We start from the raw sequence: 72089 nt of genomic DNA, 5'->3' as shown, positions 1-72089 counted from the left end.
GTTATTCACTCTGTCTTTGTATCTCAGGGTTTGAAATATTCCACTTTAGAAGGCATTTACCACTTTCCCTTGCTTCTCCCAAACATAAAACAAATCTCAAAGAATAAAGGAAAGTTAGTTGAGACACTATAACACTCACTTGCAATATAATTAAATTGCATACACATAGTCACACTCACGGAGTACTGGGACCTCAGCTTCTAATTTGCTGTCAGATAAACATTGCCTCCAGTTATTTTCCAGAGTTTAGGGTGGCAACTTCAGTAATTGAAGAGGGGAATAAACAAAGTTAGTATCAAATTATAGTCTGACACAACCTTAAATTCTGCATTTTAAGGTCTGGGTGAGCTCATCTGTCATGAGGCCTAAAATAAACAAGTGTCCAAGATGAAAACAATGGTGTAGTTAAAATCATCCACATAAGTGAGTCAAGCACCCAAAATGTCTTCTGCCAGGGACAAAGCAAAATTCTGAAGGGGGGAAATCTGAAGATTGTCCCTTTAAGACACTGAGATATTTAAATTACCACAGGAACACAACACACATGATTTTATTCTATTTGTCAAATGTTATAAAATGATCACATTGATAAAATATGAAACTTACTGGGTTGTCCTTGTTCTGAATTATAAGGCTTTATAATACCAGGGATTTTTTAATATGAGAATATTAAGGTTTTTCAAAAATCCAAAATGGTTAGTAAATGGAAAGGGAGAATGAAATGAAGGATTCTTTCTCCGAATCAACTGCAGAAGATCAGGGGACAAGACCAAGGCCAAAGAGCAAATATCAAGGAGTTTAACAACTCACATTCTTCCCCATCTCAATAAATGACCGGAAACTTGGAGTGATCTTTGACTCTGCTCTTTCTCTGACTCTGTTCTTTCTCTCCTACTAGATATGTAATCAAGTCACAAATTCCAGCAGCACTGCCACCCCCCTGGTCCAAGTGGAAGTCATTGTCTTGTGAGTTTTGCTATGGCCATAACTTATGAATTGTTCTACCTGGACCCCACACTTGCCCCTCTGTAGTCTATTTGCAACCCAGCAGGTGGAATGATGCTGTTGGAATTTAAGCTAGACTATATCAATGACTACCTATGTCTCTTAGAATAAAATCCAAATTATTTACAGTAGCCTGAAAGACCCTATTTCATCAGGCCTTCTCTACTTGGATGATGTCTTCTCTGACCGCACTGCACCCACCTGCTTCTTGCTTGCTTCATTTCAACAACATAGGCCTCCTTGTTGTAGTTCACACCTGCTGGACATGCTTTTGCCTCAGGACATTTGAATTTGCTAATCCTTCTGCTTGAAATACTATTTCTTTAGACATCATCCATGAATGTGTCTTTGGTTTAAAATTTTACTCTAAAAAATAAAGCATTTTATGACCTCTTGATTTAAAACTAGTTTCTTCTCTTACTCCCAGGATTCCCTGGCCCCTTCCATTCTTTGTCTTTTACTATAGCAGTAATTTTCTCTTACAAACTACATATTTCATTTGTTCTAATTGTTTTTTTTAATGTTTATTTTTCCAATAGGGATGTTTGTTTCTTTTTCTATGGCTGTTTCCAGAGTGATTAGAATAGCAGTACAAGTGAGGTAGGTAGTTCCTCAATAAATAGTCATTAAAATGTTAAAAACACTTTCAAACAATGCTAATTGTGCTACTTATAAAACCAGCCCTGCTATAGTTCCTGTGGATATTCACAATAAAAACGGATCTGAGGAGTCTCAGGAGAACGCAACCCAGGCTTGCAGCTTTGGGAAAACGATGACTTATAACTAAAAAGGGAAGAGGAAATTCTGAGGAAAATGGCCACCCAGATAGGTTTGGTGTCTTCAGTGTATTGGACACATCAATTCAGAAACAAATATTTAGGAAGGAGGAAATCATTTTAAAAAATGGTTAACCAGAAATAACTAACAGCATTTTCCTAAGTTCATTAAAGATTCAACAGCAATGTCCATGTTTCCAAATCACAATGATATTTGAGGTAATGAAAAAACGCATCTGGCATTAAAAATATTAGTGTTAATGATGTGAATTTATTCATATTCCAAATTTTGGGTTAAAAAGCAGGCTTGTTTGCTTCCAGACTAACTCTTTGTAAACCCACTGTGACTTTATTTTGGCCCTTAATTAATGAGATTATTCTAATTTCTCAAACCTTGAGTAGGATTAAATTTTTTATGGTACAGCCAAAGAAATGACTTGGTCAAAAGAGAGCTGATAAAACTTTCCTTCTCCTTTTGAATAGAGGAAGCGTAGTGCACTGAAGACCTTCAGCAATGGTTATGTGTCATCTGAAAGCTGATTCCAACGGACATATGACAATGCACACTGCTGTCCACCATTCCTTTCAATTGGACAGATCTCTATCCTCAGGTTTGCTCTCCTGAGGAGGTGAAGAGAATCTTAAGTGAGAACTAAAAAGGAAAACTTCTAGGTAATAAACACCTTCAGTAGACAATAACATGAATGATTCTACTCAGGATCATCTCAAAGGCTGAAATGAGTCACTTCACATTTGAAAATGTTGCAACAACTTCTGATGCACAGAGGATTCATTTTCCTTCTTAACAATATCAAGTTGAGTCTTATGGCTCACTGGAGAAGCTGAATCACAAAAAAATGACACAGAACCTCATGGCCAGTATCCTAAAGAGGTATACAAAGTTGTCCATCCTATTATTTTCTGAGAGAAAACATGTTACCTCATTAAAACATTCAGGTGGTGGAAGAGCATACCTAAGGGAGCCAAATCATTCGGGCAGGAGCATTTCAGAATCCCACACAGGATCCATGTGGTACCAGAAGGTCTCAGGAGTTGGAAAAATTCAGACGTCATTGCATTCTTTTATTATCCTTGATAAATTTGATGTCATAAAGTGATAGTTTCAGTCTTAGTCCCTTCTGTTAAAAAAGAATCAATGAGTAAAAGCCAAATGGTTTCTATTGTAAGTAGTAGCATTTCTTGCAACTCCTAACCACCCTTACTGCCAAAAATAAAATATACATTGTAAGAACTAAGAGCACTAATTCCTTTATATTGTTGTTTCTCTTAATAAGAATTACTTTTGGTTTTAACTGTGTAACTTCAACATTGGTCCCTTCACATTTTCCTCAGTCGCTCAAGTTGCCAAATGCATAGAATATCCTGTTTTTTTTTTTCAATGAAACTGATCACCGCTCTTCATTTTACACCCTCAGAGGTTCATATGCTTCTTTGGGTACCATGCATCTGAGTTCAGAGGTCAGCTTAAAAAAATCTGCTTTGCAAAGCTGAGTAAATATGCATAAACATGTTCAGACTACCTGTATCTGAAAGAGTTAAGAACTCCTGAACGGTTCTTCAAGGTCAGCAATTTGCTTTCATTCATTTCCAGCACTTTGCATAGCTGGCAGCCCTCCATCCTTTGGAGAGTAGAGGGACAGCAGAGTGCACAAGACTCACAGTCTCAGCCAGAATTTCCATAATCACATCAACAGATGGAATAATAATTACTGCTGAAGTTACTGCACAATCTTTCTGATGCAAGGAAACTTCCTTCTGCTTCAGTTCAAAATTATTTCTGCTGGCAATTAAGAAATAGGCATTCTTATTTTCTGGAAATGTTACAAGTTAAGGTGATTTTAACATAACTGAACAATATAAGCTCTGTATTGAGTATAGTACTGTAGAGGGAGCCATGTGTGTGCAGGGAGGTTGAGCAAAGGCTTGGCATTTCTGAGTGCTACATGGGACATGACATTCCTTTGGTGACTCGCAGGAGTGACTGTGAGGTCTGCCACTCTCTGCAGCACTATGGCCTGGCCACCTGGGCTCCATCTCCACAGTTGGGATTCTAGTTATGACTGCTTGAAGCTGTCCTTCCCCAGTATCTATGTAGCAGGTCATCTCTATTCTTGATCATTCCATTGCCGGGGGGAGGGGGCAGAAATCAGTTATATTGTAGAGCTTATTAGATCAATATAATTAGAATTATACTTTTTAGAATCTGGTATGTCAAGTTACTTAATGCTGATTTATGGACAACACCTCTGGATCTACCTAAGCTCTGAATCTGCATCGTATGAACAGTGTGACAAAGTTAAGATACCCATAAAATATGATGAACAACATCTCTGTTGCATAGATTTTGAAGTTGTTCGATGTTTAAGGCTTTATTACATCAAGAATTACCTGACAGTATCTGGAACTAGACATTGATTTCTCAAGTTAATTCTTCTAATTATTCATCAATGGGAGAATTGTTTACCAATATAATGTCCAGGTCATACATGTGGACAATTTGAATAACCATGAGAGTACAATATACATGGATCTGTTTTCACTTGAGAATTTATAAAAAGTGTCACAGTAATTATGTCTGTGTAACATAACTACTAAAACAAATAATGAAAATGATAGGAAAAATACATTACTTTAGCAGAAAAACAAAATTTTAAAAAGAAATTGGCTTATTATTGAGTGGCTCTCTCCCACTTCAGCTTGGTTATTTTTTTAAAATTTTTTATTGCATTTTAGGTTTTGGGGTACATGTGCAGAACATGCAAGACAGCTACATAGGTACACACATGGCAGTGTGTTTTGCTTCCTTTCTCCCCTTCACCCACATTTGGCATTTCTCCCCAGGCTATGCCTCCCCAGCTCCCCCACTCCCCTCTGGCCCTCCCCTTTTCCGCCCAATAGACCCCAGTGTTTAGTACTCCCCTCCCTGTATCCATGTGTTCTCATTTTTCATCACCCGCCTATGAGTGAGAATATGCGGTATTTCATTTTCTGTTCTTGTGTCAGTTTGCTGAGAATGATGTTCTCCAGATTCATCCATGTCCCTACAAATGACATGAACTCATCATTTCTGATTGCTGCATAATATTCCATGGTGTATATGTGCCACATTTTTACAATCCAGTCTATCATCAATGGGCATTTGGGTTGGTTCCAGGTCTTTGCTATTGTAAACAGTGCTGCAATGAACATTCGTGTGCATGTGTCCTTATAGTAGAAAGATTTATTGTCCCTTGGATATATACCCAGCAATGGGATTGTGGGGTCAAATGGAATTTCTATTTCTAAGGCCTTGAGGAATGGCCACACTGTCTTCCACAATGGCTGAACTAATTTACACTCCCACCAACAGTGTAAAAGTGTTCCTTTTTCTCCACATCCTCTTCAGCATCTGTTGTCTCCAGATTTTTTAATGATTGCCATTCTAACTGGTGTGAGATGGTATCTCAATGTGGTTTTGATTTGCATCTCTCTAATGACCAGTGATGATGAGCATTTTTTCATATGATTGTTGGCCTCATGTATGTCTTCTTTTGTAAAGTGTCTGTTCATATCCTTTGCCCATTTTTGAATGGGCTTGTTTGTTTTTTTCCTGTAAATCTGTTTGAGTTCTTTGTAAATTCTGGATATCAGCCCTTTGTCAGATGGGTAAACTGCAAAAATTTTTTCCCATTCTGTTGGTTGCCAATTCACTCTAGTGACTGTTTCTTTTGCTGTGCAGAAGCTGTGGAGTTTCATTAGGTCCCATTTGTCTATTTAGGGTTTTGTTGCCAATGCTTTTGGTGTTTTGGTCGTGAAGTCCTTGCCTACTCCTATGTCCTGAATGGTTTTGCCTAGATTTTCTTCTAGGGTTTTTATGGTGCCAGGTCTTATGTTTAAGTCTTTAATCCATCTGGAGTTAATTTTAGTGTAAGGTGTCAGGAAGGGGTCCAGTTTCTGCTTTCTGCACATGGCTAGCCAGTTTTCCCAGCACTATTTATTAAACAGGGAATCCTTTCCCCATTGCTTGTTTTTGTCAGGTTTATCAAAGATGGTATGGTTGTAGATATGTTGTGTTGCCTCCGATGCTTCTGTTTTGTTCCATTGCTCTATATCTCTGTTTTGGTACCAGTACCATGCTGTTTTGATTACTGTAGCCTTGTAGTATAGTTTGAAATCCGGTAGTGTGATGCCCCCCACTGTGCTCTTTTTGCTTAGAATTGACTTGGCTATGCAGGTTCTCTTTTGGTTCCATATGAAGTTCATGGTGTTTTTTTCCAGTTCTGTGAAGAAAGTCAATGGTAGCTTGATGGAGATAGCATTGATTCTGTAAATTACTTTGGGCAGTATAGCCATTTTTATCATATTAATTCTTCCTAACCATGAACATGGAATGTTTCTCCATCTGTTTTTGTCCTCTCTTATTTCGTTGAGCAGTGGTTTGTAGTTTTCCTTGAAGAGGTCCCTTACGTTCCTTGTGAATTGTATTCCTAGGTATTTTATTTTTTTTGTAGCAATTGTGAATGGCAGTTTTTTCTTGATTTGGGTTTCTTTATGTCTGTTATTGGTGTAGATGAATGCTTGTGATTTTTGCACATTGATTTTATATCCTGAGACTTAGCTGAAGTTGCTTATTAGTTTCAGGAGTTTTTGGGCTGAGGTGATGGGGTCTTCTAGGTATACTATCATGTCATCTGCAAATAGAGAACATTTGGCTTCCACCTTTCCTATTTAAATACGCTTTATTTCTTTTTCTTGCCTGATTGCTCTGGCTAGAACTTCCATTACTATATTGAATAGGAGTGGTGACAGAGGGCATCCTTGTCTAGTGCCAGATTTCAAAGGGAATGCATCCAGTTTCTGCCCATTCAGTATGATATTGGCTGTTGGTTTGTCGTAAATAGCTTTTATTACTTTGAGAAATGTTCCATCAATACCGAATTTATTGAGGGTTTTTAGCATAAAGGGCTGTTGAATTTTGTCGAATGCCTTCTCTGCATCAATTGAGATAATCATGTGGTTTTTGTTTTTGGTTCTGTTTATGTGGTGAATTACGTTTATAGACTTGTGTATGTTGAACCAGCCTTGCATCCCCGAGATGAATCCTACTTGATCATGATGGATATGTTTTTTGATGTGCTGTTGCAATCAGCTTGCCAGTATTTTATTGAAGATTTTTGCATCTATGTTCATCATGGATATTGGCCCGAAGTTTTCTTTTCTTGTTGGGTCTCTGTAGGGTTTTGGTATCAGGATGATGTTGGTCTCATAAAATGATTCAGGAAGGATTTCCTTTTTTTGGATTATTTGGAATAGTTTCAGAAGGAATGGTACCAGCTCCTCTTTGTGTGTCTGGTAGAATTCGGCTGTGAACCCATCTGGACCTGGGCCTTTTTTGTGTGGTAGGCTCTTAATTGCTGCCTCGACTTCTGACCTTGTTATTGGTCTATTCATAGTTTCAGCTTCCTCGTGGTTTAGACTTGGGAGGACACAGGAGTCCAGGAATTTATCCATTTCTTCCAGGTTTACTGGTTTATATGCATAGAGTTGTTTGTAATATTCTCTGATGATGGTTTGAATTTTTGAATTTCTGTGGAATCTGTGGTGATTTCCCCTTTATCATTTTTTATTGCATCTTTTTTATCAATCTGGCTAGTGGTTTGTCTATTTTGTTGATCTTTTCAAAAAACCAGCTCTTGGATTTATTGATTTTTTGAAGGGTTTTTCGTGTCTCTATCTCCTTCAGTTCACCTCTGATCTTAGTTATTTCTTGTCTTCTGCTGGGTTTTGAGTTTTTTTGATCTTGCTCCTCTAGCTCTTTCAATTTTGACGATAGGGTGTCAATTTTGGATCTCTCCATTCTCCTCATATGGGCACTTATTGCTATATATTTTCCTCTAGAGACTGCTTTAAATGTGTCCCAGAGATTCTGGCATATTGTGTCTTCATTCTCATTGGTTTCGAAGAACTTCTTTATTTATGCCTTCATTTCATTGTTTATCCAATCAACATTCAAGAGCCAGTTGTTCAGTTTCAATGAAGCTGTGCGGTTCTGAGTTAGTTTCTGAATTCTGAGTTCTAACTTGATTGCACTATGTTCTGAGAGTCTGTTTGTTGTGATTTCAGTTGTTTTGCATTTGCTGAGGAGTGCTTTACTTCCAATTATGTAGTCAATTTTAGAGTAGGTGTGATGTGGTGCTGAGAAGAATGTATATTCTGTGGATTTGGGGTGGAGAGTTCTGTAAATGTCTATCAGGTTTGCTTGTTCCAGGTCTGAGTTCAAGCTCTGGATATCTTTGTTAATTTTCTGTGTGGTTGATCTGTCTAATATTGACATTAGAGTGTTAAAGTCTCCCACTATTATTGTGTGGGAGTCTAAGTCTCTTTGTAAGTCATTAAGAACTTGCCTTATGTTTCTGGGTGCTTCTGTATTGGGTCCATATATGTTTAGGATCGTTAGCTCTTCTTGTTTTATTGATCCTTTTACCATTATGTAATGTCCTTCTTTGTCTCTGTTGATCTTTGTTGCTTTAAAGTCTATTTTATCAGAGATGAGAATTGCAACTCCTGCTTTTTTTTTTTTGCTCTCCATTTGCTTGGTAAATCTTCCTCCATCCCTTTATTTTGAGCCTTTTTGTATCCTTGCATGTGAGATGGGTTTCCTGGATACAGCACACTGATGGTGTTTTTTTTAATCCAATTTGCCAGTCTGTGTTTTTTGATTGGTGCCTTTAGTCCATTTACATTTAGGGTTAATATTGTTATGTGTGAATTTGATACTGCCATTTTGATGCTAGCTGGCTGTTCTGCCCATTAGTTGATGTAGATTCTTCATTATGTTGATGCTCTTTAGCATTTAGTGTGATTTTGGAATGGCTGGTACTGGTTGTTCCTTTCTATGTGTAGTGCCTCTTTCAGGAGCTCTTGTAAAGCAGGCCTGGTGGTGACAAAATCTCTGAGTACTTGCCTGTTCGCAAAGGATTTTATTTTTCCTTCACGTATGATGCTCAATTTGGCAGGATATAAAATTCTGGGTTGAAAGCTCTTTTCTTTAAGGATGTTGAATATTGGCCCCCACTCTCTTCTGGCTTATAGAGTTTCTGCCGAGAGATCTGCTGTGAGTCTGATGGGCTTCCCTTTGTGGGTGACCCGACCTTTCTCTCTGGCTGCCCTTAGTATTTTCTCCTTTATTTCAACCCTGGTGAATCTGATGATTATGTGCCTTGGGGTTGCTCTTCTTGTGGAATATCTTTGTGGTGTTCTCTGTATTTCCTGCATTTGAGTGTTGGCCTGTCTTGCTAGGTGGGAGAAATTTTCCTGGATAATATCCTAAAGAGTATTTTCCAGCTTGGATTCATTTTCTTCATCACATTCTGGTATGCCTATCAAATGTAGGTTAGGTCTCTTCACATAGTCCCACGTTTCTTGGAGACTTTGTTCATTCCTTTTTGTGCTTTTTTCTCTCATCTTGGTTTCTCGTTTTATTTCATTGAGTTGATCTTCGACTTCTGATATTCTTTCTTTTGCTTGGTCAATTCGGCTGTTGAAACTTGTGCATGCTTTGAGAAGTTCTCATATTGTGTTTTTCAGCTCCTTGAATTCATTCATATTCCTCTCTAAGTTATCCATTCTTGTTATCATTTCCTTGAATTTTTTTTCAAATCTTTTTTCAAGGTTCTTATTTTCTTTGCATTGATTTAAAACATTTTCTTTTAGCTCACAACAGTCTCTTATTATCCACCTTCTGAAGTCTAATTCCATCATTTCATCACAGTCATTCTCCATCCATCTTTGTTCCCTTGCTGGTGAGGAGTTTTTGTCCTTTCTAGGAGGCGAGGTGTTCTGGTTTCGGGTGTTTTCCTCCTTTTTGCACTGGTTTCTTCCCATCTTTGTGGATTTATCAACCTGTCGTCTGCGTAGTTGCTGACTTTTCGATTGCATCTCTGAGTGGACGCCCAGATTGTTAATGATGAAGTATTTCTGTTACTTGGTTTTCCTTCTACCAGTCTAGCCCCTCCACTGTACGACTGCTGAGGTCCACTCCAGGCCCTGCTAGTCTGGGGTGCACCTATAGCAGCTGTGGAACAGCGAGGGATGCTACCAGTTTCTTTTTCTGCTATCTTTGTCCCAGAATGATGCCTGCCAAATGTCAGTCTTCTGGATATAGAGGGGTCAGGGAGCTGCTTGAGGAGATAGTCTGTACTTTATAGGAGCTCAAGTGCTGAGCTGTGAGCTCTGTTGTTTATTCAGGGCTGTTAGGCTGCTACGTTTAATTCTGCTGCAGCAGAACTCATAAAAAAACCCTTTTTTTCTCAGATGCTCTGTCTCGGGGGGGTTGGGGCTTTCTTTATGAGTGTCCTTTGCTCTGTCCTGCCCAGCTAGGAGGCAGTCTAGTCACTATTTGCCTGCTGAGGCTCCGCCTTGCTGGTGTGAGGTCCACCCTGTTGCTGCAGGCTCTGTCCTGCTGCTGCGGTCTCCGCCCTGCTGCCACGGGCTACGCCCTGTATTGGAGTCTCTCTTTTGTGGCGGGTTGCCTTGGCAATGGCAGGCTGCGTCAGCAATTGGAGTGTACCTCAGTAGGGGCAGATTGCCTTGGTAATGGTGGACGCCCCTCCCCCATCGAGCTGCACCATCCTGGGTTCAGCTGTGCCCGCAGTGAAACTCTCCACCCGGAGCGTTTGGAATTGCCGTTTTGTTTGTCCCACTGCACTGGCCCAAACGCCATTTCCCTGGAATCTCCTGGCCTGGCTCACTGTCCAAGTCCTGTTCAGTCAGATGGATATGCCAATCTGCCCTCTCAAGTCTCAGATTGCCGGTTCAACAGGGCATCCAGACCTGTGCACTTTGTGCGGAGTGCTGTGGAGCGCCACTGTGCTGCAGCGCCGGCTGCCGGCTGCAGCAACCAAAACTGATGCGCTGGCACCCCGCATCGCTTTTATACCTGGGAATTTCCCTGTTCTGTGGGCAACAAAGATCCGTCTGGAAATGTGGCCCTGACTCACCTTCCATGCGTTCACTGAGAGCTTCAATCCTGGGTTGTTCTCACCAGCCATCTTGAGTCGGTCTCTCAATCCAGCTTGGTTATCTTTTGTTTGATTTTTTTTTTCATTTTGTTATTATTTATTAGGATCTCCTATATGTTTAGCACTATTCTAGACACTAAGGATAATTTAAGAGTCTGTCTTTCTCTCTGGACATCTTAAGGTCCCTTAGAGTTTTCATCTTTTACATAGCTTCAGCTGAAATCTACAAGTCTCTGAAATCTATATTTTCAGTAGCAACTAATCTTCCAAGCTTCAAACCAACATTATATATTTTGAAGGTGGTAAGGGGAGGATGTTTAAAGTTGCCAATAAAATGTGTGATGCCCAATTAATTTATCCTATACTTATAAGACATAGTTATACTAAAACAAGTTCACTGCTTATCTTCCCTTTAAATTTAACTAGGCTTCTTGTGTTTTAATTTGCTACTTTCAGAAACCCTGGGGATGGGGGTCAGGATGTGTTTTGTTCTTTCGTGTTTTGTTCTCTGCATTTCTGCTTCTCCTGATTCTGAGCAGTAATCAAGCTTCAAGAATTTCTTCATCTTATGGATTTGTACAGAGCATAAAGTCTACACTGTAACTTGAGGAAAAGGGTGTGCTCCTTGTTTAAAGGAAGAAGGAGAGAAAAAAAAATTTAAGTGAGACTGATTAAAGGGAGAGATTTCCCCTAGAAGAAGACCAGTCAATGATTGGCAGATTTTACATTTATCAAGGGCCAAGACAATACTTGGAAACAATAGAGCAGGGCAATGGCAAGATTTTGAAAAGGATGATTTGGAAGAATGGTGAACCTAAGGCAGTAATATCTATGCCACCAAGGTTCACAGCCTCAGCATCAACTCACATGCTCGAGCAGTAATACAGAAGCAGTGAAAACATCAGAGTTGAAGATACTGTGTGCATTGCAAAAAGGAATGCTTTAGTGTAAACAACTGTTGGCTGGTGAACTGCAGGGTATTTATTAATTCTTTGGGATTGAATAATATCACAGAACCTTTGCACCAGTGAAACCTAGATTATAGGCTGTGATTGAATTTCCTTCTATGCAAAGAAGTATGAGACTTACAATGTAATGAAAGTGGATTTAAAGGGAATAATCAAGTGGTATATTTCTTCCATACTTTATCTGTGAAATCAAATTTAGACCTTTTTGGTGACAGAGAGTGATGATTACTTACCCAAAAACCTCCCTGTTCTCCAAATTTATCTTTGCCATGTCCTCATCAGTAATAACCCAACCCAAACCACTGGGACCTGGAAATTTTTCTTTTTCTGATTAAAGAAAAAAAAGTTACATAGAAAAGAAACTATCATTTTGCCTTTGGACTTGGTTGTGAGGATATGCCACCTGAATTTGTGACAATCATCTTTTGAGTATGAGGAGAAAAAGAGAGAAAAATACAGTCTTAAGGAAGAGAACATGGGGAGATGAATGGAATCTGAAGTTATTATGATATCATTGAATTACTCATTAGTTAACTCTACTACTTCCCTGCTTCAGAACCTTTTATGAAATAATACATTTTTAAGACACATTTGGTTGATTTTTTTCATAGTTTGTGCCTATAAGAATCCAAAATGATATATTGCTACCATCACAGCTTCGCCAGAAGCAAATGCTGAGACCCAGTTTAGGTATGTTGTGTTTACTAGGGATGAACAACTGTATAAAGGATGAGGAAGAATCAGAATTGGGTAGAGAAAGAAGTGGAACTGGCAGGGAGCTCTGAAGTGAGTGTTGCTCATTAGATGTTGTGCAACAGGTCATGATGGCCAGAACCTTATACCCCTGCTGTGCTCAGTTACTGGATGCAAGCTGCTCTGGTGGAGATATAACCTCAAACAAAGGATATGTCTGAAGCTGAGGCAGATCTGACAGGCAAGATAGCAGGACATTGGCTTCTGGCCAGAATGCTCTGCAGCTAAACAGCAAGTCCTTCCTTGAAGGCTGATTAGTGTATCTTTGTGTCCACATCAGCTATATGAGTGCATTCATAGGTATTCACGTGCATAAATACACACACACACACACGCGCGCGCACATCTGCGACATTTAAATACCTCAGATTCAATGTGATTAAAATTAAAAGATGGCTCCATTCAGGAAGATAATTTAGGACTGACCCCTCAAATCATCATTGACATGTCTCTTCCTTTCCTTAACTCATCAATTACTACTGCTAAGCCTAGTTATATCTTACTTCAGTTCACATCTTTACTCATTCCCATTGACGTTAGTGAAATCCAAGCTTCATTATGCTTCAATGGAGGCTAAAGTAATTGCGTTTCCTAACCTTAAATTTGATCTTGTAAACAGTATTATTAACTTGTTTTTCCTGTAGCAATAGTCTGGTTGTTCTGTTACCCCTCTTAAAAATCTTCTATAACCTTACTTTGTCTATTAAATCTCAGCAACTTTCTTGGGCTTTCATCCAAGAAAAACCTCAGGATCCTGCTCTTAACTTGTTAATTTATTTTAAGACGATGAGTTGATTAGTAATTCTAATGGGAGGCATTCTATTTCTTACCTTTCTGCCTTTCTTTCAGACATGACAGTCTGGAAATCTCTATTTTTTTTTTTTACCCTCATTTGTGCTTTCTGAAATTTAATAAAACAAAAGTACGATCCATCAAACCCACCAGTCAGTATCCCACACCAGAACACACTGGCTGAATGTTGGGACTAATTGTAGTACATCACACAGTCTGCCTTTTATTACATTTTCAGGGCTGACTTAGCCAGTAGGCACACCAAATAGCTGCTTAAGGCACCAGAAAATCAGGACAAAGCAGATTGAGTTTGTATGTCACTATGATCTCTATACTGGTTCTGCATGTAGGCCAGAAAGTGTCATAGCATCAGCACAACTGTTCCATCATTATTGTAAATCTGGGACTCAGTTGGCAACTTCTTTCTCACATTGATTTTAAATATGTATCATGTTTCTCATTTTATGCCCAGGGTTTCTTGTCGGAGTCATGAGATGCTGTGGAAACGACTCAGTGTCCACACATGCATAACTTATGGGTCATACCTGGAGCAATGTGAGACAGGATTGTAACTTGTGCATGAACCTGACAACATGGGCCTTCCCTTTCAAAGGCTAAGCTAACCTTACTCCTGCTGAATGCTCAAACTGCCGGCAGCAGAGACTAAGATTGAGCACTTGATATGGCTTCACTCCTCAGGGAGGCCAGTTAGCCATTTGGTGACAGAACAGTTTTGCCTCTTTCCGCTTTTAAGAGAACAGTAATACATTCCTATAGAAATTATTATATACAATTCTTGTGGGCTTGGGGTGCTGACTTCTGGAATGCACAATCGTCTACTGAGCCACCTTACTCTAAAGAAAACTTTTCAGTACAAAATATTACACCAAATAGGAAGTTGCAGCCACGATTTGGCCTTTTTTAAAGTAAAGAAAGGAGTTACTATGCCAGTGGGGGTAATCAAGCTCAATTGCCATGAAGAAGCTAGGGTGGTTGGTACACAGTGGAAGTAGGGATAAGTATCTAGAATTCAGGGGATTAACTCTGTTGCTTCTTGGGACTCCTAGATCAGTTGAAAACTGTAAATGGACAGATGCAACAATAATACCTTGACAAGGGCAAGGGAACTATGAGCTCATACCTCTTGGGAATGAAGATCTCAGCTTTCCCACTAGGCTGGCTGTCTACCAAGCAAGAATGTTATCTGAGCATCAGGGAAATCTCAAGTGGGAGACAGTGGAGAAAGATGATGAATATCATTTGCAGACTAGGATCCAATGGCAACAGAGGGTACTGGAGCTTGCTTTGCTGTCTCTTTTAAAGGCTTTTTTGAAGGTTGAAATGTTGATAAATTAGATTTGTACATCACATCCCAGGGAGAAATTAGAGCATCTTTATCTTAGGAAAGACATGTATGTATGTCACTAGAAGACAAGAGTTGATCTGAAAAAAAGTTTTTGTTTATGTGACACCCAAATTCATGCACTTGCTTTGCCTTTGGGCCAGAGTGAGCAGCAGCGGCAGCTAACACCAATTCCATGGTCATGCAGCCAGATTTCTGCGGTTGCCACCATCTTCACTACAGACCTGTCACCTGCCTTGCAAACTACTCCTAGTAGACCCGTTGTTCATGAAAATTCTCCAACAATTCCTACACCACATCAGTGCTGTGTACCTTTATCTCATGTTCTGGCACTTCCCTGGTGCCACTGACTTATGAGTTACCCCAGGTTTCACTTGGCATTTATGCACATGCAACCCAAGAGTTCAGGAGAGTAAAGGCTTCATGGGAGAATTTGAACCAATGGAAGTTAGAAGTCAGGAGATAAATTCTTCCTTCCTCCCTACTGCCACGGATTGTTTGCAGTTGCAGTGAATACCTGTGGCCCCTATGAAAACATTTCAGAAGACTGAACAATCGGGTTGTCAGGAAATACTGACATTTCTGTTACCTATTTTTCTTGATTCCTGCTTCTTTCTCTAAGAACTTCATTTTCATTGAGAAAAAAGGAAAAATAAATATCAGAAATAATGGAGTGAAGATGAAGACCAATCAAACACACAAATAAATGATTATGAACAAGTACCTTTGGATTTCAGAAATGAGAACACTTAATGATGATGATGATTATTAATATATATTTTATTACACTTTAGGATCTGGGGTACCTGTGAAGAACATGCAGGATTGTTGCATAGGTACATACATAGAAATATGGTTTGCTGCCTCCAACCCCATCATCTATATCTGGCATTTCTCCCTATGTTATCCCTCCCCAACTCCCTACCCCCCACTGTCCCTCCCCTAGTCCCTGCCAACAGACCTCAACGTGTGATGCTCCCCTCCCTGTGTCCATGTGTTCTCATTGTTTAACACCCACCTATGAGTGAGAACACATGGTATTTGATTTTCTGTTCTTGTGTCAGTTTGCTGAGAATGATGGTTTCCAGGTTCATCCATGTCTTTAAAAAGGACATGAACTCATCGTTTTTCTATGCCTGCATAGTATTCCATGGTGTATGTATGCAACATTTTCCCTGTCCAGTCTATCATCGATGGGCATTTGGCTTAATTCCAAGTCTTTGCTATTGTAAACAGTGCTGCAGTGAACATACATGTGCATGTGTCTTTATAATAGAATGATTTATAAACCTTTGGATATATACCCAGTAATGGGATTGCTGGGTCAAATGGAATTTCTATTTCTAGGTACTTAAGGAATCACCACAGTGTCTTCCTCAATGGTTGAACTAGTTTACACTCCCACCAACAGTGTAAAAGTATTCCTATATCTCCACATCCTCTCCAGCATCTGTCTCCAGATGTTTTAATGATCGCCATTCTAACTGGCGTGAGATGGTATCTCAATCTAGTTTTGATTTGCATCTCTCTAATGACAGTGGTGATGAGCATTTTTTCATATGTTTGTTGGCCTCATACATATCTTCTTTTGAAAAGTGTCTGTTCATATCTTTTACCCAATTTTGAATGGGTTTGTTTGTTTTCTTCCTGTAAATCTGTTTTAGTTTTTTGTAAATTCTGGATATAAGTCCTTTGTCAGATGGGTAAATTGCAAAAATTTTTTCCCATTTTGTTGGTTGCTGGTTCACTCCCTACCCTTGATTGTTTCTTTTACTGTACAGAAGCTCTGGAGTTTAATTAGGTCCCATTTATCTATTTTGGCTTCTGTTGCCAATGCTTTTGGTGTTTTAGTCATGAAGTCCTTGCCTATGCCTATGTCCTGAATGGTTTTGCCTAGGTTTTCTTCTAGAGTTTTTATGGTGTTAGGTTTTATGTTTAAGTCTTTAATCCATTTGGAGTTAATCTTAGTAAAAGGTGTCAGGAAGGGGTCCAGTTTCTGCTTTCTGCACATGGCTAGCCAGGTTTCCCAATATCATTTATTAAACAGGGAATCTTTTCCCCATTGCTTGTTTTTGTCAGGTTTGTCAAAGATCAGATGGTTGTACATGTGTGGCGTTGCCTCCATTGTACATTGTACAAAGATCAGATGGTTTTACATGTTGTGTTCCATTGGTCTATATCTCTGTTTTGGTACCAGTACCATGCTGTTTTGATTACTGTATCTCTGTAGTGTAGTGTGAAGTCAGGTAGTGTGATGCCTCCAGCTTTGCTCTTTTTACTTAGAATTGACTTGACTGTGTGGGCTCCCTTTTGGTTCCATATGAAGTTTAAGGTGGTCTTTCCAGTTATGTGAAAAGGGTCATAGGTAGCTTGATGGGAATAGCGTTGAATCCGTAAATTACTTTGGGCAGTATAGCCATTTTCACAATATTGATTCTTCCTAACCATGAGCACGGAATGTTTTTCCATCTGTTTGTGTCCTTTCTTATTTCCTTGAACAGTGGTTTGTAGTTCTCCTTGAAGAGGTCCTTTACATTCTTTGTTAGTTGTATTCCTAGGTATTTTATTCTCTTTGTAGCAATTGTGAATGGCAGTTTGTTCTTAATTTGGCTTTCTTTAAGTCTGGTATTGGTGTATAGGAATGCTTGTGATTTTTGCACATTGATTTTGTATCCTGAGACTTTGCTGAAGTTGCTTATCAGTTTCAGGAGATTTGCGGATGATTACTAAGGGCTAAAAGGAATTTACATTGGATAGGAACAGAAATATCTTGGTAAACCATTCAAGTCAATATACCTAACATAAGTATATATTTGTATTTGCCAAAATACATGTACAAGAATGTTTGCAGAAGAAATATATTTTAGCCATGGAAAAATCTCAAATGCCATCTCTAGTAGAATAAAAAAACTAAAATTTTAGTATATTCATTCAATGTAATACTAAAAATAATGAGAACAAACAAACCATAACCACAAGAAATTCAACTAACATAAAGTTCAAAAACAGGCAGAAGTCAAAAAAGCAGTTATCCTTGGCAGTAAAAATGACAGGAGAAAAGATAATGGAGACGTTTTGTAAACAGATAATATTCTTTTCTTTATCAAGTAAAGAGGCTATATCAACTTTATGAAAATGCATTGCTATATATTCATTACTTTATTGGCAAATCCTCTATTGAAGCAAAAAACACAGATTTAGAAACTTTAAATATATAAATATTCATCACCACCATTGGGATGAATACATAGCACGATTTCAGCACCCAGGGACTTTCTTATGCCCATGTCAGTCAAAATTTCCCCATTAGATTACCATTATTTTGACTTTCATCATCATATAGTAGCTTTTTCTGTTACTAAATTCTGTAGAATAAAATCATATAGTATATATTCTTCTGTATCTTGCTTTTCCTGCTCAACATTTATGCTTATGTGTTTTCATTCATGTTGTGCTTTTTCATTGTCATTCCCTCATTGGTGAATATTTGTAATTCAGTTTCTCATTGTAATAAATAAAACAACTATAAATATTCTTATTCATATTTTTGTAGATATTAAGAACTTTTTTTTTCTTAGAAGGTATATACACTATATTATATATGTATATTAATATATAATATGTGTGAAATTACTGTATATGTATATACAGCAATTATATATAGGAATATATTATACATTATAATATATAATAGGTATATCTCATATATAATATGCATATTATATATGTGTGTATGTATACCATGCATATTTATAGTAAAGCAAAACTATATATACATGTGTATGTATGGAATTGCTGAGTTAAATGGTATACATATGTTTAGCTTTACTATACATTCCAATAGTATTTAATAGTGGTTGTAGTAATTAACACAGCCACCAGTAATGTATTTGACTCCCAGTTGACTACATACTTGCCACTCTGTGTTTGGCCAGTCCTTTTAATATTAGTCCTTCAAGTGGGGTGAATGCAGTAATATCTCATTTTGGATTTATCTGCAATGGGGGTGACTAATTAGGTTATTCAGCACTTTTCATATTTATTTGGCCAATTGAAAATTGTCTTTTATAAAGTACATTTTCTAGGCCTTTGTTTCTTTAAAACATTTTTAATTGCAATTTTTTGTTTTTTCATGATTGACTTGCAGAGTTTTTGTGGCATTTAAAAATTTTGGAATATGAGTTTATTGTTATAATAATGCACTACTAATGTATTCTGGTGTGCAGCTTGTCTTTTACGCTCCTTAGGCAACTTTTAGTGAGCAGAAGCACTTAATTTATTAATGAAGACCGATTTACCAATTATTTTAATAGTTAGGACTTTTGTGTCTTGTCTAAAGCATCTTTGCCAACCGTAAGATGAAGAATAACATCTCCTAAATTCTCTTTTAGATGCCTTATTTATTTATTTATTGCATTTCTATTGTGGTAAATTATTCATTTAATTTGTTTTTAATACATGGGAAGGTAGGGGAACAGAGAGCTTCTTGGACCATGTTATTTGATGTTTTGAGAAACTCTGAGTCTGAATTTCTTTAAGTACTCACTCTCTTCCCTTTTATGTCTCCAATTATACATGTCAGACTTTTTTTTTTATCACATGCCAATGTTTTTTTATACTCCTTTCTATTTTTAATGTCTTTGTCTTCTCTGTGGATCATTTTGAACACTTTGTAAGCAGTTTCATAAGAAACTGCCAAACTGTCTTCCAAAGTAGCTGTACCATTTTGATTCCCACCAGCCATGAATGAGAGTTTCTGCTCCCCCATATCCTCACCAATAGTGTTTTGGATAGAGCTATTGTAATAGGTGTGGAGTGGTAGCTCATCATTGCTTTAATTTGCAATTCCCTAATAACATGTGATGTTGAACATCATTTCATATGCTTATTTGTCATCTGTATATCTTCTTTGGTGAGGTGTCTGTTCAGGTCTTTACCATTTTTTTTGCATTACTAATTTTCTTATTGTTAAATTTTCAGAGATCTTTGTACGTTTTGGATAACAATTTTTTATTACATATCTTTTGCAAATATTTTTTCCCAGTCTGTGGCTGGCCATCATTTTCTTGGCATTTTAATCATTTTTAAGCCTATAGTTCAGTTGCATTAAATACATTCATATTAATGTGCCACCATCACACCAGAACTTTATTATTGTTCCAAACTAAAACTGTGTATCTATCAAAAAATAACTCTCCATTCCCTCCCACTGGCCCATGGCAACCACTATTCTATTTTCTGTCTTTATAAACTTGGCTATTCTGGGTACCTCCTATAAGTGGAATCAGATATTTGCCCTTGACTGGCTTATTTCACTTAGCATAATAACTTCAATATTCATGTTATAACATGTGTCAGAATTTCCTTCCTCTTTAAGGATAAATAATATTTTTTTGCATGTTTATACCATTTAAAAAAAATCCTTTTATTCATCTATGGACTCTTACATCACTTCCATCTTTTGGCTATTATGAATAATCCTCTATGAACATAAGTGTATAAATATCTATTCAAGTCCTGGTTCAGTTAACTTTATTAAATAAGTTTAGAGAAGTGACAACTAGGTTCTATTTTATTCCTTTTTCAAATTGTTCATTCTCAAGTTAAACTCACATTGTAACCATTTAAATATACAGGTTTTATTTCATTTCACTATACTTGCCAATATTTACCCTTACTCTATTATCATTAAGAAAAATTTAATGTTAACAATAATAGTGTAAAACTATTATATTTTGCCAAGGTGGTACATTTTATCTCCCTTTGTGAACTACTTCATTTTTCTCTTACAGCAATTCCACTTGGAGTTTACAATGTTACTTTATGTATCATCTTTCTCTGATTCTCTTGCTTAGAAGAGAGACAACTACTCGTTGGTCAAATGATGAGCAATATATATTAGAACAAATTTCAAAACCATTCTTGCACTGTTTTAAAAATATTCTGTGAAAAAAGATAATATAATCAGAGAAAAGATGGATGGACAGGCCTGAAACACCAGTCTGATGTGAAAGGAGAGCACAGGTAATGAGCTGGGTCTGGATAACCAGAATGTCATTTTCAGGAAGCACTGGATTCAAGCAAAGATCTAAAGAGTTAAACAGAGCAAGACCTCAGGGACATGTTCCATCAGCAGAATGGCATGTATAGAAAAAGATATTTAGGCAGATCTGATAGCACATGACCCAGGGACAATGCCTTAGTCTCTGGAAAGATTAGTGAATAAGGCAAGAACCTAACCTCTTGGAGCTGGGAAACTGAAGGAAAACGATCAAGAAACTGAGAATAAACAATGCTCTGGTCTAAATATTTGTGTCCTTTTTAAATTCATATGTTGATACCTAATTCCTAATGCAATGATATTAAAAGGTGAGGTTTTTGGGAAGTGATTAGGTCATGAAAGTGGAACCCTGACACACACACTCCATGAATAGGATTAGTGCCCTCATAAGAGAGGTCTGAAGAAGACTGTGGGTCCCTTCTTCCATGTCAGCACACATAGATGGCATCATCTATGAAGAGCACGTGCTTACCAGACACTGGAATCTACTCATTCCTTGATCTTATGCAATACATTTCTATTGTTTATAAATTATCAAGATATGTTGTTACTGCAGTCTGACAAACTGAGACCAGTAACAAGATAGAGACCATTTACTTATCTGTCTTCCCTATTGGACTGTAAGTAAGTTAAATGAAGGCTGGCACAGTCTGAGCGAGGCAATAGCAAAGCTGATGAAACATGGGGTCCTTTTATTTTCTTTCCTTAAAACATTATTGATTGAAGATTGTAGAAGTAGGCTAAATCTCCAGAAGGCATTAAAGTGAGTTTGTGGCAACTATTAAATGACCACAGGAACAAATATTCAAGCAGGTATATTCCATTACATAATTTTTGTTCAATTTGGGGGCTTCAAGGGAAGTTATAGAATTCTAGGCTGATATATATATTTTAATGCCCTCTCTCTTTGAGATTATTTCTCTGTGCAGATGAAAAAAAGTCTTTTTATATTTGATAGGAATATGCCCCTACCACTTTACATATGCATTAAGGAAATGTTATAATTTAAATAATAGCTGTGGTTACATTATTCTCAAATATCTTTATAAGAAGGAAATGATTTATGTAATTTGTCATTTAATCTATTTTAAAGAATATGAATGTGCAAGATGCTTAAAAATTTAGGAGTCAAAAGTAGAGGAAAAGAGAACAGATGCAAGAAAAAGGAGAATAGATTCATAACATAATAAGAAAATTATTTAGATTTATATTTTTAAGTTGGTTTAAGTCAGGAAAACAAATAAGATTCTTTCATGGATGACATCCCAATATTGCATTTATATAAGAAAAGAACACAAGACTCAACATGGGTTACCAAAAAAATGTCCATTTTCTCTAGGAGATGTGTGGAAAAATCCCTGGAATGCAAAGAATATACTTAAAACCAAGATATGAGAAATGAAATTCCATGTTGGTAGAATAAAATAATTTTAGGTAGTTATTAAAACTAATAACCTTTAAGAGTTTGAGTTTCTGGTTTTATAAAGCATTCATTAGGAACTACAGAAAAATTATGCTATTGAACTACTTTGAAATTATGTTTTGCTTCAATGTTTTTTAAATTTAGGTCTTGCAATAGTCTGAGAAAAATAGGACTTACCTTTATAAAAATGAACACAGTCAGAAATCATGAAGTAAAATCATTTCAGACTAGTAGACAGCAACAAAAAGAAACCAGTTGAAAGCAGATAGAATACGTCATAGGTATTTGAACAATCTTTGAAACTGTCTAAAAAAGCTACTCTTAAGAAGGAAAGGGTACTCTCCAAGATGGCCAACGAAATAAGAGAGGACACAAACAGATGGAAAAACATTCCATGCTCATGGTTAGGAAGAATTAATACCATGAAAATGGCCAAACTGCCCAAAGTAATCTATAGATTCAACACTATCCCCATCAGGCTACCAATGACCTTCTTCACAGAACTGGAAAAAAACACTTTAAACTTCATATGGAATCACAAGAGAGCCCACATAGCCAAGAAAATCCTAAGCAAAAAGAACAAAGCTGGAGGCAACACATTGCTGGACTTCAAATATACTATAAGGCTACAGTAATCAAAACAGCATAGTACTGGTACCAAAACAGAGATATAGACCAATGGAACAGAACAGAGGCCCCAGAAGCAATACCACACATCTACAACGATCTGATCTTTGACAAGCCTGACAAAACAAGCAATGAGGAAAGGATTCCCTGTTTAATAAATGGTGTTTGGAAAATTGGCTAGCCATGTGCAGAAAGCAGAAACTGGACCCCTTCCTGTCACCTTACACTAAAGTTAACTCCAGATGGATTAAAGATTTAAACATAAGACCTAACACCATAAAAACCCTAGAAGAACACGTAGGCAAAACCATTCAGGACATAGGCATAGGCAAGGACTTCATGACTAAAACACCAAAAGCAATGGCAACAAAAGCCAAGATAGACAAATGGGATCTAATTAAAATTCAGAGCTTCTGTACAGCAAAAGAAACCATCATTACAGTGAACTGGCAACCAACAGAATGGGAAAAAATTTTTGCAATCTACCCATATGACAAAGAAGTAATATCCAGAATTTATAAAGAACTAAAACAGGCCAGGCGTGGTGGCTCACGCCTGTAATACCAGCACCTTGGGAGGCCGAAGCAGGTGGATCACGAGGTCAAGAGATCGAGACCATCATGGTCAACATGGTGAAACCCCCTCTTTACTAAAAATACAAAAAAAAATTGGCTGGGCACGGTGACACATGCCTGGAATCCCAGCTACTCAGGAGGCTGAGGCAGGAGAATTGCCTGAACCCAGGAGGTGGAGGTTGCAGTGAGCTGAGATCACGCCATTGCACTCCAGCCTGGGTAAACAAGATCGAAACTTCATCTCAAAAAAAAAGAAATACAATTAAAACAGATAATATAGGAAAAAACAAACAAATCCATTCAAAAGTGGGTGAAGGATATGAACAGACACTTTTCAAAAGAAGATATATATGAGGCCAACAAACATATGAAAAAATGCTCATCATCACTGGTCATTAGAGAAATGCAAATCAAAACCACATTGAGATACCATCTCACACCAGTTAGAATGGCAATCATTAAAAAATCTGGAGACAACAGATGCTGGAGAGGATGTGGAGAAATAGGAACACTCCTACAAAGTTGGTGGGACTGTAAATTAGTTCAACCATTGTGGAAGACAGTGTAGTGATTTCTCAAGGATCTAGAAATAGAAATTCCATTTGACCCAGTAATCCCATTACTGGGTATATACCCACAGAACTATAAATCATTCTACTATAAAGACTCATGCACACGTATGTTCATTGTAGCCCTGTGTACAATAGCAAAGTCCCAGAACCAACCCAAATGTCCATCAATGATAGACTGGACAAAGAAAATGTGGTACATATACACCATGGAATACTACACAGCCAGATGAATCTGGAAGCCATCATTCTCAGCAAACTGACACGAAGAGAAAACCTAACACTGCATGTTCTCACTTATAGGTAGGTGTTGAACAATGAGAACACGTGGACTCAGGGAGAGGAGCATCATACGTTGGGGGCAGTTGTGGTGGTAGGGGAGGGACAGCAGGGGGGTGCGGAGGGTGGTGAGGGATAACAGGGGAGAAGTGCTGGATATAGTATATACCTAAAGTAAAATTAAAAAAAAAGAAGGAAAAAACTACTCTTTTGAGCATTATGCATAGATATATTGCAACTCTTTCCCCTCTCCTCTAAAAAGTAGGGAAAGATATGAGAATTTAAAAGCTGAAAGTAATTCTAAGGAACCCAATTAGCAAATTTACTTTCCTTCCGGTGATGAAAAAGATTAGATATTTAGCATTAAAAAGAAAGTAAAATTTTAAATTGAAAACTATCTCCAAGGCTCCTGATATCAAAACCACAGAAGAGCCAAGTTGAAGCTTGAGGCACTTTAGTGCCCTAGATAACATTTTGACCTTAAGAAAAATTTTAGAATGGCATTTCAGTGTTCTGTTTGAAACCATAATTTAATTAAAAGGAAATTAGCTCAGGTAAAAATTGGTAAGAAAGACAATTTATTTCACCTTTAGCCTATTTCATAAAACCTCTAGTTTTTTTCAAAGTGAAATATAATATGTTAGTAAACATAAGTATTTTAACATATTTTTACTATTTATTATTTAAATTTGGTAAAAATGCTGATCTATAGGAAACTCTGGCCTTTTATACCATAGAATAATATTTTATAATCCAGTCCATATTCCTTACATATGTGGAGGTGGTAGCTTAAGAAACTTTCAGGTATGTGTTTGGAAAAATGTAGGCTCGCTTCTTACAAATGAACCCTAAATTGTCAAATATATATAGTATAAGTGCATGTGGACTGAAAACTTCTCTCATTGGCTCACTGACAGTTTGCAAAAAGTCATGAACTGCAAAAACTCTTCAGTTCTGACTCATTAACAGGGAGAACATGGACAAATTACATAGTCTTTTAGTCCTCTACTTCCTACCCAATAAAATGGGCATAACCACATCTACTTCCATAATTTTGATAGGAGAATTGAATAACGTCATGTTGTAAACACTTTGCACAATTCCATTATATGAATGGTTTAGTAAGTGTCAATTACTGTTATTTTTTTTAATCATCAAAAATCTTACCATGCATTCACACAAGAGCTTTTGAACAGCAATGATGTTAATATTTAGTTAGACAATATCCACTACTCTGGAAGGAATATAATGTTAGCTACTTGTATGAGTCCCCTGTTTCAATTTATTCTTTAAGGGGGAAAACCAGTGAGTCAAAGTGCATCTCAGCATATTAACAGCAGCAGTAAGATTTCCACTGGAGCATTTCTACCCAACGATTCTCACTGGAAACAAGAGAGCTCTAAAATGGTTCATCTTCTTCAAGATTGTTACAGATATAATATTCGTTTTTTCATTTGCTTAATAGACCTGCTTATTAGAAGGCTGAGTTTTTATTGCCTCAATAGCTTTTATACATTGTGAGACCAATTTTACTGCACTGAAACTAAAACATGCTAGTTCAACACCTGCCTACAAATACTTCGTAGTTACTTATGTTTTGTTGTCAATTTAAATCTAGTTTATAAGGAACCTTGATACTTACGGTTTCTCTTATTACACAAAGGTGAGATGCACATAAAGACAAATTTAATTCAATATAACTCCTCTCTCTAACCCAGTTTTTGTTTTAACCATCTCCCCAAACATTTACAACATACTTTCTGAAACCTCATTTTATGACAAAGTATTTTACGTATTTTCATAATTTATTTTATTTTTATAATTATTTTCTGCAACACTAAACGTTAGAAAACCCTAGCTCTTCCCATGAGTATAGCACACTTTTTCTTTCAGCTCTTACTTTCTTATATTCTCTTATATCTCATAATTAACTTTCCTTCCATTGCTGCCTATATACAATTTATGCTCCTAAATTTTACTAAAAACTGTTTTTTAATGCTGATAGTTGGCTCTACCAATCTCTATCTCACCTAGTTATTTCTGCTCAACCATCTGCTGGCTGCCTCTACTTTCATTGAATTTGTTGAAATTGGCTCACAGTTTTGTTTTTCAGTCCAAACCCTACCTTCATCCTTGATATTTTCTATGTATCAAGATACATGGTTTTTTTGGGTGGGATCTTTCCAGGTGGTTCATAACTTGATCATAACACAAATTTCATTTTCTTAGTTGCAGTTTTGCCATTTGATTCATTGTCTCTATGCATCCTGACTTCCTCTACTTTTTCAGGCACATGACCACCCCAGTAGCACTCATCTTTTCGCTCTCCTAGAACATGGTATCTTAGCCTGAAACCCAAATCTCTAATAGAAGTGAGTTGACTTCAATCAGGAATCACATAGTCACACAGAAAGGTTGAGGGTGGGCAGAATCATGTAGTAAAGAAGGAGGCAGTTCTTTGAAAACAAGGATTGTCCTAAGGAGGAAATACAGCTCAAATATGATCTGCTACAGTGTCATCTCTCTGCTAAAGTGCTTTCATTTCCCCCTCTTTGTAGCATTTAGGAAAGGTCTAAATTTCTTAGAGTAAAATTCAAAGCCCTTTGTTATCTGGCCACAGCTTCTTTCTCCGGCTGTGTCTCTCCTCCATTCCCCTTTCATTTTTCTCTTCAGTAATATTAAACACCTTTCAGATTTTAGATCACGGTGGGATTTCTTTTGCTTTGCAGTCTTTACCCCTTCACTTCCTCCTTAGACAACGCTTTTTATCTGTCTTCCTTGCATTGTAAGGCCCTCACCTTCCTTCCAGTTGTAATTCAGGGGGGGTGTTTGAAAGCCTTTAATGAATATCTCTTCTCTTACCACCCGGATGGCAAAGGCAACCTGCCACTGGCACCTTTAGCACTTGGCACAACTTTTCATCATGTCCCTTTTCACACACTACTGTAATTTCTGATTTCTGTCTCTTCTACTATATCTTGTTCTTCTTCTGATCGTAAACTTTCTGAGGGTAAAAACTTTGCTTTTTAAAAAAATTCTTTCTATAGCATCTATCATCTGGCAATAGTGCCTGGCAATTAATATATACAGCACTCAAAAAACATTTGTTGAATGGAAGAAGGAAAAAGAGAAGGAAGGAATTAGAATGACTCATTATAGCCATTCCATCATCAATTGATGACAATTGCTAATATCTGGTATAATTTATTGTGAGTTGAAATATTTGTTTTAGGAGACTATAACATAAACATAACAGATAGTTATGTAAATATTATGTTTTTAAACTGCTCACATAGTACATGAATAACATTAACTGTTTTATTTACTAACCAGAGTTTACTCTGAACTATCCTTGGAGATTCATAACTTCAGTAGTCCAGTAGCATTGCTCAGGGTGATAAAACCACCAAATCAAACATCTCCCCTCTTAGACATTTGCTTGTCTTTAAAAATGTAATGATGATTCTTAGGTACTTAAAAAAAAGTTGATGAACAGTTGGCTTCTTGTTGATTTTTTAAATCAGAATCAATTGAGTTTTGAGAATGTTTTTAAGAATGTCTTCTGTAATCACTAAGAAGTGGACCAAGAATGTAAGTAACAAAATAAATCAACGTTGGCTTAAACAGCAGCTAACAGTTTTTCATAGGATAAAACCTGTAACTTAAATACCATATATTAAATAAATTTTAAAGAAGACAAGAACTACAGGTATAAATATATAAAGCTAGTTAAACATATCTGTGCAGCTGAATTACCTGTTTGACTTTGTAAACATAGAGGCACAAATGTCTTTCGCAACTTACTGAATCATCTTCCTGTTTCCACCAATGTGAATGCCTGAGCTCCTATACATAACCTGTCAACTCTTTTCCCTCCACTCCATCCCAATAGCATGATATTTCAACCTTTTTCCTATTTGGAATACAATCCTAGCTTTATCTCTATGGCTATGTGATACATGTAACTGTCTGGACAGTCTAGCCATAGACCTTTGAGAAACATTACAATCACTAGTTCAATACCCTGGTCTTAGTTCACTATCATTAAGCCTGGATTAACATTCCTCAGAGAGCTACTGATTGCAGCTTTTGAACATTTTATTTCAAATGGACTTCTCAACTGCTGTTTTGATCATCTCATATATCGTCTTCACTGCCTGGCAGAGCTCATGTGCTATTATTGCTTCTGGCTTACTTACATTTTTCCATTTATGACATCCAAAGTGGTATAACCTCTATCACGTCTGCCAAAGACAGGACTTAAGGAGCATTATGAGAATCCCTTAATTACCCAATGAGATTTTGACTTGGCAAGCCAAGGATGTAGCCATGGGTGCCAAGACACAATAACCCATTTATTCTTCAAAGCTGACTCACCTGTGAAAGGACTACATCATGGGGAGCTGCCACTATGAGAGTCCTGAGCATTTGTGTAACCACATCCTCCATCTCTGATTTATACCAAAAGTGACAGTACTTTGGCAAAGGTAAAGCAAATGTCCTAACCAAGGGCAAATGAGGCAACAGGACGTGCAAAGCAAGAGACGAAGAAAATAGCCTGAATTCAGAACTAGGTTGGCAATCTTGGTAACCAGACCCTTGACTTTGGCTTTGCAAGACTGTCATCTCTGCAGCAACCAAAATAGAGGCAATGTCTCTTCACCTTTTCTAAGGCTAAGGGAGGCCCTTTGGGTTTGGATGTGCCTCGGTCTTGAAAATACATGCATACATGTATATAGAATAGATTATAAAATATGTAGCTATGATTTGTTCATATTTTATAAATGCAAAATGCTTAATGACGATAACATACAAAATGTTTTCATATGTTCCCTTTTGAGGATTTATAATTAATTACAGCAATCTTTCCAAATAAAAATGATAAAAACTAGAATTTTCAAGATTAATAATCTTTATGAAGAAACATAATCTATATATTGTGAGTAGAGATAGAATTCTACATGTCTCACTAGAGTTATCTACTTCACAGATACTGTTCCAGCCTGCTTTATTTTCAAGCATTTAGCAATGTAATAGATAAAACTGGCATCTTTACTGTTTTCTTATATGGAATGTGTTATTTTATGTATGTATGTGTGTGTATATATATTATATATTTCATAGACCACATTCACATGTGTATATATACACACGCACACACATATTTACATGTATATATCCCACAAAACATCTGATAAATTGAAATTTTCTTTATTTAACATTTTGTAGTTATGAAATATCTCTTTCAGTGTAAGGCATATGTTTAAGAAGCATTCATTCATTGAAAGCCTTACATTGTGTAAGTCATGTACAAAGCATTTGTCTAATGACTACAGGGAATTTATAGTCTAATAAATAAGTGATGTATATACATTCTTCATTAACATTACTTGATATATGCTGTTGGAACATAAAGCTATTTATTTCTGAAATAACCTCTTAATGTTTACAAATATATGAATGATCCATGATAGCACACTGCCAATATCAATGTGTACATTCATTTGCATGTATAGTTATTTCTTCTATGTTCTTAGTGTTACTTAATCCAACTAGTCCTATCAAATTCATCTGACCAGTGTCCTTATAAGAAGAGGGAAATCTGGACTTAGACATACATAGACAGAAGACAGCCATATGAAAACAGAGATAGATATTGGAGTTATGCTGAGCAAACCAAAGGATGCCTGGGACTACTGGAAGCTGGGTGAGACAAGGAAGGATCCAACTCTAGAAACTTTGGAGATAATATGGCCCTGCCAACACCTTGAGTTCAGATTTCTAGCTTTCAGAAATATAAAAGAATAAGTTTCTGTTGTTTTAAGCCATTAAGTTTGTGCTGCTTTTTCTAGAAAGCCCTGGGAAATATACCTCCAACTAAACAGTGTGTGTACTCGCAAATAACCACTTTTGATGGCAAAAGATAGGGAGTTGTAAGTGCTATAGGGATATACAGAGAAAGAACCTTTGCTGTATAAAAAAATCATTCCTGATGAGAGTATTAGGACAGGTTTCAAGGCAGATGTGACATTTCCAGATGATTTTGAGGATGGATAGCATTCTAAATGGAAGAAAATGCCAGCTCCTCTTCTCTGTTAATTATAGGTACTGATGGCTTCTTTTAAAGGCTCTATACCGCTAACTCCCTGAGATTATTCAAACTAAATATGAATAAATGTTAAAAGCAAAATTTCTAGAAGAAGGTGGGGTAGAGAAAATTGATCTGGCTGCATTGATCCAAATTGCTTGGAAGGACCTGCGAGCTCTTGTGAAATTCTTAAGCTTCCTAGAGCAGGTTTTTCTCATCTTTTGATTTGATCCCATAACAGGACTTCTGTCTTGGTCTCCAGATTTGAAATTAATCTCCACTGCCAAGACTAGAATCCCTCCCTGAATCCTAGCTAACTTGTCTGACACTCAGATACCTTATATGAAATTTGCTGGATTTTTAAATTAGGGACTGGACTTCCTTTGTAAAATTCACATTTACTAGAAGAGTTCGCCTCCAAATCAGATTAGTGCCTAACTCTGAGAATCACTATTATAAAGAAACTTACCGTCTGTGGTAAGAAGAATAATCTCACCTTTCTCACCAACCACCGTCAAAGATATCCACATCCTCAAACTCCGAGTCTATGAATATGTCCTATTACATTGCAAGGGGAGTTCTTAAAATACAGCTAAAATTGCTGCTCATTTGGTCTTGAGATAATGGATAATCCAGGTTGGCACAGTGTAATTGTAAGTGAAAGAAGTAGGTAAGCAAGTTGGCATCAAAGTGATGCAGCATGAGAAAGACTTGACAGATCATTGCTTAATTTGAAGATGAAATGGAGACAAACCAAAGAATGCAGGTGGCCTCTAGAAGCTGGAAAAGGCAAGGAAACAATCTACCCTACAGCCTCCAGAACCCAGTGAAGTACATTTCAGACTTCTGACTTTGAAAACCGTAATAATTTGTTGTTGTTGTCTTCTTTTTTACCTTTCCTATGGTGCTGAATTTTTTATTGTTTAAACACACCATGCTGTGTTAATTTGTTACAGCAGTAAGAGGAAATTAATACACTTCTCTTCCACGAAACAGATCTTAGACTATCAAAGATAGTTTCTTCTAGTATGACTTCATCATGCTCTCCTGGTTCCCTGAAACAGGGAAAAAGTATAACTTGTAGTTAATATCATGGGCTTTGGAATCCAGCAAAGAACTGTCTGTATGCCTCCTAACAAATGACTTAAATTCTCTGTGCTCAGCTTTGTTATCTGTTTAATGAGGATTCTACTTTTCTCATCAGGTTCCATTGAAGATTAATTGAAATAATGTATGCAAAGTACTTATTTAGTTCAGTTCACAGCAATGAAAAAACTTATGCATTATTCAGGATTCCTCCACTCCCTTGATTCTAGAGGCAAGTTCTCCTGTCAGGTTAATGTAGTGATATTAGATAACATGAGGAGAAAAGTAATTTGAAGCCATGTCAGAAAGTATCTCTCATCACATACTACTAAAGAGCTGTGATTTAATTTGGTAAGCAAGAGTTAGTCACCTAAATTTAAAATGCTTTCCCTTTCAAAAGTAATTTGCCCAGTAGTCCCAATACAACCATGGACACCTATAGAAGTAAAAAGTTAGCAGTCATATTTTTGTTATAGACAAAGACTAAGAGTACATATTTCAGAATATGGGAGGACAAATTTCCAGTAATGATAAAGCAGATGGGTTTAAACTGGAAAGCACAATAATCGGAAAAATCTGTTGTTCTTCTGGAAACATCTTATCTACCTACCTGAAAGTAGCTATTCCTATTTCCTATCCATCCTCAAGGTTAGAAACATGAGTCTTTAACAATCTGGAAACTGTCTAGTAGATACCTTTTTCTTCAAAGGCTTTTTTAAAGATATCTTCTCCCATGTTTTCTTCTCTTTCCTCACTAGTGCTTCCTGCTTCTGTGATGGTAAAAACCCCACTCTTCAAGAGGTAAATGAAAGGGAAACGCATGGTGTTTCATTTCAGCATAAAAAGTATAGGCTTCCTAATTAAATCACCACAGGAGTCTTTTTGATAACAGCCATTTTAACAGGTATGAAGCCTCTCATTGTGGTTTAGATTTGCATTTCCCTGGTGATTAGTAATGTAGAACATATTTTTTTCACAGACTTGTTAGCCACCATTTATGTGACTGCTTTGAAAAAAATGTCCATTCAGGTCCTTTGCTCATTTTCATTAGATTGTTTTTTTGTTTGCTATTGAGTTGTTTGAGTTTCTTATATGTTTTGAATATTAATCCCTTATTAGAAAAATAGTTCGCATATATTTTCTCCCGTGTCATAAGTTGTCTCTTTAGTGATTGTCTCTTTTGCTGTATAGAAGGTTTTCAGTTTGATGTAGTCTCACTTGTTTATTTTTGCTTTTGTTGTCTGAGCTTTTGGTGTCACAGCCAAAAGAAGTATTGCCCAGGCCAATGTCCTGGAGATGTTTCTCTGTTTTTTTCAAGTAGCTTTATAGTTTCACATCTTATATTTAATTCTCTACTCCATTTTGGGTTGCCTATTGTACATGGTATGAGATAAGGGTTCAATTTTATTCTTTTAAATGTGGATATGCAGTTTTTCAAATGCCATTTTTATTGAAGGAACTATACTTTCTTCATTGTATGTTCTTGGCACCTTTTCAAAGATCAATGGACCATAAATATGTGTATTTATTTCTAGGTTCTCAATTCTGGTCCATTAGTCCATAAGTCTGTTTTTATGCAGGTAAAACATTTAGATTACTATAGCTTTGTAGTATTACTTTTAATGGCAAAAACTGCAATTACTTTTGCACCAACCTAATAGTATCCTTTGAAATGATATATCATGATGTTTCCAGCTTTTGTTTTTCTCAAAATTGCTTTGGCCACTCAGGGTATTTTGTGGTTATGTATGAATTCTTTAATCTTTTTTTCTATTTCAATTCAAAAATCCCAGTGGAATTTTGAATTAATTCTTCAAATTCATTTACAGTACATATCTTTCCATTTGTATGTGTCTTTTTCAATTTCCTTCACCAGTATTTTATAGTTTTTAATGTACAGATCTTTCACTTCTTTGGTTAAACTTACTCCTTAGTATTTTGTTATTATTGATGGGATTTTTATGGGAACAAACCCATAAGTGGGATTATTTTCATAACTTTATTTTCAGAGAGTTAGTTGCTTTCGATTTTTCTTTTTTTTGATATGGAGTCTCGCTGTTGCCACCCAGGTTGGAGTGCAATGGTGCAATCTCTCGGCTCACTGCAAACTCTGCCTCCCAGGTTCCAGCAGTTCTCCTGCCTCAGCCTCCCAAGTAGCTGAGAGTACAGGTGCCTGCCACCACACCTGGCTAATTTTTGTATTTTTAGTAGAGATGGGGTTTCACCATGTTGGCCAGGCTTGTCTCGATCTCTTGACCTCGTGATCCATCCTCTTCAGCCTCTCAAAGTGCTGGGATTACAGGTGTGAGCCACTGTGCCTGGCCGGGTTTTCTATATATAAGATTATGTCGTCGGCAAACAGACATGATTTTACATTTTTTTTCTTATTTGAATTCCTTTTATTATTTTTCTTGTCTAATTGCTCTGGCATGGACTCCCAATACTGTATTGAATAGAAATAGTGAAAGTGGGCTATACTTATGTTCCTAATCATAGAGAAGAACCTTTCAATTTTCACCATTGAATATGATGTTACCTCTGGGAATGTCATATGACCTTTATTTTGCTGAGATATCTTATTTTTATACCTAATTTATTGAGGACTTACATCATGTAAGGATGTTGAATTTTGTCAAATGCTTTTTTTCTGCATCTATTGCTATGATCATATGATTTTTATTTTTTATTTGTTAAACTTGTGTATCATGTCTACTGATTTGAATTTGTTGAACCATACTTGCATTTCAAGGACAAATCCCACTTGTTCACAGTGTATGATCCTTTTAATGTACTGTTGAAGTTGGTTTGCTAGTATATTACCAGAAATTTTTAAACCTATATTCATCAGGGACATTGCAATGTAATTTTCTTTTCTCATAGTTTCCTTGTCTGGCTTTATTATTAGAGTAAATTTTAAAATTTGTTTGGAAGTATTCTCTTCGGTTTCTAAAAAGATTGTGAAAAGAATTGGTGTTAATTCTTTGGATGTTTGGTGCAGTACACAGTGAAGCTATTTGGCCTTGGACTTTTCTTTGTTGAAAAGTTTTTAATTATTGGTTCAGTCTTGTTGCTTAAATAGTTCCATTCAGATTTTTTATTTCTTCATGATTCAGTTTTCATATGTTGCATGTTTCTATAAATTTCTTTCTTTCTTCTATGTTATTCAATTGTTGGAGCAGAATTATTCAAAGGGTCTCTTAAAACCTCTTGTATTTCTGTGGTATTAGTTGTTACACCTCTCTTTTCATTTTTAATTTTATTTGAGTCTTTTCTATTTTTTCTTAGTTGAGCTTGAAGTTTGTCCATTTTCCTTAACTTTTCAAAAACCCAACTCTTAGTTTTATTTCTGCTTTATATTATTTTTCTAGACTTTATTTCATTTATTTCTGCTCTGATCTTTATTATTTTCTTCCTTCTGAAAACTTGTTTTCTTTTTTCTTGTTCCTTGATGTATAGACTTTAGTTGCTTATATGAGATTATTATTCTTTCTTAGTATAACTGTTCATCGCTATAAACATCCCTTTTAGAATTGCTTTTGTTTATATTTTTATTTGTCTCAACATTTTCTAAATTTCCTTTTGACTTTTTTCCTTTGATCCTTCAATTGTTCAAAAATGTGTTATTCCATTTCCACATATTTGTAAATTTTCTATTTTTCCTCTCCTGTTACTGATTTCAAGTTTCAAACCATTGTGGTCAGAAAAGATACTTAGTAAAATTTCAAACCTATTACGTTTGTTAAGACTTATTTTGTGGCCTAATATATAATCTATCCTGGAAAATTTTTCCTGTGGGATTGAAAGAAATGTGCATTTTTCTGTTGTGGAATAAATGTTCTGTTTATGTCTGTTAGGTTCAATTGGTGTATAGTATTGTTCAACTTTCCTATTTCCTTATTAATTTTTGGTCTAGATAATCAATCTTTTGTTGAAAGCAGGGTATTGAAGTCCACTACTATTATTGCAACACTAGCAATTTTTCCTTTCAGATAGTTATTTTTTATATTTAAGTACTCCAGTGTTGGGTGCATGCATATTTATAATTGTTCTATTCTCTTGATGAATTGATCCCTTTATCATTACATAATGACTTTTTTTTTTCTCTTTTTGACAAAACAAACCTTAAGTATAGCTACCTGTGTACTCTTTTGATTTCCATTTGCATGGAATATCTTTTCCTATCCCTTCATGCTCAACCTATGTGTGTTGTTAAAGCTGAAGTGAATCTTATGTAGGCAGCATGTTGGTTTTTTTTTTTTTTTTTAATGCAGTCTCAGAGAGACTATCTTTTTAGGGAAACCTGGATCTTGGTTTCTCAGGGGCTGGACTGGAGCCTGTCAGTGAATGCTTACCCAGTGTAAGGGTTTGCTGGCACAGGTGTGGTGCTGGGGTCAGCAGTGAAGTCCAGTCTTTACTCTTCTTCTCATATGCAAAGGGTATCTCTCTCCATGCTGTGATGCCAGGACTTGGGGAAGTGGTGAAACAGGTAATGTGAAACTGTCCTTTCTACCTTTTCAACCTGTCTTTTCTTATTTCTATGCTCCATCTCTGTGCTGTAACCTCTCACTTGGATTCCTTAGCCTTTGTGAAAGTATTTGTATGTGTGGCTAGTTGTTCAAATTGATGTTTCTGTAAGAAAATGAGCTCTGAAAACTCCTCTTCCACCATCCTGTTGACATCATTCCTTCATAGGTGTTTTATACTCTATGTCAGATAATTTCAATAGCAGAAATATTTGTGATTTTATTTTTATTTCCTGTTTTTTGGTTTTCATTCACAGTGGAAACCTTGTCTCTCCATGAGTGCTTCATTTTTTTTTTGACAGCAAATTATTTGGAAAATTATTTGGAGGAATAGTCTGGGGTTCAGGATAATTCTACGTCCTACTAGAGAGGATCTTTGTGGCTTCTTCCAGGCCTTTAGAAGGGTACCAATTCAGGATCAACTTATGTTCAAATCTCATGCTGAGGAAACTAAATGATGGAAGTTGCCTGGAACAAAGATTGATTTGCTTCTGGTTTGTCCTTACTCTGAGAATACAGTCCTTTACATTCTCATTTCAGAGTAGTTTTATAGGGGTATTTCAAAATCTTTATTTTGGTAACCCCTGGGCTTCCCCCAATATCCACCCACATTCCATCTCCACACCCTCTACCCCTCCAACCCCCACCAAAGCCTACCAAGTTACTAAAACCATAGTTGAGTTTCACAGCTGCTAATTCCAACTTTAGGGCAAAATACATTCAAACTTTGCCTTCCCTCTTCAATTTTTTGACTTTTCTTAGGTTTTGGATTGGTAATTTTTTTTTAAATCTTTCGTGATGCAGTCTTGCCCTGACTTGCAGGCTGGAGTGCAGTGGTGCGATCTTGGCTCACTGCAAACTCTCCTGGACTCAAGTGATTCTCCCACCTCAGCCCTCCCAAGTAGCTGGGATTACAGGCAACAACCATCATGCCCGGATAATTTTTGTATTTTTGTAAGACAGGGTTTCACTATGTTGGCTGGGCTGGTTTTGAACGCCTGACCTCAGGTGATCCACCTGCCTTGGCTTCCCAAAGTGCTAGAATTACAGGCATGAGCAACTGCATGTGGCCGAGGGTAGGTAAATCTTTTTCTAAATTTTGGATGGCCAAATGTAACTTATCAACAGTTTTTGGTTTATTTTTAGGGTTTTTTGTTTGTTTATTTTGGTTTTAATTTTAACATTCCCTTCAGTTCTTTTACCTGTCATTAGCAGGAGGATTTGGTTCTAATTGCTCAGCTTACTATTACCAAGGTGAAATATCTTTTACGCTATAGTTGACAAAAAATTATTTACTATATTTAAAGACATTTAAGTATTTATTTGTTCTATGAGATCGATTCTTTTCTCCACAATGATTCACTATTTATATTCTTAGAATTTAATATAGGGATTACAAAAAAAGATCCCTTTTCTTTCCCTCAGATTATAGTTTGAAGCGGAAATCAATGCTCATTTTTATGGTTAAAATACTCATTAATGATTTTCAGTACATTTGAAAAGTCATATTGAACTTCCTAAGTAATTTTTGTGCATGTGTTTTGCTATTTAATCAGTATTAGCTGAAAAAATCCAATGGTTGCTATTATTTGTTTATATGTTTCTCTCTGTAATATTTTTCATCTAAAAGCTATGACTATTTTGATTTAGTGCCAGTTCATATTTGTATCTGTCATTTCAAATGTGAAAAAAGTATGTTAGATAACGCATTAAAATCATATTAGTATTTGTATATGGCTTTGCAAAATTCTCAGTGTTTTTTCTTTTCATCTTTGTAGATTTAAAATTATTTTTCTAATTTTCTTCATTGAGTTTTAATTGCTTTTATAAGTAACTTTATTTTAAGTGTATTGGCTTTGGACACAACTATATTACCATGACCACAATTATGTAAGCAGAAAATAAAGATTTGGAAAACAACCTACAAATATTTCTAGTGCTCAACTCTACATTGTGGGAATAGTAGTGCCTATTTAAATTGTTTTATGTTTCCAGATTTCTCAAAATGCACTTATTACTGCTTTAATAGGCAGTAACAATTAACCAAAAATACATACAGAGTTCTGCGTACAATAGCAATATATTTACAACTGTGCTTTAGGAAATTTTCTTTAATTTACAAGGGCATGGGAAGGAATTATCTCAGATAACCTTTCAAAACTGTGACATTATTTTAGTTGAGAAGTATTGATTGCCAAAGCTACTGTGTGACTGCTGCATTGAAAACGAAGTTCAGATGCAAGAAGCAGAGTAAAGATAGCTTTAGCAATACATGACAAATCCTTAAATTTATATAGGAAGAAGGACTAGAGTTCTCACATGGCTTGAGGATATGACAGCCATTCTGAGATAAGAATATGAAGTCTGTTTATCATGTGAAGTGGATATTAACTGAAAGAATGTATACTTTTTTAGAGTGCACTCTTTTAAAAGTCATATGGGAGAAATGTCATATATAACAAAGTCCAGATATCCAAAAACCAACTGAGATCAGCATTCAGAAATAATGCAGATATGAGCCAGGGATGGGCAGTTAATATAAAATGTCATCAATAAATAAATGAAAATTTAATTCATTATAATTTGGACAAACCAAACAACAGAGCTTTAATACTTCCCTTATTCAATTTCAAATCTTGTGTTCTACTGGGTCTTTCTTATTATTTTTGTCAACAACATTATGTTTCAAATCCATAACGGACCTTAGGAGAAGTGAAAAACTTATTTCAAGGCATCAGGATAGTCAGATACAGTGTCATGTTCTAATGATTTGCTTTCCTGAGTATATTCTGAAACACATTGTTGAAGAGAATCATAATGCAGTCAATAAGAAACACTGACCAATGGATATCTCTGTTCTGTGGAAAATTCACCTGTATTATGCTAGATTGATTTCCTATATAAAAATAGATAATGTTGATTAAAGCAGGCATTAGCTTTGCTGTCACAATAAATATCTCCTTATTCTTTATTTGATTCTTGATCTGTGCTGCCTAAATATAGGTTTAGCATGTTGCATTCCATATCGTCTACCCCGAGAGTTGTAGATTGGGCAAATATTTATCAAAGGGAAGATACTTGATTACTCTTCTTTGCAAGGCATGGAGAAGGCACCCAAATGTGCATCCACCAGTACCCCACCTTTGACCCAACACCACCTCCAGTGAAACCATGCACACTGTTTCCAGCAGGGCCCCCCTGCTGCATAGCCTTTGCCACTGTGGTGAACACCTGCAGAGAGGCAGGCACCCTGACACCCACTAGCACTCTGCCACAGCTGCCACACCTTGCTCCCCTGAGCCCAGTGCAATGGATTCCAAACCTTGAGGAGCCAGACAACAAAGCTATCTTTGTATGGGTGCCCCATACAAGGAGTTTCTCAGAGTTAGAACACAGAGTCCAGGAGTTGGGAGCTGAGCATTGGCCCCCTAAAATCTTCCAGAAATGAAGCCAGTTAGCTGAATCCACCTTATACCACAATCAAACCCCCAAGGTCATTAAATAAAAGAAAATAGAAAGCCTATCCAAAGTTCAGCATTGTCAAAGATTTAAGGTAGATAAGCCCACGAAGATGAGAATCAGTGCAAGAACCCTGAAAACTCAAAAAAAGAAAAGAAAGAAAGAAAGAAAAAGAAAGAAAGAAAGAGAAAGAAAGGAAGGAAGGAAGGAAGGAAGGAAGGAAGGAAGGAAGAAAGAAAGAAAGAAAGAAAGAAAGAAAGAAAGAAAGAAAGAAAGAAAGAAAGAAAAGAAAAGCCAGAGTGCTTTGTTTTTTCCAGATAACTACATCACCTCTCCAGCAAGGATTCTGAACTGGGCTGAGACGGCTGAAATGACAGAAATAGAAATCAGAATATGGATATGAATGAATATGATTGAGCTATAGAGTATGTTGAAACCCAAAGCAAAGAAGCTAAAAATTATGATTTTAAAAAAATGCAGGAGCTAATAGATAAAATAGCCAGTATACTCTGCATTGTGACTGCAGCAACCTCAGTTCAAAATCGAGTCATGGCACAAAAAAAAAAAAAAAAAAAAAAAACACAACTGATCTGAGAGAGCTGAAAAACACACTACCAGAATTTCATGACACAATCACAAGTATTAATAACAAAATAGACCAAGCAGACAAAAGAATCAGAGAGCTTGAAGACTGGCTTTCTGAAAGAAGATAGTCAGACAACAATAGAGATAAAATAATAAAAAGGAATGAACAAAGCCTCAAAGAAACATGAGATTATGTAAACAGAGCAAATCTACAACTCATTAATGTCCCTCGAAGAGATGGTGAGAATGAAACCAACTTGAAAAACATATTTCAGGATATTATACAGGAGAACTTCCTCAACCCAGCTAGAGATACTAACATTAAAATTTAGGAAATGCAGAGAACTCCAATAAGATATTTCACAGGAAGATCATTCCCAAGACCAATAATTATCAGATTCTCCAAGATTTAAATGCAAGAAAAAAATCTTAAACGAAGCTAGAGAGAAAGATTAGGTCACCTGCAAAAGGAAACCCATCAGACTAACAGTGGACCTCTCAGCAGAAACCTTATAAGATAGACCGCTTCCAGAATGGGAGAAAATATTTGCAAACTATGTATCTGACAAAGATCTAATACCCAGCATCTATAAGAAACAAATTTACAAGAAAAAAGAAAACAATCTCGTTAAAAAGTGGGCGAAGGACATGGACAGACACTTTTCAAAAGAAGATATACACACAAGCAACAATCATATGAACAAAAACCTCAACATCACTAATTATTAGCAAAATGCAAATCAAAACCACATTGAGGGCATGGTGGCTCATGCCTGTAATCCCAGCACTTTGGGAGGCGGAGGTGGGCAGATCACTTGAGACCAGGAGTTTGAAACCAGCCTAGCCAAGATGATGAAATCCCATATCTACTAAAAATACAAAACAAAAAAAAAATTAGCTTGGTGTGGTAGCACACACCTGTAATCTCAGCTACTCAAGAGTCTGAGGCATGAGAATCTCATGAGCCCAGGAGGTGGAGGTTGCATTGAGCCAAGACTGGGGCACTGCACTCCACTCTGGGCAACAGAATGAGACTCCATCTCAGAAAATAATAATAATAAATAATTTTTAAATGCAATGAGGTACCATCTCACAGAAGTCAGAATGGCTATTATTAAAGTGGCTGGGCATGGAGGCTTATGCCTGTAATTCCAGCTACTCAGGAGGCTGAAGCAGGAGAATTGCTTGAGTCCAGGAGGCAGAGTTTGGACTGTGCTGAGATCACACCACTTCACTCCAGCCTGGGTGACAGAGTGAGACTCCACCTCAAAAATATTAATAAATAAAATGAAATAAAGCCAAAAAGCAATAGATGCTGACGAGGTTGTGGAGAAAAAGAAACGCTTATACACTGTTGGTTGGGGTATAAATTAGTTCAACCATTGTGGAAGACAGTATGACAATTCTTCAAAGACCTAAAAACAGAACTGCCATTCAACCTGGCAATCCCATTACTGGGTATATACCCAAAGGAATATAAATCCTTGTATTTTAAATACACATGTTCTTCACAATAGTGAAGACATAAAATCAATCTGTATACTCGTTAATGATAGACTCAATAACAAAGATGTGGTACATATATATACCATGGAACTCTATGGAGACGTTAAAAAAGAATGAGATCATGTCCTTTGCAGGGACATGGTTGGAATTGGAGGCCATTAACCTTAACAAACTAACAGAATTACAGAAAACCAAATTCCTCATGTTCTAACTTATAAGTAGAAGCTAAATGATGAGAACACGTGGACACATAGAGGAGAGCAGCACACACTGGGGCCTTAGAGTATGGAGGGTAGGAGGAAGAAGAGGATCAGGAAAAATAATTAATGGGAACTAGGCTTAATATCTGGGTGATGAAATAATCTGTACAACAAAACCCCATGATATGAGTTCACCTTTATAACAAACCTGCACATGTACCCCAAAACTTAAGTTAAAAAAAAGCAGGAGAAACAACTCCCCTGACCCGACCCACCCCCATCCTGCCTCCATAAAAGGCCAAACCCTCGTGAAATATCTGGGAAAAAAAATCACTGTCTAATTCTCAAGTCTGTAGTCAGCAATTTCACATTTTAAATAAAAACTTTTTTATTGATGCACATAAAAAGCCTATGAATTCTCAAGGAAAAGTCTTTCCACTGGGATTATTTCTGTGACTGCCTAGGAGGAGTAAAGATAAAATACTCTATATGAACTTATGAGTTCCCACAGCTTCAATTATCACCTCTGTGAAGGTGATTTTCAGATCTGTGCTTCCTAACCTACGTCCCCAACCATCAGGCTCATATTTCAGCTACACATGAGGCATCTTCACCTGAGCATCCCACTGAGCCTTCACACTGAGTATGTTTGATACTGTCCGCATTTTGTCATCCAAATATGTCCCCTCTTGATTTTTCCAGTCTCTTTTAGTGACATAATTATCTCCCCTTTGATCCAGAATTATGAACACAAAGTCGATATTTAAATTTACTCTGTTTATGGTTCTTCTCCTGCATTATCTATTATGTATTGATTACTTTTAAAAATTATTTTTGCATCTAAATTCTATTTTTCCTGACCCCATCTTAGTTTATCTCAAATAATTTTGAATTGTTTAAATGTTAAATAAATTATGTAGCATTTCTTTAATTTGGTGTTGAATCCTATTCATTCACTTATATTAAATAAATAATCCAAACTTTAATTTAGAAACTACTGCACATGTATACTACAATTTTTACTTTCTAAATCTTTAACACCTTCCCAATCAATCATTCACTAGGTCATTGATTCAAAATTAGGCTTCGACGGTCTAGTCAATTTAGATAAAGCATATGGTTTCTGTTTACATAGAGCCAAAAATAAATGAATAAATGATTTCAGAAATTATAAGTACTGTGGAAAATCTTATGATGTGATTTGATAGAGAATGACAAAGTAGTGCTACACTTGATGGAGTGGTTAAGAAAAGCCTCTCTGGTGACAAGAAGTAGCCAGTCATGTGAAAATCTAAGGGACTAAGTATTTTCAGAAGAGTAAAGCAAAATGTCTGAATGGAAAAAGTTTGGTATGTTTAATAAACAGAAGAAAGACCAATGTACTGCAAAATGTATTGAGCCCATAACATGTACGTAAGTGAAACCCTTAGGAAGAAAGATATGAGGACAACTTTTCCAGGGTATTACATGTCATGAAAATTGTTAGAATCTGGGGGCCTATTGGACAGTTTTTGACATAAAAATGACATTAGATAAAAAAATGAAACTAACTGCTGAGTGAATAATGACTTCAGGGACTTCTGAGTCAAAAAAGCAGATTAAATGTATACCAAAACTCCCCCATCTACTTCAATTGTGTGAAACCAATCTTACCTATTTTAATTTTAACAGTTACACTCAAAACAAAGAAAAACATTTTTTTCTGAATTTTATTTCTGAATTACAAATTAAACACTTAATGATAACTTAAGATCTGAGGGCATGAGAACATGGGACCAGATAAGGCTTGTTTGCTATCAGGTCATCAATATCTATACTAGACAGATTCCTCAGCATACAAAATACCAACATAGTCCCTTGATAGAATGAATAAGAATCTCTTCAATGTATTCTCTACATATGATCAACCTTCTTTCTCACTACTTCCTCTGATTATCACATGTTACAGAAAGATCCAAGTACTCAGGTTTCCAAACATCCAGGCTTTTGCTTTTGCTTTTTTTTTTTTTTTTTTTTGCCTAGAATACCTTATCACATCTCTTATCTCAACAATATAATATATGTTCTCTTACTTAGACATATAACTCTTTTATGACTGTTATGCTTACTTTTAAAGCATTACTATAAGATGGCTCAATAATGGGGACAATGTCACTTCTTGCCCTATACAGTGGTACCTCAACCACTGTGATTTTGTGTCAACAGCAAAATCCTTCTTGTTCAAACAAGAAACCAGACCCACTGGCAGGTAGTTAGCAAGTAAACAAGACAAGAATTTCTTTTTAACATTAACTGTAAAGATGACAACTTGGATATCACTAGCCCCTGTACACCAGGATTTAAGATAAGCATACAATGTGGATATATTAAAGAAGCTTGAAGTAGACTACTCAAGAATTTTATAAGTATTTTGTACTGGATTGTGATTAGTTTATAAGGTGAAGTGTGGACAGCACAATGTCTAGATTTTTAAAGGCATATCATCTGTGATCACACCATAAATCTGCCATTTAAACGCTTGCTTTGTTTTCATGTTTGTTGTCATGGTGGTGATATGTAGAAGGGATTGTGTGTGTTCGATTATTTCTTTCTAATTTTCCACTTGTACTTACAAAGGATATTGTATTTTTAGGTATTTGCCCAAAAGAAATAAAGCATAAGTTTCATTTATAGACTTACACATGAATGGTCATAGTACCTTTACTTGTAATAGCTAAATTGTAAACAACTTCAAAGTTCATTATCATCTGAGTGAATAATGTTTATCCAAATATTTGGCCATTTCATTGCCTAGTCAAGTTGACACATAAAATTAATCATAGTAAGTGTGCCTTTTAGTCAGTCTGATACTCATACTTGTCTTCTTAAACCATATTTACTCCACAAATAAAGACCAAAACCCTATTTCTACCTAACATGATACAATCATCATGTACAAAACAGAAAATGCACTAATCCCTCCCCAGAATAAAGGAGTAAATTTCTGAGTAATTGATATGGTCTGGTTGTGTCCCCACCCAAATCTCATCCTAAATTGTAGTTTCTATAATCTCCATGTGTCATAGAAAGAACCTGGTGGGAGGCCACCAGGTTTCCTAATTGAATCATGGGGTCCACCATGATTCCTAATTGAATCATGGAGGTGGTTACCTCCATGCTGTTCTCTTGATAGTGGGTGAGTTCTCACAAAATCTGATAGTTTTATAAAAGGTATTTCTCCCACTTCATCTGTACTCTCGTTGCTGCCACCATGCAAAGAAGGATAAGTTTGCTTCCCCTTCTGCTATGATTGTAAGTTTCCTGAGGCTTCCCTGTCCTGCAGAACTGTGAGTCAATTAAACCTCTTTCTTTTATAATTTACCCAGTCTTGCGTATTTCTTCATAGCAGTTTGAGAACAGACTAATACAATAATATTTACTCTTCTTGATATTCTGTAACTTGAATACCATGGTATAAAATAAATCATAATTTAAAGGTACTATGATATAAAACGAATCCATCTTATTGTGTTGTATGTATCTTATTCCTTATGATAAAGGAATAAGAAAGGAAAGAAAACAGAGATTCACTATCCACATACACACACACAAACACACCCCCCCCACACACACACACACGTTTTTAATGGAGTAAGAAGGAAATACTCATGAAAATTTTAGCCCTTATTTCTGTTACTGGTTACATGGCTGTAGATGGCATTTATAACTACTTTCTTCTTACTACCCATTCTGTATTCCCACTGCCTCTGAAAGTACTTGAGCTGGCCATGGTTCCTTACCTGGTAGGTTGACAGGAACCTTGCTTCTTGAAAGGTCTGTGTTACTACAAATCCTTCCTGTATTGGGTTGTCATAGTTTTTCAGTGACCTTAATTAAAGGTCATGGTAACACTAGAGACACTCTAAGGGGTTTTATATACACTCTTCCTTACTTACATTGTGGAATAGTGGTACAATTTCCCCTTGCTACTCAGGATCAATAACTCCAGCCAGCACAACAGCTCCCTTCTTTGCCTGTTGATGTAGAGGCATGAAAAGCCCAGAGTGGTGGGGTGGCAGCCTTATTTTTCAATTCCATTGAGCCATTTTTGTGTGCTTTGGTTCAAGGATTTCTTTCACTGGAGCTAGGATTTTTAGGCCAGTATAGTATAAGATTGCAGGAATAGGAAGCACAATTTTTCAAGTATGGCATTGGAGTAATAGTGAGTGACACTTCTCCCATTTCCATGCCTTGATTCCAGGACCTGTAAATTTTGAGTATGGTAGAAATACTACTTTATATTAGATGCTGATGCAGAGTATACACAGATTTCTGGATAACTTTGTCACATTTTTGTGAGATATTGCCACCTAGAAGAAGCTATACCTGAGCCTTCAAAAGGCCATTTCACATTTCTATTAAGCCAGCTGCTTCAGGATGGTGGGGAGTATGGTAAGACCAGTGAATTCCATAAGAGTCCATCGCCACACTTCTTTTTCTGTGAAGTGAGTTCCTTGACCACAATCAATACTCTGTGGAATATCACCATGGTGGATAGAGCATTCTGTAAATCCTTGAATGGTAGTTTTGGCAGAAGCAGGGAAGGCAAATCTGTATCTTAAGGGTTTATTCCCATAAGAACAAAACACTGTGCTTGCATGATGGAAGTGTTCCAAGGTAATCAAACTGCCACTGGATAGCTGACTGGTAACCCCAGGGAATGGTGCCATATCAGAGACTTGGAATTTGTCTCTGCTACTATAGATTGGGCACTCAGTGGTGGCCATAACCAGCTTGGCTTTGGTGAATAGAAATCTGCATTGCTAAGACTATGCATAGCCTCCATCTCTGATAGCGTAGACAATTTGTTCATAAGACCACTGGGTGATGTCAGCAGTGGCTATGAAAAGAGTGACTGGCATTCACAGAACAGGTTGTCTTATTTATTTGATTATTAAAATCCTCCTTTGCAGAAGTCCCCCTTTGGTGAGCATTGACATGGAACACAAATAAGGTTTTTGCCCATTCTGAGGGGTCTGACCACGTATCTCTTTCTTAAATTTATTTGTAATCAATTTTCCAATCATGTTCCTTTGAACTTTCTAACTCTGCAGACAAATCATTGCCACAGCCCATAAATGGTCAGAAATATCTGACCATTTCTTCTTCCAAGCAAAGTGAAGAAGTGGGCCACTGCTTGAAGTTCTGAACTCTGGGGAAATTTTCCTTCATTGCTGTCCTTCAGGTCAGCAGCTATCTACTTTGGGGTGGTGCCTGCATATTGTGCAGAATCATTTGTAAACCCAGCCCAAGCCTTTCCTTTCTCTGTCAATTGGTCATGAGGAACCTTCTATGGGTCATAGGTACAGGCTAGGAGAGGGGAGAGTTTATAGTGTAGCAGGAATGAGAAACGTTGGTATGTGTACCACATCTTCATGTATTTTACTTGTTCCTTTAGGGCTTGGTCAAACCCAGTCATGTACATACCACTACCATTTGATGATGGAGTGCTTCCACGCAAGCCCAATCCTGTGGTTCAGTAAGTGAGATAATATCCATTCTGTTATATACAGCTCAGGTTGCATGGAAACTTGCTGGCTTGTAGTTGAGGGTTCAGACTCTACTAAGGCCCACTAGAAGGATAAAAGCTGTTACTGAAAATGGGAGTAGTATCTTCAAATAACTTCAGTACTTTCCTTCAAAATCCTAAGATTCAGCACTGTGATTCACCTACAGTGGTCTGCCAAAGTTTCAAAGTGCATCTGCCACCCACACTTCGAGCACTATTAGATCTGCTGCATCAGATGGCACAAGTGACAAAGTAGCTGGCATAGCAGCCTGGATATGTTGCAGAACCTTTGCTTATTCTGAGAACCACTCAAAACTAGCAGGGTTTTACATCACTGAGCAAGTGGGCTGGAGTAACATGCCCAAATAAGGAATATGCTGTTTCCTATATTATTCAGGGTTCTCCAGAGAAACAGAATCAATAAAATATAGAGAGATATATAGACAGATTTTTAATGAAGAATTGGTTCATGAGATTATGGAGGCTAAAAATTCCCATGATCTTTCATTTGCAAGCTGGAGGCCCTGAAAACCTGATAGGGTAGTTCCAGTCCTTACCAGATGGCCTGAGAACCAAGGGAGCCAATGATCTACATCTCAGACTGAGTCTGAAGGCTGGAGAACAAGAGTGCTAATATCCAAGGGCAGGAGAAGATGAATGTTTCAGCTCAAGCAGAGAGAGCAAACTTACCCTTCCTCTGCTTTACTTTTCTATGCTGGATATTGATGTATTAGATGATATTCACAATGGTGAGGGCAATCTTTTTTATTCAGTCTACCAATTTAAATGCTAATCTCTTCCAGAAACACCCTCACAGTTACACTCAAATAATACCTTAACAGCTTTCTAAGTATTCTTTATCCTTGTCAAGTTGGCATATAAAATTAACTATCACACCTCCAAAATCCAAAGAGGCTTACTGGGCATTGTGCCTCACTTTTGGTTGTGGGGGGAGCCAAATGCAACAACTTATCTTTCACTTTAGATGGAATGTCTCTAAATTCCCCACACCAATGGACCCCTAGAAATTTCACTGAGATAGGAGACCCCTAAAACTTGACTGAAGTTATTCCTCACCTTTTCACAAACAAATTTTTCACAAATAAGTCTAAGGTAGTTACCACTTATTGATCATTAGGTCCAATCAGCATAATGTAATCAATGTAATGGACCAGTGTGGTAACTTATGAAATGAAAAGCTGCGCAGGATCTTTGTAAACTTTAATTATGCCCCAGTAAAACCAAGGAAAAAAAATTGCAAACAAAATTATGACATAAGGCTGGAGAGTTTATATACACCTGAATCTGGATAGTGAAAATGCATTGCTGGCCTTACTAGCTAAAAGAAATCTGGGAAAAGGCGTACCGAGATGCTGGAATATAAGGCTCCACCAATAGGCCTGCCTGCAGGGACACCAAGTTAACAACTATCCACACACAAAAGACACCTTCAAAAGAACCAAAATTCAAGTGAGCACTCATAGTACCTGGTTTTCCCTTCATATCACTGAAAAAGGCACAGAAGAGTTAAAAAAAAGTCATGAATTCCAAACACCACCTCTCCCCTACCCCTTGCAGCAGCAGTATGGTGCTGAGAGCTTCTCTAGATGCTAGAGGAGGGAGGACACAGTAATTGTGAGGCAGTGAACTCAGTGCTGTTTGGTTAGAGTAGAAAGGAAAATAGATCAAACAAAGCTGGCATCCATCCATGGAGGGAGCATTTAAATCTATCCCAGCCACAGGGAAATCACCCATTGTAGCAGTAAGAATTTGAGTGCCTATAAACCTTGTCACATGAAGCTACAGTGCACTGTGTCTCCAAATTTGAAAGGCAGTCTAGGCCATATTCACTGCAACACTTAGGCGAGACCTAGTGCTAAACTGGGCCCAGAGACAGTGGATTGCCAGGGACATGTGACATACTGAGACTCCAGCAGAGTCAGCCAAGAGAGTGTTGAAATTACCACTCCCCTAACCACAGGCTGCACAGCCCATGGCTCCAAAAGAGACCCTTTCCCTCCACTTAAGGAGCAGAAAGGAAGGAGTGGAAAGGATTTTGCCTTACATCTAGGATACCAGCTCAGCCACAGTAGAATAAAGCAAAATACTAGCAAACCGAATCCAACAATAAATTCCAAGAGTCATCCATCATGACCAAGTAGGATTTATCACTGGGATGCAAGGATGGTTCAATATATGCAAATCAATGTGATACATCATATCAATAGAATGAAGAATAAAAACAATATGATCATTTTAATTGATGCTGAAAAAGCATTTAGTAAAACTCAACATCCCTTCATGATGAAACCTTCAAAAACCTGGGTATAGAAGGAACATACCTCAACATAATAAAAGCCATATAAGACCCATAGCTGTTATCATAGCAAATTGGGGGAAACTGAAATCCTTTCCTTTAGGTTGGGTGCAGTGGCTCACCCCTTTAATCTCAGCACTTTGGAAGGCCGAGGCAGCCAGATCACTTGAGGTCAGGAGTTTAAGAACAGCCTGGTCAACATAGTGAAACCCTGTCTCTGCTAAAAATATAAAAATTAGCTGGGCATGTGGTGCATGCCTGTCATCCCAGCTACTCAGGAGGCTGAGGCAGGAGAATAGCATGAACCTGGGAAGCAGAGGTTTCAGTGAGCTGAGATTGTACCACTGTACTCTAGCCTGGGTGACAGAGTGAGACCCTATCTAAAAAAAAAAAAAAAAAAAAAACAAAGAGAGAGAGAGAAAAGAAAATAAATCCTTTTCTAAGATTGGAAACATGACAAGGATGCCCACTGTCACCACTGTTATTCAACATAGTACTGGAAGTCCTAGCTAGAGCAATCAAAGAAGAGAAACATAAAAGAACATGCAAATCAGAAAGAAAGAAGTTGAATTATCCTTGTTTGCAGATGATATGATCGTATATTTAGAAACACCTAAAGCCTCCACAAGAAAATCATTAGAACTGATAAGCAAATTCAGTAAAGTTGAAGGATATGAAATCAACATACAAAAATTGGTAGCATTTCTGTATGCCAACAGTGAACAATGGGAAAAAGAAATAAAACATAATCCCATTTGCAGTAACCACACATAAAATTAAATACCTAGGAATTAACTAAAATAGTGAAAGATCTCTATAGTGAAAACTATAAAACACTGATGAAAGATATCAAAAAGGACACCCAAAAATAGAAAAATATTTCATGTTTATTTTAAAATGCCCATACTGCCTGTAGTAATCTACTGATTCAATGAAATCCTTATGCAAATACCAACACCATTCTTCACAGAAATAGGAAAATGAAAATCTAAAATTTATACAGGACCACAAGTGACCCAGAATAGCCAAAATTATCCTAAGTCAAAAAATAAAAATAAAGCTGGAAGAACCTGACTTCAAATTATGCTACAGAGCTATAGTGACCAATATAGCATGATGCTGGCATAAAACAAACACAAAGACCAATGGAACAGAATAGAGAACCCAGAAACAAATCTATACATCTACAGTGAACATCTTTTTGACAAAGGTGTCAAGAACATACACTTCAGAAAAGACAGTTTCTTTAATAAATGGTGGTGGGAAAACTAAATATTCATATGTAGAAAAATGGAACTAGATCCCTATCTATCACCAGATACAAAAGTTCAAATAAAAATGGATTAAAAACTTAAATCTAAGATCTCAGATTATGAAACTACTACAAGAAAACATTACAGGATATCTCTAGGACATTGGTCTGGGCAAAAATTTTTTGAGCAATACCCCACAAGCACAAACAACCAAAGCAAAAATAGACAAATAAGATCATATCAAATCAAAAACCTTCTGCACAGTAAAGGATACAATCAACAAAGGGAAGAGACAACCCACAGAAAAGGACAACATACTTGCAAACTACCCATCTGACAAAGGATTAATAACCAGAATACATAAGGAGCTCAAACAACTCTGAAGAAAAATAAAGTCTAATAATCCAATCCAAACAGGGCAAAATATTTGCTAGACATTTCTCAAAAGTAGGCACACAAATGGCAAATAAACATATAAAAAGGAGTTCAACATCCCTGATCATCAGAGAAACGCAAATCAAAACTACAGCAAGATATCTTCTCACTACAGTTAAAATGGCTTATATCCAAAAGACAGCAATAGCAAATGCTGGCAAGGATGTGGAGAAAAGGGAACCCTTATACAGTATTGCTGGGAATGTAAATTAGTACAATCACTATGGAGAACAGTGTGAGGGATCCTCAAAAAACTAAAAACAGAGCTACCATATAATCCAGCATCTTACTTATCTGTAGAATTTAAAAATCAAAACAATTGAACTCAGGTACATAGAGAGTAAAAAGATGGTTCCCAGAGGCCAAGAAACATAGTGGGAAGATGAGAGAGGAGTCAGGAGGTCAGGCGGGGATGGTTAATGGGTACTAAAATATAAATAGAAAGAATGAGTGAGACCCATGATTTGATAGCACAACAGGGTGACTATAGTCAATAATAACTTTATTGCACATTTAAAAATAACTTAGAGTTTAATTGGATTGTTCGTAACTGAAATAATGAATGATTGGGGGATACATACCATATTCTCCCTGCTATGCGTATTCCACATCTCATGCCTACATTGAAACATCTCATATATCTAATATACACATCTACTGTGATCCAAAAATTAAAATGTAAAAATTAAAATAAAATAAAACAATAAAAGCAAACTGGTTCTGATGGGTCTTATTGGAAGTGATGGGAAAAAGCATTTGACGGATTAGTAATTGTATACGAGGTACCAAAGGATGTTTTAATTTTCTCAAGCTCCTTTTCATATGCTTTTTTGTCATCTGTGTGTCTACTTTTCAGAAATGTCTATGCAATTTGCTTAAGAAAATTACCACAGCTGTAACTGAAGCCACCACTTAGTTAAGCTGACTATAATTCACTGACATTCTCCAAGATCCATCTGTCTTAGGCATGTCAAATAGGCTAATCGAATGGGGATATGATGGGAATCATCACCTCTGCATCTTTCAAGTCCTTGATGGTGACACTAATCTCTGTAATCACTCCAGGAATGCAATATTGCTTGTAGTTTACGATTTTCTCAGTTCTAGAGGTTATTTCTTGGTCTTTTCTCTCATAAGAATCTTCACATTAACAGTAGACACTCAAAGAGGCTAAGAATTACACTTAAGTTGTAATTCAGACAATTGCAGGAGGAGATTCTACAGTTGATTTTCAGCCATATCAGCCTTGGGCTATGGTAGATAAGACTCTCTTTAAGGGCACATGTAAAAGCTTTCAGGTCCCTTATAAGCTCATCCTTTTCTTTCCTCACCTCATTCAGAGACAATAGTAACAACCAGCTAATGTTGGTATACTCATTAGTTTGCTGAAAATATTTGAAAGTATTATATACATAGTAAAACAGGTTCTTGCCTTTTTTAAGTAGTTGATTAAGAGTGTCCAGTGGTGACATGTTGGACTATCATCAGAACTCTCTTTGCTACTGAAAGTAGAGTCATTAGTATTTTTAAATCTAATCTAATTATAGAGCCAATTCTAGAAACTCCAGAACCAATTCAGAAAACTCATTCTTAAAGTTCTGTCCCTCTAGAACCATTCCTAGCTTCAAAATTTGTATTAGGGTTCTCTATACAAACAAAATAAAAACGATTTCATATATCTATATAATAAAAAATATAAAATGTATATAAACTTATATATGGTTATATGTAATTTATTTCTCAATATATACATATATATAGTAAACATAAAAGTTAAAAATATTTTAAATTTTACCTTTCACTCTCTCTATCCATATATATCTGTGCGTGTGTGTGTGTGTGTGTGTGTGTGTATACAGGGATAGAGAGTGAAAGAGAAATTTATTATGAGAAATTGGCTCATACCACTGCAATTAGGGCTGAGATCTTTCAAGATCTGCAATCAACAAGCTAGATACCAAGGAGAACCTATAGCATGGATCCAGTTTGAAGACAATTGCTTGAGAACCCAATGGTATAACCTCCAGCCTGAAAGCTGGTAGGCTGAAGACCCAAGAACCAATGTTTCAGTCCAAGTTCAAAAGCTATAAAATGCCAATATTCTAGGTCATGCAATCAGGCAGAAAGAATCCCCTTTTACTCTTAAGAGTGTCAGTCTTGAGAACGATCCAAGATGGCCGATCGCTAACATCCCGAGATTGCAGCTCTCAGGGAAGGTGCGAAGAACTAGAGGATGCCACATTTTCAGACAAAGTCTGGCTGCTCACAGAGCAGAAGATCCCCCAGTGGAGGAAACACACGGTCGCCAGCGTGACTCTCATGGCCGGCTCAGCGGTTCCGCCCGCACCTCAGCGCAGCAGCTCTCGGAGCAGAGTAAACACATTTGGAGGACCTGCACGGCCCCCAGCACAATACCAGAGCCTGGCGCAGCGGCAGTGACGGCACCTCGGCGCGGCAGCCTCGGCGCGGCAGCCTCGGCGCAGAGTAAACGGGACAGGTTCCCCTTCTAACCGAGGTTTGGAGTCCTGGGAAGGCAGAGTCGCCTACTAAGGACACAAGAAGGAAGCCAGACAGGAGAATCCTGGGCAGAAAAACACCATCAGTTTTAACGCCGCTGCTCTGGCCCTGGGAACTAACAACCTGGACATCCACTCAAGAGACCTAATCTGAAAGTTGGTAATTTCAAAGATGAAAGGAGGATAAATTTACAATGACGGGAAGAAACCAGCGTAAAAAAGCTGAGAATACTCAAAGTCAGAACGCTTCTCCCTCTAAAGATGATCACAATTCCACATCGACAATGGAACAAGGCTTGATGGAGAACGAGCGCCTCCTGTTGACAGAATCACTCTTCAAGGAATGGATAATAACAAACTTCGGTGAGTTAAAAGAACATTTTGTAGCCCAACGTAAAGAAACTAGGAACTTTGGGAAAAAAGGTTTGATGAAATCCTATTGAGAATAGACAACTTAGAGAGGAGTATGAGTGAATTAATGGAACTGAAGAATACAATACAGGAACTCGGAGAAGTATGCACAGGTTTAAACACTCGAATTGTTCAAGCAGAAGAAGGGATATCAGAGGTCAAAGTCCAACTTAATGAAATAAAACGTGAAGAAAAGATTAGAGAAAAAAGGATAAAAAGGAATGAGCAAAGTCTCCAAGAAATGTGGGACTATGTGAAAAGACCAAATTTACGTTTGATAGGTGTACCTGAATGCGACGGAGAGAATGAATCCAAGCTGGAAAATACCCTTCAGGATATTATTCAGAAAAATTTTCCTAAACTAGCAAAGCAGGTCAACATTCAACCCCAGGTAATACAGAGAACACCACAAAGATATTCCTCAAGAAGAGCAACCCCAAGGCACATAATCGTTAGATTCACCAGGGTTGAAACGAAGGAGAAAATACTAAGGGCAGCCAGAGAGAAAGGTCATGTTACCCACAAAGGCAAGCCTATCAGACTTACAGCAGATTTCTCAGCAGAAATTCTACAAGCCAGAAGAGAGTGGGGGCCAATATTCAACATCCTCAAAGAACAGAACCTTCAGCCCAGAATTTCATATCCAGCCAAACTAAGCTTCACAACTGAAGGAAAAATAAAATCTTTTATGAACAAGCAAGAACTCAGAGATTTTATTACCACCAGGCCTGCTTTACAAAAGCTTCTGAAAGAAGCATTACACACAGAAAGAAACAACCAGTATTAGCCTTTCTAAAAATACACCAAAAAGTAAAGAGCACCAACATAAAGTAGAATTTATACCAACGAATGGATAAAACAGCCGGTCAACATCAAATGGCAGTAACCCTAAATATAAATTGACTAAATCCCCCAATCAAAAGACACAGCCAAAACCCAATGGCATGTTACATCCAGACCTGTTTCACATGCAAGGATACACAAAGACTCAAAACAAAGGGATAGAGAAAGATTTACCAACCAAATGGAGAGCAAAAATAAATAATAAATAAATAAAAAGCAGGAGTTGCAATTCTCGTATCGGATAAAATAGATTTTAAAGCAACAAAGATACAGTGGTAAAAGGATCAATGCAACAACAAGAACTAACGATCCTAACACCCAGATACAAGACTTAGATTCAATGAGACAGAAAATTAATAAGGATATCAAGGACTCGAACTCAGATCCGGAACAAGTAAACTTAATAAATACTTATAGAGCTCTCCACTTCAAATACACAAAATATACATTCTTGTCAATACCACATCACACCTACCCATAAGTTTAAATGAAACATTGATTGGCCATTATTAATACCCAGTTTTTTTCAAAATAAAGCAATATTTCCATTTACTCTCCCTCTTTTTCTTCCTCTTTCTTCCTCTTCTTTACTTATTTTTTTTTTTCTTTCCTTCTCTCAAAAAAAAAAGGAAATCAACTTGTAAACCTCTAGATCCAGGTCCTCAATGTCTCTCATTGCTTGATTTCCTTCCTTCCCTTCCCTCCCCTCCCTCCCTGCTTCCTCCCTTCCTTCCTTCCTTCATCCCTTCCTTCCTCCCTACCATCCTTCTTCCCTCCCTTCCTGCCTTCCTCCCCCCCCCCAAAAAAAAAAAAGAGTGTCAGTCTTTTTGTTCTACTCAAGTCTTCAACTGATTACAGGAGATCCACTCACATTGGGAAGGAAATCTGCTTACCTAGTCTACTGATTCACATGTTAATCTCATCCAAAAACATTCTCACAGACACAGTCAGAATAATGTTTGATGAAATATCTGGGCATGCTGTGACTCAGTCAAGTTGACACAAAATTAAACATGACATGTTACTGCACACAAATACTTTGCACATTAGAAAAAATGAAAACTTCAAATAAGTAGGCCAAAAATATTGCTATTTTAATATTCTCTTTCTAATTCATTTCAGTTTTTTTCAGTTAAAAATTTTCACAAGTCTTTCTTTTAGGTCACTGCCTAGAATATCTTTGCTTTGCAGTTGTTGCAGTTGTACCCTCTGTTCAATTCATCCTGCATATTTCCAACAAAATCAATTCCTTACACTTCTGCCCTCCTGTAACATTTGTGTGCTCCTCTTTTAGCAATCAACACAGCTTGTCTTTTGGTAGAGATGTAGAAATGTTCATATATTGCCTGTTTCTCTCAATGAATTCCTTAGCTTCCAGTACCAAAAAGTCATTTAATTTTTTAAAATCTTAATCACATATTTAATTTAATATGTCCCCAAAATAATCATTTCCAAAAGTTGTTAATTTTGATACCTTGCTGAATTAAGTGGACTATCTTGTTCCTCCTAAATGTTCAACAAATGTTTATTGAGGTGAATAAAATTGCTTAAAGTAAACGAATCTCCTATTTGAAAACTGGAAGAGTCTACCAAGATGAATAGTGGATCATATTCAAAACTCTCTTAGTTAGAATTTTGGACACATATTTTTTACATTAAAGGCTCAGTCCGATTCCTACATTTCAATTTCACACACACACACAGCAATTTCCTGACTGAATATTCTAAATCGCAGTCTACTCGAGGACTCTAGCAAATGGTCCCTTCTCCTCACATACGGTTTATCTCACACAGAAAGACCCACATTTGCAACCTGAGTCAACCTGTGCAGAAAGAAAAACACTGTAGAGTGTGGAAACTTTATTACTATTCTTAATGGCATTCTTGGTACAGTGGGAGCAGTGATTTTACTGCACTTTACAGAATAAACCACTTATTTCTCCTCGAGCACTTTCTTTCACAGGAGAATTGAGTCTATTAAACAAATAGTTGGCCAATAGTGGCTTAAAAAATTAGTATTTACAAACATTTATAAACAATGTAAAAGCAAAGTCATTTTGAAAAAAAAGTTGTCATAAAGAAGTGATGGTGGACAGTAAAGAGTTAAAGAAATGAGAGGTGATAGAGTATGAGTAAAGCATTTCAACCAGGTGAATTGGTAACTTCTTATGGTACACTATTTTTGGCATTGGAAAGTTTCTCCTCCTCCATTTTCTCTAAACTGTCAACCCCCTCCAAAATTTCTTGGGGAAAAATCCTAAAATTCTTTAAATCTAGATAGGTATATTTTTAGGCTGCTAGTGTGCTGGATGTGAAGTTGTACTTATCAACCCTAGAAAGAATGTAATGTTCCCTAGTACTTCAAAGCAACCAGATTTAGAATCGACAGTGAAAATTTTAGTGTTGGATTTTAATGTTGAATTGGTTTGCATTGTAGAGCAGAGGAAGATTGACACCATAGGAGGCCCTTGCAGCATATGGCTTTGTCCATCTGGAAAGGGGGTAGTGTGCTATTGTTGCCAATTCTCACTGTATGTTCTGGGTTTAGATAAGTCTAAATAAAAATAAAATAAAGCATGTGGATTACACTTAGGCAAAATGTTTAATACTTTATAGTCATACATGAAGTAAATTTAGAGGAGGATAGGTCTATCCCCTATCCTGGTCTATTCTGGAAATTTAGTGTTGCAGAGAAGCAACTTGAAGTCAGAGCAACAAACCAGCACAGGTAAGGATTCTCTAACTTTGCCAGGATAATAAAAAATGGTTGACAGAAGAAAGATTGCCTGTAAGATTTCCCTGATTATTGTTTAGGAAGAAACGTTGCCTTCACCTAGCAGCTAAGGAATTGTAGTACTAAAACACCTTGAGCAGAGGAGCTTTGTTTCTTCTATTAACCACTGTATGCCCAGAACACAGCACAATGTCTTGCATGTAGTAGACACCCAAAATATTCATTGCAAGTTTGAGTGGGAAGGTTAAACAGTCGTATCTACCAGCACACTCTGAGCCTTAGCTACTCTTCCTGCTTAAACAAGGCGGAGTTTTTGTCTTTTAATTTTACTCTTTGATATTTAACTATTAAGATGACATAATTAGTATATAATAAAAGGTATAAAAGGTAAGATAAATGAGGACCTCTTGTCACTGTCAATGTCATCCTGACTCCATATGCTCTCAGAGAAACCTTTCTAGGTTTACCTTTTGAAAGTTAGAACATTAATAGCTTTGAGCAAATGATTTTTAAAAATCCAGTCAACATTGTCAATAAAGTTCTGCTTTTTTTTGCAAAAATTGATTCCTTCTTTTCTTCTCTTTATTTCTTTAAATATATCATTTTTCCTCTGGATCCCCCTTTCTGCTTCTTTTTTTCTCTCCCCTCTTTCTCCTCTTCCCCTCTTTTTCTTTCTATCACTTTCTTTCTCTGGTTCTTCTGTCTGACAAATCACAGAATATTTTTATTTCTCTCTCTCTCTCTCTACATATATATATAGATAGATAGATAGATATAGAAATATACTTACATATCTCTATATAGAAATATATATACTTATATATCTATATTTATAGATATATAAAGCTATGTTATAAGATATATCTATATAGAGAAATCTCATCTTTTAAAGGCAAATATCAAATATAGTTATATAAACTAGATATCTTAATGAGGTTATAATAATATGGAATATTTCCTTTTTAATTTTTTAATTTTTTCTTCTAATCATTATTTTAGGTTCAGGAGGTACATGTGCAGGTTTGTGACATGGGTAAATTGCATGTGGCTCAGGTTTGGTGTACAAATGATTTTACTACCCAGGTAGTACCCAACAGGTAGTTTTGTTTGTTTGTTTGTTTGTTTTTGAGACAGAGTTTCGCTCTTGTTACCCAGGCTGGAGTGCAATGGCGTGATCTTGGCTCATCGCAACCTCCACCTCCTGGGTTCAGGCAATTCTCCTGCCTCAGCCTCCTGAGTAGCTGAGATTACAGGCACGCGCCACCATGCCCAGCTAATTTTTTGTATTTTTAGTAAAGATGAGGTTTCACCATGTTGACCAGGCCAACAGGTAGTTTTTTTCATCCTCATCCTCCTCTCACCCTCCACCTTCAATTAAGTCCCAGTGCCTATTGTTCTCCTCTTTGTGTCTATCTGCACTCAAGAGATATTTACTGTCTGACTTAAGCAGCTGAGTAATGTCAGAAGTTGCTAATGTTTCCACTTCAAAGGACTTTCTAATATTAGTAGATCAAGTGATCCCTAGAAATGTTTTGTAAATTGTATGTCACTATCTTGAACCTGAGAGCCTTTCATAAATGTTTGATATCACTTTCACTAATGATGTTTATATCTTTCTTTTTTTTTTTTTTTTTGAGATGGAGTTTCACTCTTGTTACCCAGGCTGGAGTGCAATGGCGCGATCTCGGCTCACCGCAACCTCCGCCTCCTGGGTTCAGGCAATTCTCCTGCCTCAGCCTCCTGAGTAGCTGGGATTACAGGCACGCACCACTATGTCCAGCTAAATTTTTGTGTTTTCAGTAGAGACAGGATTTCACCATGTTAACCAGGATGGTCTCGATCTCTTGAGCTCGTGATCCACCCGCCTCGACCTCCCAAAGTGCTGGGATTACAGGCTTGAGCCACCGCGCCTGGCCGTTTATATTTTTCTGAACAGAGAGAAAAAAGAGAGATTCCCATTTAATAAAAGTGTTTACCCAATATATTTTTCTTCAGTAGGCAAGTAATTGAAACACACTGAAGTATTAAATAAAGTGTATATGGCATTTTGTAAGCATATAATATAGCCTTGGTTATGCACTGAAAAAAATGGGTTTTTAGAACATAGTTTCATGGTGGCTGAGAGAGTTTTTTTTACAAGAAGTCCAGCTCTCTTTGGGAAGGTAGTTATGAGCAGTGCCCGAGGCTTCAGCAAAACCACAGTCTCTAGGAGCCTCACCAGCCTGGCCTGGAGCTTTTGTAGGTGGCATTATTTTATTACTTATTATGGCTGCAAAATAATTTAGTATGAAATGTATTATGTAAACTGAAATTATGAGTTTATTAGTACAAAAAAGTTTTATGACAATGCAATTTAAAAACTATTTTTTTAGAAAAAAGATTTAACCATAAGAAAAAAAAATACGATTCCCTTTTCTCCCAATGTTATTTAAAAATAACTATTTTAATGGAAAATTTATATGTGCTCAGGATAAAAAAATCAAATACTCCTAACCTTCGCACTTACTCCCCAGAGGCAGACACTGTCAACATTTTCTTGTGTTTATATAGCTCTCTTTATGTGTGTATAAATCTTGATTTCACTCTTTGTGCTTTGACATTTTTTCATAATGAAAACTATTGGTCTATTATATTAAAATCTGTCATAAAAATCCATTGAATGGTTATGCTATACTTTATTTAACTGGCCCCTTGTTCATGAACAATGAAGTTTTTTCAAATGTATTAATATAAAAATATTGTATTAAATACTCTTACATTCATCTTTGCCTGCTTGAATTAGTATATTTATTTTTAAAAAGTCCTCACAAATGGAATTTTTGTACCAAGAGTAGTTTCTGAATTTTAAATTTTAAGGGGTGGTGCCAAATGGTTATTGAAAGGGAACGTACCTACAGACATTTCCCCATCCACTTCAATATTGGGCAATATTGCATACTTAATCTTTTCCTATCTAAATGATAAGAACTTGAATCTCATGGTGATTTAATTTCCATCTTATCCTGAGTGAAGTGGCACACCTTTTCATGTGATTATTGATATTTCTCTTTCTTTTCTGGCAGATTCATAATGTGAATACATTTTTTAATTAGCAGGGCCTCAATGAGTTATCTTAGTTTCTGCCAAATTTCCTTACTAGCTACAACAAAAGACTCTTAAAATAAATTACATGCCCCTTCACCACTCCTGGCCAACAGTTCAGAGTCAGGACAAAGAAAAAGTTACAGGAACTAGAGAGAGAAAGTTGGGGAACTGGGGAAAGAAAAAGAAGGGACAGTGAGAGGTCCCAGACTCCTGAGTGGTGTAATTTTGAATTTCATACCTGCTGAAAAGAGATATTTAATGCTCTAGTCCATCAGTGTAAGAGACTGACAGCAATTCCAGGATTTTCTCTGGCTCTCACCAACCCTCTTCACCCAGGCAGTAGTAGTTTGGTTGGGCAAGGAGTCAAAAATTCTATAGAAGCATCATAGTAATGCATTGGATTTGAAACTAAAGGTAAAGGTATTCCTCAGCACCCCCTTTAGCAGCATACTTGTAAATAAGTAAGGAAAATAGAGATCTACGATCTCTTACTTCTCTGTTTATCCTTGTGGAGATCAGACACCTAGGAGAATGACTTCAATCATTGAATTCTCCCACCTTGCTTCCATAAACTGTGAGTGAAACATGACAGGCAGATAGGGGTTTTTATACAATTTTAATTTATTTCTAAGCGTGAGTTACTCTAATATGACTGTGATTGCTTACAGCACATTAAATGACATCCCCTCACCCTATTGATATGTGAGGATCATAGAGTGATAAAATTGAAAAATCACACAATAAAATTAGTCTCCTTACTTCATTGCCACCATGCAGAAAGGGCTTTCCATTTACCTTTCTCGTTTTCTAAAAACAAATACATAACTGAGAACAAATCTAGCTTATCATTACGATTTACCAGTCATTATCTTATTATTTCTTGCCTCATATACTGCTCACTGGCCTGTGCTGAAAATAAAAATTCTTAAGAGAAGTAAAGTTGATACACAAAATAGCAATGATTATAATATGGGAGGGGAAATATAAAGAATCCTAAAATTGATTAAAAAATCAGTATTTAATCTCTCTTTAAATAAGGAAGGGGCTCAAATTCTCCCTCTTCTGCTGTAGAAAAATTATTTATAGATCTCATACAAGGAGACAGTTTCTGGGCAGGGAACCACTGTCAGCTCTGTTACTCTTGAGGCAAATTCACGATTTCCTGATTAGTAGTGAATGAAGATACTGGCCCTTCCTCAATTGTCCATGTGTGTATGCAGTATGTCATGCAAGGTAGGCAAAAATCTACACAAATCCACATGTATGTACTCTCAGTTTATAAACTAAAATAACACTGACCTTTAAAAAAATTTGGAGTCAGTGTTAGAAGCTTTTTTTTATTAACTGCAAACAGCAAATTGCCAGGCAGCCAGGGGAATGAGTCAGCAGCACTTCAATAATTTTATTTACTCAGAGAAAACAAAATAATGGGTTTCCATTGAATAAATATGATTCTATGTTTATTCAATGACAAAAATAAATTGAAAAATATTGTTTTTCAAAAATTCCAGATTTATTTAATCTATCTTTGAAAATAGAATTCTTTCTTACAATAGAGTTTGGGACTCATTTTTAAAGTACTGCGGAACTAATCCTTGATATGTTTAAGCAATAAATTTCCTTTGGTCCCTATTTTAGTCATTTCCTACATTCCATGAACAGGATATGGGAGGAGTGGCTGTTTCCCATTTATCTAATCTATCTCTAACCTTGGAGACTAAGGTTAAATTCAACTCCTTTCTTGCCCATGGGCTGAGAGACGGGAATCATTCAGCGACATCAACAACCACCCACTTAATTTTTATGTGTGAGACAGTATCCTCTCCAGATAGCAATGATAAAGGGCTAGAGGAAAAAAATCTGTGTCACCCTTTCAAACATACCTGAAATTTCTCTAAGCAAAAGAGAAACTATAAATAGCTTCAAAGTAGTAACATGCAAATATGAATTTTTTATCATAATTATCTTCTTTTCTATGGTAAAATTTTATTGTTAAGTGTTTAATAATAGTATAACAGGAATCATCCCCTTTCCTTCAAGTATAAAGATGACATTACTGATTTTGCAATACTGGGCCTGTAATTTGAATTATTGTCTATGTAATGAGGCAAGTTGGAAATTTTCTATTTATTATAATATAAAAAGGAATACATGAAAAATAATACTTAGCTTAAGATACAAACATCTGTAATGGAGGGTGGAAAGAAACTTGTAATTGTACACTAAGCATGTACATTTCTTACAGGGGTAAGGTACAAATAAAATAAGACAAGGATTAATAGCTTAACTATTTTCAAGGCCAAACGACTTGAGAAAGCCTTGCTACATTTGCCACTGATCTGTGGATGGCTACACTTTCCACTCAGTAAATGAGAAAAAGCAATTTTCACTTTTCTCACCAGTTCCAGGCCACCATTTCATTCCAAAAGAGCTGCCTCTTGGGAAAACTAGTGATTAACTTGAGATTCTTGGAATTTGCTTTACTAGCTTGTATAAATCATGTAACTTTAGATATTTGTCTCAGGATCTATATAAAAAGAAAAAGAAATTAGAAACGAAGAACTGGAAACGTAGTGGTGGTTTAAAAAATGCTGTTACGGACACATCCTTCAGTTTTAAAAACCTTGCTAAGAGTTCTCTTGAATTCCCTACTTGCTGAAAAAGTAATTGCCGTCCATATTCTCTCATGGTTGAACTCTAGAATTAAACTTTAAAGTATTATTTAATGCCTATGTATTACATTGAAACAAACTATCATGATGACAAAAAGCACCCCAACTCCCAAACTGAAATGCCTAAGGAAGCTGCAATTAATCAATCTGTGATCTTCTGGATACACTGTGACAATAACATCCTTTGCCCTCACAAAATGTAGTCATTAAGTGAGGCACAGTCTTTGATGGATAAGGAAGGAGGTTATTCAGCAGTTCCCTAGCTGAGAAGTTTTTGCTTTACAGTCCCACATAAAATGTGATGTGGTGACTGAACAAAAGCAGATGAATGCAGTGTGAGCCAATCCTGGATTTTATAACATTTTTTAAAAGCAGCTTTACTAATTAGTGTGTTTGAACTAGGTCCACATACACTGTGAGTTTTCAACAATATTGTTGAATGTTCTGAAAACAATAGTTACTTTGTAAAGAAGTTATAACAAGGCAGAGAGGCTGTAGGTAGTCACATTTTTATCCATTTATCTGTTTTCTTGTATTTAATATTTTTGATGCATGCATAAAAATTTGTGACAATTAAGTTCTCCTTTGTAACTGGCTAAAATACAGAAATGTAAGTTGGCTTCTCATCCTTAGTTTGTAAATAAAAAATTCAAGGAAAGAAAAAGTTATCTCATCTACCCCACAGAATCTGTAGGAATTATAAAAGCCTGTTAGGAAATCTTGATTTTTTTTCTCTCCTTTATACTTATTGCTCTTGAAAACAGAACATCCAGGACATGGTAGAAATGAGCAACAATGCAACAGGACATGGGTAGTTTGTGTGGGATTCAGACAAAGCTAGGGCCATTAAAGCCATGTCACTTTCATTGTTTTTGACCAGAAGACTGAAGTTCAGAGGGTATTTCTAATTTATTCCTGTTTCCAAGTGAATTCGCCTGATTGTTGTATTTGCAGAAATGTTAAACAATTTATTTTAATCCCAAATAAATCAGAAATTCCAGAGTGAATACTCCCATAGCAACCTTAGCTCTGCTCTCCCATGCATAAGGATTATTCTAGGCACAGGCATTAGATATTACATTACATGGTTATGTAATACAGCATCTCAACCACTCTGAAAATACTCAATTACAATGGCTGCCATTTTGAATCTCTATAGCTGACTTTAATTGTACACTTTCTTCTATGTGAAAGACAAAAATAAATATCATAAGAAGGTTATTTCAACAAAGACTTTTCAACTTACTGATTTCTCTTCTCTCTTCCCTATGAATGTAGCTCTTACCTGTTTTGGGAAAAGATTCCAATTGATATATAATTAAATTAAGCCAAGTAAGTACAGAAAAGATTTTCTCATTAATTTCTCATTTGTAAATGATTTGAATTGAGAATAATCAAAAAAGTAAGAGAGATCATCGGTTTCTAAATATATCAATAAAGACTGAATCTTCAATTATAGAAATAGTATTAGAAAAATAACCAAAAAAGATTTTGATTCCACTTATATTTTCATCTTCATTATTTCTCTCTGAGACAGAACAAATGAAGCCTCAATTCAATGAAAATGATTAATACTCATTTCTTAGGCATACTTGTTATTCCACGCTTCTCCCAACTTTTGTGTGGTATAACTGGCATGCCATCTGAAGGCAGCAAATCTGAGTGGGACTCCCAATTAAACTCCTTGATAGTTGTTTATACTTAACCTCTTTCTAACTCAGTGTTCTCACCTGTAAAATGGAACGATGACACCCACCTCTTAGTGCTTTGACAAGAGATTTTTGAAGTAATAAAAGCACTGAATACAAGCTTGCACATAGTAAACATTTAATAAATATTAGTTTCGTCTACTGTTTTCTCTCATGTATGTGTGATTTAATTTTCATTTAAAAAATATGTTTGAGGAAGCTACTGTAGGCTTTAGAACCAAAAATGGATTTAAGATGCAGCTTTACCACCTCTTTTGTAGATTTGTAATCTCCAAATCTCAATCTCTGCATTTATGAAATGAGAATAGAAATATCTACTTTATAGAATTTACAGTGATCCAATATGTAAAGTACCTCTGTCACTCGATAGAGAACCACTGAGTGGTCACTAATAATTTTACTGTCTTAATTTTGTTTTAAAGAAGATACTGTCAGTGTTATCCAAAGTATGGATAACATGCTAGAAAGAGATTAGTCAGGAATAAAGTGTGAGAAATAAAAACAAGCAGACTAGAAATTCAAAAATTGTGATGAAAGTGCATAAAGATAATTTTTGATGATAAGTGACTGTCATTCATAATGAAAATAGGAAATTTTTCCTAATTTAATAATATTCTGTACTAACTGAAATGTAAAATATATCAGGTTGCTTTCTGTCACTGATTTTTCTGCTTTTGAAATAAAAATATACATATATATGCATTATATTCCTCATTTGTTATTTCTCACTTGAGGGAAATAATTTTTTTCTTTTCAGACCAGCTACAAACATGAGAGTATTTCATAAGAAATGAAAATGCATAAGGATTTTAGTCTTCATTTATATGAAACTTTAACTTGACAGAGAGTTTGCAACCTTTTTTAAATCAGACCAGTTACATATACCTCATTTAAGAATTACATTCCTTTATTTCCTTTTCTCTTGAGTTTTTATGGTAAATCAATTTGACTGTTATATATGTATATAAAAGACAAATCAATACATTATCCTTATAAATTTGGTATACTTAAAAGATCTACCAAATGCTTACAGTGAAATAAAATTTATTCTAATCTGCCTTCTGGCAACACTCATGAGAATGCTTTTTAAAGCCAGCCTAAAGTAGCTGATCTTAATATTAGAAAAAATGTAATTGCCAGGGAGCACAGAATGAGAACTAAAATGCCATGCCAAGTTGGGCCTCTAGGCTGTGGTCTATTCGGATCTCGTTGGCTGGAAGAAAGGGTTTGGTCAGACATTTCTATAAGACTTTAAGGTTAAGGTCACTGGTAACATCTTGATGCCAGAGTTTAGAAAAACATCAGTCTGCAGCACAATTCATTCTATTTATTAAACTCGATAAATATTAAACTCGATAAATATTTCTATTATTTATCGAGTTTAATAAATAGAATGCATATTATATTAAATATATTATTACATTTATAAATAGAATATATATTAGTTAAATATATTAATATTATATTTATAAATAGAATATATTTCTATTATAGTAAATATTCCTATTCCAATTCATTCTATTTATTAAACTCGATAAATATAACAGAAATATTTATCGAGTTTAATAAATAGAATGAATTGGAATAGGAATATTTATTATAATAGGAATAAATATTTCTATTTATAAATAGGAATATTTATCAAGTTTAATCATTCTATTAAGAATTAACTAAGTTTAATCATTCCATTGATTAAACTTGATAAATTGAAATATTTATGTTTAATCTGAAGACAGATTAAACTTGATAAATATTTATTGAGTTTTTTCTCTGGACCAGACGTTCTTCTAGGTGTGAGTTAGCAATGAACATAATAGGAAAATAAATGCCTATATGCTTAGACCTTATATTCCAATAGCAGGAGGCAGATAATACATGAATAAGTAAACTGTATGATAATATCTGTTGTTAAGAAGAGAGAATATAAATTTCAGGGGAGCTCATGAGCTGTTAGAGTTGGAGAGTGTTCTAATTTCAGATAGAGTGTTCAAAGAAAGCCTCACTGAGAAAGTACCATTTTAGCGAATGCCCAGAGGAGGGGAAGAGCAGAGCAGAGCTGCCTGGATATCTGCTGGATGCCATGAAAGCATTTCCACAGTATACTCGCAGCAATCCCCAGGATGTTTGAAGGCCCTGAGTGGAAGCAAGTTCTACATTCAAAATACAATAAGACAGCAGGATGTGGGAGCAGAGCAAATGAAGGCAAGGTGGTGATAAGATAGAGAAATAATGCTAGTTAGTACTTCTGGGACATTGGAGGGATTCGGACTTTTATTTAGAGTGAGATGGAGAGCCACTAGGTTTTCAGCAGAAGAGTGTCACAATCTGACTTGTATTTTATTATTCATTATATTATTCATAATATATTCATTATATTATTCATCTGACTTGTGTGTGTAGAAATGACTACACAGAGGTAGGAGACTATTTCAAGTGGCACAGGAGAGACCAAGATGGCTGGGGTGAGGAATGAAGTGGTGGGATGGTAATATGGTTTGGGTATATTTTGAAAATAAAGCCCCAAGTACATTCTTTCTCAGTATCTTAGTCAGCAATATCATAGAATCTTCCCACTCGAAGGAAGTAGAGTTTCCTGGAAAATCTTTATTGCTTAATTAAGTAGGGAAAAATACTTTCAAGTGGTCTCCTGAGTCTCTTCTCACTTCGCCTTCCTTAGCCCTACTGGAATGCCAGGATTCAGCAACTCTTCTGGGTGAGTAGGTGACCAAAAACAATCATCTCTGCTTCCATATTCATTTAGGAATGTTGTACTTGGCACAATGGATTTCCAGTAGCTAAAGGCTCATTTCCTTAGGTCAACATACCATCTGGCAGTTAACAAAGACTTTCTTGATAAGCCTTAAGATATAGGACAAGCCAGAGCAACGCTGAGCTCTGAAAATCCAGTGTAAGTATTGAATTTATACTCAGCGTGAAGCTAATGCAAGCCCCTCCTCCCAACCAACTCACTATTCAAAAGAAGGATTAGAAATTAAATAGCAATGATAAAGAAATACAAGATTTACACTTCACCAGAAATACAAGATATACAGTTCACCAGAAATCAGAACCACAGAACTTTCCATTCAAGTACTTCTACAGAAATTAACTTTGCTTGCTAGCCAGAGAATCTAGGACTTAACACCAAAGAATGTCTTTATGTGCCCTCGGTGATATAATTGCTTTCTTCATTAATGTCTCATGTCAAGTCTGAGATTTCAGTAATATTCATAATGTTTATGTATTCATATCTTGCATCTCTATCCTGATTTTAAATCCCTTCAGGGGAAGTACTGTATCTTGGGATGCTTTTACTCAACAGGCATGCCACAAACATGTGTTACTCTAATACATATTTTACACAATTTCTCTGGTTTCTCAGAGGATATTTTAAAGTCAAATATGACAGTGATACTTTAGAATATTCTGAGATAGCAAAACACAGATACCTGTCATCATGATCAATGTTACGTTCATGATCACGTCATAAGCAAGAGAATCTTTATTTTCAAGCAGTGTCCATTCATTTTCAAGCAGTGTCCACTCCACACTGACAATGTCAGATACAGGTGATGTAAAGATAACAAAAACATCAACTGTGGGTCAAACACTATGCTAATCATGTCAGATGCATTAACCCATTTAATATCAGAGTTTCTAATAATATAGCTAACGTTATACATTTTTACTATGTGCAAACATTTTTTTAAGTGTTGTACAAGAATAAAGAAGTCTTTCTCCAGTTTTATAAATGTGAAACAAAGGATTTGAAGTTAAGTAACCTAAGCAATGATTTCTACCCAGGTCATTCTGGTGCTAAAGAGTATGCTCTTAACCAGAACACAATGAACTTATATAATGACATAAATATAATTAAACATGTGTGTCTGTGTGTGTAGATGGATTTATACACACTTTTCTATTGTTCCATTTAAATAGTTTTGCTGCAAATTGTCTGTGTCTCCCCTAATATATCACAACCAAAACATACATGTTGCTCTATTCTCTAACAGTAGTAGAATTACACATTTTTCTGTTTGGTACTTACAGACATGTAAAGAAAATGGTTTAGGTTTTGCAGCAAGGTTATTTTGCTTATTATGTTACCGCAAAAAGCATCCAAATGTAGCATGGAATTTCTAGAATGATATGAAGTATCTCTTTAGGCAAAATCAAGCAACTGGTGTTCCTTTTTTTTCATTCTCCCATACATAACATATAACTGCAGTTTCCAAACTCTCAGCTTGAAGTTAAGACACCCCACTTTAAAGCATATTTATGTAGATATAATTTCCATTAATAACATGTGATGGTTTATCAATATTATAATTATCATATTTGTATGTACATATTAAGAATATAATTATGATAATATAATTGTGTTGTTTTACTTTTCTTTTTTATTAAATAAAATTCTTTTGATTTTTTTCTTTTTTTGGGGGGGATGGAGTCTCACTACGATGCCCAGGCTGGAGTGCAGTGATGCCATCTTGGCTCACTGCAACCTCTGCCACCTGGGTTCAGGTGATTCTTCTGCCTCAGCCTCCCTAGTAGCTGGGACTACAGGTATGCACCACCACACCTGGCTAATCTTTTTTGTATTTTTAGCAGAGATGGAGTTTCGCCATAAATAAAATTCTTAATCATGGGTCAGTTCCTTTCATGTGTGGAGTTTTGGCCAATGACATGAAATAAACTTACAGATGAGCTATGAATAAGGATATTGAATTATTTTAGAGTAAGTAGATACATATAAAATTACATCAATAAAGCTATGGATTCAAAGGACAGAATAATTGCTGTTGGGAAAAATACTTTTTGACTATGTAGATCTCTAAAATTCTTTTTTTTTTTTTTGAGGCAGAGTTTCACTCTCGTTACCCAGGCTGGAGTGCAACGGCGCGATCTCGGCTCACTGCAACCTCCACCTCCTGGGTTCAGGCAATTCTCCTGCCTCAGCCTATCGAGTAGCTGGGATTACAGGTGCACATTACCATGCCCAGCTAATTTTTTGTATTTTTAGTAGAGACAAAGTTTCACCATGTTGACCAGGATGCTCTCGGTCTCTTGACCTCGTGATCCACCCACCTCGACCTCCCAAAGTGCTGGGATTACAGGCGTGAGCCACCGCGCCCGGCCTCTAAAACTCTTCAATAGAATGGTACAAGTGATGCAACATTTTCTGGTTTAAAATAATAAATTAAGGAGCATATTAAACATGATTCTTCTGGAATGCTTACTCTTAATTACAAATGCCTAATCAATTATTGGCTATATATTAAATTTCTACCAGTCTAATAAAATTACATCTTATTTTTTGGACTCATTTCTTACGATGCATTCTTAAGAAAGGGAGCACTTTGGAACATGAAAATGACCTCAAAACTTCCATAAACAACTGTGTGTAACATCCTTGGGAAAGGTTTGTTGTTTAATTTGTTTTGAAGGAAGTAATTGATTTTCTTGGCAGGTCTGATAAAAATAACGAAGCTTTGATTGTCTAACCTAGAGGTCATGTCCTCCTCAGAATCATCAGTGCATAACTCAGATTTAAGTGAATTCAAGTACTCCTGGGACTATATTTTGATAGATGACTACCATATGCTACCATAAAGCTTCACTACCATGAAATTACTCACAAAGGCAGATCATCAATCAGCAATGCATATATGAATGTTTATGTATACATTTGTGTGTGCATATATACATACATAGATCACACAAAACAAGAAACTTTCTCTAGGAAGAATAAATCAAATAGCAAGACAGGCATTATGAATACTTCTCTAGTGACTTCCTTTAGTTCTGTGTAGTTCCACCCTAACCAGTTCTTCAATCCTCAACTTATGAAATTTTGCAAACTTTGATCAATAGTTTTCTTTTTACTATATACCACATATAAAGATAGAATTTGAAAGTAAATCAATAATGCAAATAAGATTGCAAAGTTACTTTTAACAAATTATAAAATGAAATATAATTAATTTACATGTTTCATATATTATTTCAATATATTTATTAGAAGAAGTCTAAAAGGACTTCTAATCTGAAGCATTTGTTAGCAATAGGTGGACTAGAAAATAATGGGAAATGAATTTATTCAAAATATTTTCCACAATTCACTTTCTAAATTAAATAGTTCATATTATCATTTTCCTTCATCCAAATTAATATATTTTGGGAACTGATAAATTAAATAGATAATTCAGGCCTAGTAAACACTGATTCAGTAAAGCTTGTGAAATAAACATCTTTAATATCCACAATATCCTTGTCAAACTCCAAGACAAGTTCAAAGAAATAAACTTTTATCTACTTAGTGCTGGTCACATGATATTGTGAGCATTACATCCAGTTCTGAGCACTATATTTAAAGGCATAGCCTCTCAAATCAAAGTCATTTACAGGAGATCAAATGGAATGGTGAGAGATCTGGAAAGCAAATCAGACTGTAGATGACATGGTGAAGCATTTGAGGATGTAGACTCTGCTGCAAGAATTAAGGGGGTTTAAAAGCAAGTTCCATCACTGACTAACACTTGACCCTTGCAAGCTCTTTAATTCTTGTGGCCATTACTTGGGTGCTCCTCTGTAAAGTGATGTTCTTCATAAATATTCATAAGTGTCTGTGATAGTTAAAGAAATTGTGCATAATAAAATTAGGAAGGTATTTAATATTAGTTAATATTATTATTTTTATATATTATCAACTGGCTTCTCCAAAAAGAAACTCATGGTAAAGTGATAAATAATTTTAAAGTATTTTTAGGGATGCTCTTATGAAAGAGATTTATTCATTTTTTGGACAAGAGGCAGTCAATTTATCTTACATTGAAGAAGATTCTCACAGCATGAAATGCTTGATAATTAAAAAAGCTACCCTAAAAAGCAGTCAGTTCCCTGACATTA

This window comes from Callithrix jacchus, chromosome 3 (assembly GCF_049354715.1).
Source record: "Callithrix jacchus isolate 240 chromosome 3, calJac240_pri, whole genome shotgun sequence".
NCBI lineage: Eukaryota > Metazoa > Chordata > Mammalia > Primates > Cebidae > Callithrix > Callithrix jacchus.
Note: the sequence above shows the minus strand (reverse complement) of the source record.